The 72,089-nt window shown below is 35.5% G+C and overlaps 4 protein-coding genes and 1 non-coding gene across 5 annotated transcripts; 1 reads left to right on the top strand and 4 right to left on the bottom strand.

Annotated features, from left to right (window-relative positions):
* The first annotated feature begins 10,529 nt into the window (after positions 1–10,529).
* LOC137714225 (NAC transcription factor 32-like) lies at positions 10,530–12,406 on the top strand. The gene is made up of 3 exons (XM_068453488.1): positions 10,530–10,677; positions 10,799–11,085; positions 11,589–12,406. The coding sequence occupies exons 1-3, from the start codon at positions 10,530–10,532 to the stop codon at positions 12,159–12,161; spliced, it is 1,008 nt and encodes a 335-aa protein (XP_068309589.1). The 3' UTR covers positions 12,162–12,406.
* Positions 12,407–13,244: 838 nt separating this feature from the next.
* On the bottom strand, positions 13,245–17,078 carry LOC137714312 (syntaxin-72-like). Its single transcript, XM_068453553.1, has 5 exons — positions 17,039–17,078; positions 16,239–16,408; positions 15,451–15,573; positions 13,315–13,468; positions 13,245–13,270 (listed from the first exon to the last, which is right to left on the bottom strand). The coding sequence occupies exons 1-5, from the start codon at positions 17,076–17,078 to the stop codon at positions 13,245–13,247; spliced, it is 513 nt and encodes a 170-aa protein (XP_068309654.1).
* A 5,217-nt stretch (positions 17,079–22,295) lies between these two features.
* LOC137715779 (protein transport protein Sec61 subunit beta-like) lies at positions 22,296–22,924 on the bottom strand. Its single transcript, XM_068455127.1, has one exon. The coding sequence runs from the start codon at positions 22,835–22,837 to the stop codon at positions 22,508–22,510; it is 330 nt and encodes a 109-aa protein (XP_068311228.1). The 5' UTR covers positions 22,838–22,924; the 3' UTR covers positions 22,296–22,507.
* A 13,522-nt stretch (positions 22,925–36,446) lies between these two features.
* LOC137715421 (MLO-like protein 6) lies at positions 36,447–46,451 on the bottom strand. The gene is made up of 15 exons (XM_068454751.1): positions 46,183–46,451; positions 45,999–46,056; positions 45,467–45,723; positions 43,923–44,039; positions 43,754–43,814; positions 43,111–43,199; positions 39,573–39,647; positions 39,233–39,327; positions 39,058–39,107; positions 38,708–38,748; positions 38,423–38,596; positions 38,025–38,060; positions 37,843–37,910; positions 37,683–37,743; positions 36,447–37,354 (listed from the first exon to the last, which is right to left on the bottom strand). Exons 1-15 carry the CDS (start codon positions 46,303–46,305, stop codon positions 36,896–36,898), a joined length of 1,764 nt encoding a protein of 587 aa, XP_068310852.1. The 5' UTR covers positions 46,306–46,451; the 3' UTR covers positions 36,447–36,895.
* Positions 46,452–66,762: 20,311 nt separating this feature from the next.
* On the bottom strand, positions 66,763–66,834 carry TRNAP-AGG (transfer RNA proline (anticodon AGG)). The gene has a single exon. It is a non-coding gene; the product is annotated as a tRNA-Pro (tRNA).
* Between the last annotated feature and the right edge of the window lie 5,255 nt (positions 66,835–72,089).

A 72,089-nucleotide genomic window follows, 5' to 3' on the forward strand; every position in this document is an offset into this window, starting at 1 on the left:
TTTTTTCTTCTAAGAATTAGTATATAAAATAATTTTTCTAAAAAAGTTTTCAATCATATAAAAGTACATCTCTCTAACGACTCGGGATGGGGAAAAACCCATCGGTTATGGGTAACCGCGGTTACCCGCCCACTTAAATTTCACGGTTACGGTTATGGATAACTGTTTAAATAATTAAATGGTTATGAGTATAACCTTTTACCCGTGAAATTTATATGGGCGGTTATGGGTATTAATTGCGATTATAAATGAGTACCTATTTACCCGTTTATTTTAATATATGTGAAATTAAAAAAATAAAAAATAAAAACCCTAAACCGTTTATTTTAATAAAAGCACTTTTATTAAAAGTGATTGAACATAAGTGCATTTTGGACGAGTTGTGAAAACTTAATTATAAAAGTGAGCAACTGATCATTTGTGTTTTTAATTTTTCCCAAAAGTTCAAGAACTGCATGTGTACACGAGAGGGACAGAGGCATGTGTGTTTTGATCCAAAACTTTCCCGAGAAAGAGGGAGACAGGTACGAGGCAATCTACAACTTCTACTTCGGAGACTATGGCCATATTTCAGTTCAGGGAGTTTAGGGAGCTTATCTGACATACGAGGACACTTATATGGCCGTGACCGGAGAAGATAGACTCCAATCAATCTCACTTGCTACACTCTTGTGCTTTATGTATAGATACAGAATATATGCATATATATACACTATGGTCCCTTAACAATCCCTTCAAATTAACTTTACCAACTAATAAATCGGTAAACGGTAAAAAAGAAGAAGGGTAAATGGGTAAAAAAATGGCTCAATGGATAAATGGGTAAACAGTTACGGTTAAATGGGTACGTGGTTATGGGTATGGTTAACCATTTATAAACGGTTATGGGTATGGGTATAACCGTTTAGGCAATTACCCAACAGATAAATGGTTATGTGGGTATGAGCATAAACGGTTATGGGTAAATAACCGCGGTTACCCGCCCGCCATAACCATTGCCCATTCCTACTAACGAGCCAATAGAATTCTGCCCCTTAGTCCAAGATACACCAAACATAATAAATAGGATTAAGTCTTAACCAAGCCTGTCCAAGCTAATCCTAAAAGCTATTCCTATCCAGGTCAATAATGTGTACCAAACACACCCTAATAATAGTGCCTCCGATCGATCAGGTTGAACAGGTATAACCAACCAATTCAATAGCTCTAGCTTCCATCATTTCACCTTCTTCAGCATTTTAAACTATGGCTTCCAGAGATGAAATCCCAACAAGTTTTCAGTTAACTTCTATTATCATTAGCTATCCGTATAAGCATATATAGTAGAACTTCGATAATTTAATATCTGATAAATCCATAATCTTAGTTAAGAAATATTTTTGGTTGGCCTAGCTTGAGAATTACATGCTAAATTAATAATTCGCTAATTTATATAAAATAAGACATTAGAAAAAATTCATATAAGTCCCACATAATATAAATTAGTAATTTTCTAATGCATATTGCTTATGATTCGATTATGATGCCTTTCTAAAATATGACTCAATCATTGTTCGTTTTGAAATTGATGTCACCTTGGATCTCAGCTCTACCTTTTCTTAACATGATAAGAAATTCTGGTGTGATTTTCTCATACTGCAACAAAAATTATCCAATGTCATCATCGCTTGATCGTATTTGATATCGTCCCTTGACTCACTTGTAAGTTGATTTTTCTAACAATAACTGTTGCAATTGTTCTTTTAGTGCTATTTTAGATACTCTTTATTATACTCGCACAATGCTTATGTGTGATGTGTGTTACTAAGGCTTTTGTTTATTTAAATCGATCTTTTCCTTGAGGATAACATGCTAAATTAATATTTAGCTAATTTATAAGATAAGACATTACAGAAAATTCATATGTCTCACATAATATATAAATTAATAATTTTTTGATACATACTACTTATGATTCGATTATGAGGCATTTCTAAAATATGATTCAATCATTGGTTATTTCTTCCTGAAATTGATGTCACATTGGATCTCATCTCTAACATTTCTTAACATGATAAGAAGTTCTAGTGTGATTTTCTCATTCTGCAACAAAAAATTTTCAATATCATCATCGCTTGATCGTATTTGATATCATCCCTTGACTCATTTGTAAGTTGAATTTTCTAAAAACACCCACTGTTGCAATTGTTTTTAGTGCTATTTTAGATATTCTTTATTATACTCGCACAATGCTTTATCCATTTCATTCGTCATTGTCGATTTCTTTACACCTTTGGGGTGAGAAACCATTGTTGTATGTGTGATATGTTGTGTTACTAAGGCTTTTGTTTATTAAAATCGATCTTTTCCTTGGTTAAATGTTCATAAAATGGAATATTGTAGTACATTAAACAATACAATATTTTTTGAAAAAAAAAACAAGTAGATTCATAAATTTTACTTAGTTAAACAAATATATAGAATTGTTAATTCATAAAACGAGAAACAAAATACAATGTGCAATATTAAAAAAAAGTTATTATTTAATTGAGAATACAAGTTATTTAATCAATAAACTAATAAATTATTAATATTCAACTAAATTAATAGAATTCCTTGGTCCTAAAGCTATTAATTTATAAAAAATTTAACTGTATATTGATCTTCATTAGCAATGTAATCTTTTTTTAGGCGAATTAGCAATGTAATCTTATTTGACCATTTTTTATCAACTTAAGTGTCGCTACATGCACGTTTATAACAACAATTAGATAAGCTAAATTTGTTTGTGTGTGTGTATGTGTACACGTGTGTGTGTGTATATTTAATTATTATTGTATAATATATTGTCAGATTGACCGTGGATATATGATATGCATTTACCTGGAAAATCAACAAGATAAGCTTAGACCTTTGTTCAGACATAAAAGGACAAACCCACCTAGGATTCGCCTTACATTGCATAATTTATTAATCGATTTGAACAAGGGTCGTCATCCTATGTGTGTATATATGCACGAGGGATAATTCCAATATACAACAGCAGATGAAATTCGAGAATTCATGTATACATCGAAACAAATTTAGACCCTGGGTTTCACCGGGCTCTTCTCATCGAAGATTACAAAAGCTAAGCTTTTCCGAATTATTTTTTGATGCATAAAGTCTTCTGTTTAACTCTGACAGCCCAAATGGGTATCATGAGTTTAATTATTTTCCAACTGAATAACTAGCATTATGAACCTCATGCCAATGCATGTACAGGGCTCAAATTACTATTAAGAAGAGGGTAAGGGAGACAGTACGTGATACATTCGCACGTAAGGAAGGGGTCGACATATATGAGCAAGTTACCTTCCTTTATTGTTAAGTTGTGTAAAATTACCTATGCATGATTGGTAAATAGTAATTAAATATATATGGTACTATAAATAATCAATATGGTGCGTAGCATATTTTGATTCAATGATATATATATATATATATATATATATATATATATATATATGCACATTAAATAGTGAGGAAATTAATTGGTATTGAACTCATCATTTCTTAAAATTTGAACCTATGACTCTCTTGTATAGTGGATTGGAGAAACCCAATATCATACAAGAGCAATGTAATAAAAGAACAACATTTTTAGATTATGTACAAAACCAATCCCTCAAAAAATTTGATAAAAAATCAATACTATAAACATCTTTTAGTAACCTAGATTTAAGCATTGTAATTGGGTTTTTACTGTGTCAATTTATCCTCGCTCAACTTTTTTCTTTTTTGTCAACTCATGATTTTTTGTATAGTTTAATGTCATTTGTAATGATGAAATTAGGACAAAATTGTCACATCCCAAACCGACTCCACCGTAACACGATATTGTCTGCTTTGGGCCACACCCTAACGGTTTTGTTTATGAGAACTCACACGAAAACTTCCCAGTGGGTCACCCATCCTAGGAATGCTCTCGCTCGAACTCACTTAACTTCAAAATTCCGATGGAATCCGAAGCTAGTGAATTCCTAAAATGCCTCGTGCTATAGGGAAATGGGCATGTACATATAAGGCACATCTCCCCCTATCCGTTGGTCGATGTGGGATGTTACAATCCACTCCTCTTAGGGGCCCGACGTCCTCGTCAACACACCCGCATTGAACGGTAGAGTGGCTATGATGCCAAATTGTCATATTCCAGACCGGCTCCGCTGTAGCATGATATTGTCTGCTTTGGACTTACCATTCCCTCATGGTTTTGTTTCTGGGAACTCACGAGCAACTTCCCAGTGGGTCACCCATCATGGGATTGCTCTCGCCCAAATTCGCTTAACTTTGGAGTTCCAATAGAATCTGAAGCCAGTGAGTTCCCAAAAGGCATTTTGCTACAGGGAGGTGGGCATGTACATACAAGGCACATCACCCCCTCTCCATTAGTCGATGTGGGATGTTATAAATATTGTTTGAGTAATTGTAGAAATATAGAGAATAATCAGAAAAAATGACTTTGAGGTACAACTTGAATCGTTTCTTTAAAGTGTTATTTTCCTCCACTAGAATGAGTTTGCTACAGGATTCTTAGCAAATCACTTCCGGGATACAACAAAGTATGGAACATTTGATTAGCAAAACCAAATTATATTCCCTTAGAAAAAACTAGAAAGGAATTGTATGAATGTGATAGAAAGAGAAGAGAGAGCAAGAAATTTGTGTAGATAATAAATTTTTGAAAGAATCTTCTCTTCTTTCAATGTTATCAACATATAGAGAGAATTGCTCAAGTTTAAGTTAATCGAAAGTACATAACTTTTGAAGTCATATTGGTTCAAAGAGGTCACATCTGTTGGAACATATACAATGCGTTATCTAAAAGGTATTTCAATGGGTATACATGATGCAAAGAACCAAATACCCAAAGATGATATCTGTTAAGAAAAGGAATACATTTGTTCACAATGCATCATGTCTTTTTGCCAAATAGGAAAAGGTGCAGTGTTTAATTTCAAAGAGTATGATTGTTGGGTACACACCATTCAGAATCTAAAATATACTGACCTTACATGAACCAATAATATCTCAACACTTGTCCATTTAATATTCATAAGTTTGTAACCAAACACCAATCCCACTTTATACTTATAACCAAACATTCCCTTTTTCAGTTTTCTCTTACTCGTGCGGTTGAAAATTTGATCATCCTTATTTTCTTTCATGTCAGTTAAAACAGAACCTTTCATGGAACCATAGACGGGGTGGGAACGACGACGGTGACATGATTAGGTCAACGGAGGGTGATGAAGTTAGGTCGACGGAGGATATGGGGTGGAAACAACGGAGGGGATTGGGTACTCCCTGGCAGGGTTGGCCCTGAGATTTTAGGGGTGCGAAAGTAAGTCGAAAACCCTGAATAATGCTAAAATCGTAATTGGCTTTCAGTTGTATTCTTTAAATAATAATAGGACAAAGAATTTTATAAAAACAACACGTGGTGTTGTGTATAAGTGTTTCCCATTGATTTTAAGAGGTTTAGGGTTCGAACCTTGGTGTCATTTTTGTGAAAATTCGTGCATTTAATTTATAAAGAATTAAAAAAAATGAAAATAAACCAAGGCAAGATTCAAACTCTCTCCAGGAGGAAACAGAGTAGCGCTAACAAATCATGTTTGTCAACTACCTACACATTTAAATATATACATATATGCATGTAAAAATAAAAAATCAGAACCCTGTGCGGTGGCACCACTTGCACTCCCTTAAGGCCGGCTCTGCTCTTTGGTGAGGGATTAGGCCCCCAAATTTGGGGTTGTCGAGAAAAGAAGGGATTGGGGGCAGTCTCACTGAAGAAAAGGGGTTGGGTTGGACTCACCTGAGAAGAGAGGGGTTGGGGGTAGGCTTGTCGGAGAAGTGAGGGATCGAGGGTTGGTCTCACTATAGACGAGAGGGGGATTGAGGGTTTTTTTTGCACATAGGCAAGAAGGGAGAAAGAAGATGGATGGTGTTTGGTTATGAAGATAGTAGGAGTTTGGGAAAAAAAATTATTTGACATGTGTTAAAATTTTAGTGGGCCATGTAGGATGGTTAGCAAACTCTCCCCATGAATCTTCTTCTTCAAGCTTTTCCCCCAAATCTTCTTCAAAATATCCATTTTAACTAGAAAATATAAATAATTAACGTCTTTGCATCTTCCTTAGAGATGCAAATTTGAGATGTAAATCCCCATTTCACTTTACATAATGTAAATATGAGTTATAATTCAATGCATGGGAGAGATGTAAATATGGAATCTTGTTTACTTTTTTTCTCTCTTTGACTAGCAAAGCCTACCTCATAAAGATTTAAAAACAAATCCAAATATATATTTTTGTTTATATCTTCTGACGAGATGAATAGTTTACATTTTGCCATTGGAGAGCTTTCTGGCCAAGATAAGAAATATATAAAATGTCAATTTCAAGGCATTTTGCATCCATTGAGATACTCTTAGAAATGTTCTAATAACAACTTTCATTATTTACTAACTCTTAGTCCGGTAATATTTGTCTTCTCAAAGTTAGTTTTTTTTTTTTTACGTGTAAATTCTTGTACAAGATAAAAGATCATTTATCATAGATTGTGATAACTTTATTATTAATTGTCATCGTGATTCATGATACAATCGAATTTTCATAACCCGATTTGGCTTTTAAAACCACATAGGTATATATCAACTTGGATTTTAAAACCACAACAATGGCCCAATGGTAAGGATGCGCTCCCCAATAAATAAAAAAATGTGGGAGGTCCCGGGTTCGATGGTCTAAGCTTGTGAGTCTGCTTGATTGTGGTCACAGGCAGGGTGAAATTTCCCATAGCCTTTCCGGGCCTGGAGAAGATGGATAATTGTAGTTTTCCATCAGTTGTCCTCCTTTAAAAAAATAAAAGAAAAAAAAATTAAGCCAATCGACATATCAACTTTTGTGATAAATGTGATACCTATATTATTAATAGTCATCGTGATTCATGATACTATCGAATTTTCAAGGGTTGTTTAGATATAGGTCCTTGTAACTGTTATTGTCTGGACAAAAACCCACTTCATATTAAACATCCAAATAAAACCCAAAATTCAAATAGCCTGACATGTTGGCAAATAAATAACCTATCCTTATAAAATATTTACAACTTATGCCACAATGACCTAAATATGTCAATAAATACTATTAATACTCACCTTCAATTATGCTAGCAATGAGCAATGAGCTCTTGTTTTAAAACCACGTATTACAAACTATTTACCTATATTTTAAAAATTCACTAATTTACAAAGAAACTAATTAACCTACATTCTTTGATACAAACTATTTACCTATATTTAAAAAAAAAAAATCACTAATTTACCTATATTCTTTTGTTACAAGCTAATTTATCTGCATTTTTGTAGTACATACTAATTCACCAATCTACTTATTAATTTACCTATACAAATAATACTATCATATTATTACTTATAATATCCAAAGTAATCATATACAATTTTTCTTTACAATATCACGCCTATGGGGTAGGTAAATTATTTTTATGGTATTTCTATTCTAAGTGGGTACTAACATAGAGATAGGTAAATTATTTCCTATGAAAAGAAAAAAAAAATACAACCATTATTTTGCATAATATTTATATTTATATTATATATTGCAACGTAAAACACCATAATATTTATATTTATATTTATGTTATATATTGCATGCTAATAAGGTAAGTTAGTTTCACGATAAAACAATTTTTGGTAAAAAAAAATAAAAAATGAGAAAAGAAAGCCTAATCAAATAATAGGTTAATTGACATTTAATTGCATTGAAAACAATAAAATGAAAATTTTATTATTAATCATAAATCAAACCGAACCCATGTTACACTCTATGAGGGTATTTTAGGAACACAAGAATTATAAAAACTAACATACCAAGCTTTTTTAAGGAAATTTGCTTAGTTGGACTCTAGTAAATAGGGTTTAAGTATGAAAAAAATAAAGAGAATGGGTTTTATGTGAGAGAAAATAATGTGAGAGTTCCTTCTCTCTTCTTGAGAGTCTTTTCCACCTTGTGTGTGTGAGTGATTCCCTCATCAAGTCGGAGGAAAGGTTTTTGTTTTGCTTTCTGTTTCTCAGTTTTTCAGTTAATTTTTCTCCCAGTTCTTCCTGATTTACCCAATGCTTGTCTTCCCCACATACTTTCAACTCGATCTGCATTCAGACTTCAAAGCACATGGTTGTGATCTTTTGAGAGGGTGCGTAGCATTCCGGTGGACTCATCGGCTCAGGTGTTTAACACACGACCTCCTTCTCCTTCTCTCTGTCTGCCTTCGTTGGCAGTGTCATTCAGGGTGATCCCAGACTTCTTCTACTTTCTGGCTGAGATTGGGGCGCTCGGTACAGCTTCTATGGCTGGGTTCTAAGGAGTTGCTTGATTGGATTCGGCGTTGGCTGAAGGATTTCTTTTGGGTTAATCCGGAAAACTTTGAAGGCGGTGGATGCTGGGGTCTTGAAGCTTCCTTTGTTTTGTTTGTAGGGCTGGGCTCTTTTTTGAGCTTTGGTGGGTTTGTTGGGAGGCCCATCTGTGTGTATGTATCTAGTTTGTATGTGGGCTTCTGTTTGTAATCTAGAGTTTGGAATAAAATTGTCTCCTTTCTTCGGAAAGGTTTTTCCAAAAAAAAAAAAAAAAAAAAAAAAAGTTTTAATGGGGAAACTCTCATTTTCAAAATTTTCAATTAAGCCGAACGACATATCAACTTTAGTGTGATCCTCTGTGCAAGTGAGCTAGGTTTCATCACATTCTTTCCATCCATATGATGCATAACCAAAACTTGTCTCTGTATGTACTAACGACACTTTATCAAATAAATACCAAGAGAAAATTTGAATAAAACGACAATTCCCTACCTTATGGATAAATTTCATATACTATAAAATGTTTTCATGCTTTACAGCTCCACCCACTAAATATGTTGGATATATCTATTATCTACACATATTTATACTGAATTATAATTTACATTATCTCGCACTCATGATCAACATCACCACGTACTCTATGAATATAGGCTGGAGAGAAAAACGCTCAAATCACATCCACGAACAAGGAATATATTTTACTGGCAGAAACATACTGTTTAGTGTTTATGCTGGTGGCATTACTATGTCTTTGACATAAAGTGGACACGTCTCCATAAAGCTTGATACGGAGAAAACTATGTTGTTAAAAGCATAGAAGTGTTAAGAGAATCTATTCATAATCCGATTCAAAAGATTTAGAACCACACAATATTGCATGGATTGACAATCTAATAATGTTTTGTCATAATCCGATCAAGTCCAGCCAGAGTCCAGCCAATTTGGAGCACAATTGGGTTTGAAACATATGGGAAATAGTGTTTTCACCGCCGTAATCCCAAGCAATAAACAAAGAATCTCAACAAGTTATTCCAAGAGAGTGATTAAACAACCACTAACATGGTGATATTCGTTTGATTACGGTTGTCTCATAAGACAACATTCATAATATGAGTTGGATGTAAGTGTGTGTTGTCATATGCGTCAGCCGTACTGAAGACTCGCCCTCTCAGAGTGAGAGATAAGAAACTAGTTGTTTGGACGTAAGCCAACCATTATTTACTTATTTTAAATATGGGAGTGTGATTGCATTTTGACCACTAGGGTTTAACAAGTTAAATTCAGCTTACTACAGTTGCAGCTTATACACCAAACGCGTTGATCCTAATAGCTTAAGCTGTTATAAATTGAGCCTCAGCCAACCATTAGATTTTGTTCCAAAAGCGAATCAAAATATGCTACATTATTCACCTATACACTTGAGACATATAATTACCAAAACTCAGTAAAATCCAGGAGAACTCTCCTTCTTATGATTAATCTAAACAGTTATTCAAAAGAAATTTTCCATGCAAATTACCTGTCATAACTTTGTCTTTAACTAGGGTAAATTACATGGAAACCTACACTTTACTGAAACCCATACTCAACCAAAACTTATTTTGATGAGTTAAATTAAAGGAAAACTAATGAAAATGGTTTGAAAACTTTGAGTTTTAACGAAAAAGACAAAAAAGTGTTGTAAGTGAATAGTACCAAGATTAACTTTTTAAAGTAAAAATGTGGTTTTTCGTTAAAGTGAATAATACTGAGAGCTTTTCATTAAAGCTTCCTTAAATTAATTTTAATTAGCTCCAGGGCCTGAGGACCGTACAATATTATCCAAGAAGGTTGGCCGAAGAATGTAATTCCAACATAATAATCCAAACAGGTAGCCGTCACGAAGTCTCTTTCTTTGGAGTTGAAACATGCATTTAATTACGTGAGACTTTTTTTTGTTTAACTATCTCACGTAATGTCCGCATCTGCATGAAAAATGCACATATATACTTCCTCTCATACCATTTCATTTTCCATCTACAACTGTTTTAGATTGATATTATCGTTGCTTCTTATTGTATTCCCTCGTCGTCCAAGGAAAAACTGCGCTTTCATGGAGAAAGAACCCGCATTCACGACTTATTCAACTATGCAATTGCCTCCGGGTTTCAGATTCCATCCATCAGATGAAGAACTCATCGTTCACTACTTGCGAAACCAAATGATTTCGCATCCGCTTCCAGCTCAGTTGATCACGGAGATCGATCTGTATAAGTATAATCCGTGGGAGCTACCCAGTCAGTACTGAAGCATTCATTCATTTCATTCCTCCATGGTTAATCCTTCGATTTGGATTACACAGTAATAATCGAGTGTATATGTTTTTGAATTGTTTGTTTTATTACTTGATTTTTGCAGGCAAGGCTTTGTTTGGAGAAGATGAGTGGTACTTCTTCAGCCCGAGGCACCGGAAGTATCCGAATGGGGAGAGGCCAAATAGAACAGCAGCAGTGGGTTATTGGAAGGCTGCTGGAAGTGATAAGCCAATTCTCACCTCTTGTGGATTGAAGCGGATAGGAGTGAAGAAGGCTTTGGTCTTTTACACCGGTCGAGCTCCTAAAGGAGTTAAGACTGAATGGATCATGAACGAGTATAGACTGCTCCACTGTACGGTTAACCCCTCGAGATGCAAAGGTTCTATGAGAGTAAGTCGATAGAATGAGATACTGAGTTTGCATATTAAATATATGTATCTCAAAAAATGGAACAAACCACTTAAAGGCATAAGCTTACTAATCAACCAATACGTACTGTACTTTGTTTCACATTTGAGAAATGCTAGCATCAGTCATCCACGTGTCTTCCTGATAACTGTTGATCCCCACACCCATAAACTGTTTAGAGTCGCTCATGCTCTATCAAACTCTCGTGCTAGCCTAGCTAGCTAGGTTCCCTCAGAATTCAACATACTCAATCTTGCCTTGTACTATAGCTAATGTGTTTTTAAAAGTGAAACACAGATGGTAGAGGTACTAAACATTTTAAATCTTAAAAATCATTGCTTCAGACCATGCTTTGATTTAACTTAAGTCGTCGTCTTCATGTTTTTTTTCACTTGACTCGGTAAATTATGCAGTTCATACATCTTCTTTGATCAAAGCAATGTGATCAAGGGAAATACATTAAAAAATGCTTCGTGTTGTAACAGTTGGATGATTGGGTACTATGCCGAGTTCAACAGCGAGGAAGCACAACAAAGAACACATGCAACGCTCAAGACATCTACAACACTGAATTTGGGAGGTGCCTACCAAAATCTGGGCCAACCGTACGGCCTACAAATCCAATCCATCGTGCTGATATAATCACAGATTTTCTATACAAAGACTGTCGAGTATTAGCTTCCATCCTCGCCGGTCAACCTCCATCACCGATAGAGACCTCAAGTGCGAGCTTTCAAGGGAGCAAAGATAGCTATCCAGTCGGCTCAAATAACAAGGTAAAATCCACAGTATCAATTTCTTCTTCGGGCATTAATTCCACACTAAAAAGGAAGATTAGAGAAGAAAATACGAAAGAAGATCTCTTTCCACTCATAAATCTAGAAAGCAAGAACAAAGATGGGAACGTTCTGCCTAGCAAGAAACTAGCAGCTGGCAATGTTGTCAACTGCTACATTCCAAACCACTTGCAAAATGACATACCCAAAGCAAATCCAACTGTTCCAGCCAACTTTGAGGAGTTTAATGAAATGGCCTTCCTAGCTACATACTCCTCGTAATAAAGTCTTTGATGAAAGCTATGTGCCCTTGAGGAATGAACACATTCAGGAGGCCATAGTTTCTGGATGTACAGCATGAAGTGTAAACAAGGTGTACAAAGCACGATATCGATTTGGCCTCCAAGACTGGGCAGTACATATAACCAGTTCAATAATCTACATTTGTTGCTAGTTAACTCTGTTTATGTGGAGAGTGCTCTCCTGGTTGGGAATATTTATTACCACCCTCAAAAGAATGTGTAAGTTCATGCTTGATCAAGGATGGGAAAAAAAGAAAGAAAATAAACATTTTTCAGTGTAATAATAGTAAATTAGTATTGTCAAATACTTAAATAATATGAGTAATTATCATACATGTTCAATTTGTTTTAATTTCATTGGGTTATAAATTCTTTCCATTTACAAAAAGATAATTTGACATTCGATAGCATAGTCTTTTCCTAGTACAATTTAATTTGCTCACCCCTAAAGTAAAGGTGATGCTCACCAAACTAATTTAACGGCAATAAATTGGGGTGAGCATTATACTTACTTTAGGGGGTGAGCTAAAATGCACTCAACAATATGGATTTGGATCAACAATGCACTGTAAAACTATTTAAGGCAAATTGATGCTCAATAAATTCATTGAATGACAAGTACAGACATAAATAAAATCTAAACTACAAATTTTCCACATTGTTGGGAGAAAGAACCACCATGAGCAAGAAACTGTATATAATCATCTTCAAGTAGCCAAAACCAGATTAGATAATTAACGTTGTACTTGAACGGAAGATGTTAAAGAGATACAAGCTAGCAAAGCCTTATGAAATGGAAGAATGTAATACCACATCAGATATGATCCGATAAGCTGCTGAAGTCTTTTTAAAGTAACTTCATCGCAGTAGTAAAGAAAACAGTTGAACATCTCATTTATTCAAGGAAAGAAAAGTATGTTAAAGCATTCAGAACACGCAAAATCAATTCTTAGACAACCCCGTGAAATAAATGTGGCATAAACGGTCTTATGAGTTATTTTCCGGAACATGAAACCGATTTCACAAATATAAGCTCTTAGCATTTGGGGACTAGATTTTAAGGTTAAAGGGCTTGACATTCATTGAAAACTATAACAGCAGAAAAATAAAAAAGCATATAAAATACTGATTACCTGATGAGTCAAATTTGATATTTTTATGAGATGTTGAAGTTCCCCATTCCCCAGCTTTTTTAGCTGCAGTTTCTGTCCCATCTGGTATCCTCTCAGGCAGTGCAAAAACCAGATCACTGCGTGTTTCTAGTTCTTCAGGGGACAGCCCTTTAACCTGTAATTAAACCAAAATACGAATACAAGTTAAGCAACTTTGTTGTTACAAGTCTTTAGAGATAATAGTGGTGATAATAATCAATATTAAAGAGTACGACCCAAATTCCCTTATGTTTGTGTGGGTGTGCATGTCTATAGGTCCAAGATGTTCACACACAGTCACACTATGGTTGCCATGTTATATACTAAGGCTATATGTTGGGCACACTCTTATGGTATCTGAAGAACCATGCCGACGCCAATTCATGCTCTCGCTTTGCGGGATGATATTCTCACGCTGTGCAACTCACTATGTAGCTTTTGGATTTGGTCACGTTGGTTACGTTTTTGCTTTTTATTGTCAAAGCGAATCCACATCAGTATCCAAAAAGTGCAGCATAAACATCATTAGCGGGATAAATGTTACAAGGTTATGTCAGTTCAGTGTAAAACATGAACATGAGATATGAAATGATAATATAGGCAAGAAGGAATTAACAAAAAGAAGATACATGAAGCCCTTTTCAGAACATCTTATTTTCTCCGAGAATGCGGAGCTGGTGAAGCGTGACAGAAAAAAATTACCTAAGAAACTCAAGAAGCAAACCCAAAGAAAAAAGAAGCAAATTCATGACAAGTCATCAGAGTAGAGAAGCTGATTGTTAGATTCTATGCAACCTGTGGGAGGATAAAATCCGGTTTCGACTCGTGGGCCAATACCAATCACCCAGAGATTGTGTGGTGCAAGATAAACTGTAAGGAAAGCCTACAAGGAGTATACATACGCACATGTCTAGATAACCGCCTCCACTACAGAAGACCATTGAGGAAGTGGGAAAGGAAGTAACTGCCTCCACTACAGAAGACCATTAAGGACGTGGGAAAGGAAGACATGACATGGTACTTGTTCCCGAAGCATGAGGTTATATTACGGAGGACCACTAAGGATGTGGGAGAGGAAGAGAGATCGTGGTACTTGTTCGATAAGAATGCAATCCTATAAATATGGAGAGCAGCCAAATAGCCAAGGGGGGAAAAAGGAGAGGAGACCCCAGAGAGAAACAAGAGAACAAAAATCAATCAACTGACTTGAACGTCGAAGTATCTTTTGCAGGTACCCTGCCCACACAAGCTACGGAGGAAGATTGTTCGGGGACGCCTCTTGCAAAGGATTCGGCGAACGTGAACGTGAGGATTGTGATCAACAAATCTGTGGAGGTATTTCTTCTCATAAGAAATTTCGCTCTCACACAACCCCTTGAGAATTCATGTGAACGGGGTTCTCTATCTGCTTAGGAACGTAACGCATAACTTCGTAGAGTCCCAACTCTTATGCTAATGGTCTCGGAACATAAGTTGTATTATAAAGAGGAAATGCAAGATCTCATGGAATATATCTACCGAGGTTACAGTTGTCTCGTTTCGCCTCGCCTCTAGGCAAGCGCGTTTGCTTCCACTCTGTCTTCCTAGTCTAGTTCCTTGTAGCTTCTGCAATTTCGTTGACGATGATTGTTTTGTTCCTTTACTACAAGAACCACTCTTGTTTTTCATCTCGTGCGTCGATGATAGACACACAGTAAACAGTAACAGTCAGGCTCAATCCACACCATTTTTCCAAAACCAAGAAACTACCGACTTTTTTCGACCACAAGAAACTGTCGACTTTGGAGAGAAAGCCCGCAATTAGATGAGAATGTGACATAAATTTGGAAGTATTCTCACACACTTCATCCGTACACACCATCTCCATCTTGGCTAATCACCATTGGCTGAATCAAAATTCCCATACATTTTGACCCACCAAATCTCGAATCACATGCTCATCCTTTAAAATTTATGTTTACACAATCGATTAAAACTAATAGAAAAGGAAAACATAATATGTGATGCAGCATATCTTATGATTCTTTGTGTCCTATATAATCCTACTATATAAAAATAAATAAATAATCATATCTAATCACATATATTTTCTAATTTTGTCTTGGTTAATAATTAAACATGAAACTTAAAAGCCAACTTGCGCAGCATAGGAAGTTCCTCCATCAACCGAGCCATGGTCCGACGAATTTCCACATACATCGCAACCGCCACAGCCCGATTACTCTCCTTCTTCTTGGCTTTCTTCACATTCCGACACACAATCAAATTGTTCGAAAATTAAATTATTATTATATTAATTGAATGGAATTTAGAAGTCGTGCCTTTGGTGGAAAGATGTGTCTTTCAAATGAAGAGTTGCTACTTTTGATTCTTCAATAATAGTCACATGTTTTCTAAAAAGGTATCTCAAATTTTTTAAATAGAGAGACCCTCTATAATCATTCAAAACCCCTTTATTGTTTACATAATCATACATAGAGTGAACTAAATGTTAGATAGTCTCATTGAGTCCACTTGAGAGAGTATTCAACACAATCGTGGTTCATTGGAGCCTTGTGATTTGGAGTGCTACTATTACAAGGGTGAAGTCATTGTATCTTGGGAGACAAGCACCAATCACCCATGAGCACCTTAATTGGGCGTAAACTTGTCTTAAGGACAAAATCTCTAACATTTGCCTCAACTGTATTTCCAAATTTTTCTGATCCATTATGTCATGTTATTTAACATTGTTTACTTATGTGCATGTATCACTTTGATATATAATTCCATGAATTATTTCTTGATTTCCTATGTGATTTACTATAGCAATTAAACCCTATTTTTCCAATACAAATAACTCAAACATTGTCTCGGCAACCAAACACAAGCAGCAATACCTGACAACCAAAAGTGAAACGATGAACCATAAGAGTGGCTCTTATTTCGCTGTCGACATGAGTGTAGTGACAGGCAAAGGCATCTTCTCCGGCGGGGTTGAGGTCGCGGTGCTTCTTGAGTTCATACTTGTCGTATTTCTTGCATAATGAGTCGACTCGGGAGAGAATGTTGATCACGCTCACTTTCTTCGTTTTTTCTCGAAATCAGAAGAGAAGGTTGTTGATCGTCGCGTTCAGGCATTGCACCTTTCTGTTTCTAACTCTCCGCCTGAATTTTCAAATGATTTTTCCATTTTGGAGAACCAGGTAGGAAGGAAGGGCATGAAAGCATGGAATTATTAACGGTCTTTTTGGCGGGTACACATCCAATTGGTTGTTTATACTTAAAATTCGACAATATTATTCTCAATAGTGATTACTCACCTTTTGCTTTTGTCCAAAAATAAATTAACACATGTTTTATTATTTTAGAGGACAATACTTATACTCAATAGTGATTACACACCTTTAATTTTGTCCAAAGATAAATCAATACATGTTTTATTGTTTTAGAAAATAATGAACATGTTATTAATTTTTCTTGGGCTTTAAAAATGAGAAACACGTGACTTTTTTATTAGGTCAAATAAAAAAGTGAGTGCATAGAATACTCGCTAGTGATTATGAAATATTATTCCAAAAATTTATTTTTGATCAATATGTTTTAAATTTAACAAGTTTGGTCACCATATTTTATAAAGTTTACAATGTCAGTCACTTCCGTAAAAAAATTAAATGATTCATTTACTAATTAAAAACTAAAGATATTTAATTAAAAATAGCCCTACTGTCCCTCTTCTCCCTCCCATAACCCCCAATCACCCCCATGTCCCCGAATTGCATTTGCAACATAGTAATTCACACAGGCCTTTATGCAACGGGATCCCCATTTTTTGAAAAAAAAATTAGGATTAGGTGTGGGGCCCACTTCATATCGAATTTCAACGATCCGAACAGTCTATTTTGTAAGTCTCGATTCATAGATCTTCCTTGCAAAAATTCAATTCAATCCGAAATCATTTGCCTATTTAATTATCAATATCAAATTTCATTGTTTCTTATATAATAAAGTATTCGTTCATTTCTTTGAAGCCAATTAGATGTCTTAAATATTTCCGATTTGGCAAATATTTTGTAAGGATGAATTTATGAGGTACAACTTGAAAAATAGATGATTCGAATCGTTAAAGTTTAATGTGATGTGGACCCTACAATTAATCCTCATTTTTATAAAATAAAATAAAAAATGAAAATCTCTTCCCTCATAGGCGTCCGTATTTCACAAATGGATCATAAACTTCGATCTAAATCAACTTTAATTTGAGTCAAATAAAAATGCCTCGAAGCAAGGAAACGTGGAGGGCATCCGGCTGAGCGCCAATGGACCTTATCTCTCCACCTTCTCTTTGTGGATGATACATCGATCTTCCTCAAACATTAAGGAACAATTGTCGAAACCGTGAAATTACAAAATGCTTACTGCCAAGCGTCGGGGAAGGAGATTAGCTTATTAAATTCGGTGATCTATTTCAGTGCAAATATACCGGTGGTGATTGTGATGAGCTTAGTGCTTTACTGGAAATGCCGACGATCCAGGAAAATACTTTGTATCCCGGCAGTTTGAGGTAGATAAAAAAAGGGAACCCTAGCTTATGTCAAAATCGAGGGGTGGTAGCAGCAGTACCTTTCACAGGCCAAAAATGAAACTTTGATTAAGGCGATGGCCTTGACAGTTCTGGCATATCTAATGAATGTCTTCAAATTTCTTGATGTATTATGCAGGGATATAGGTGCGACTGTTGCTAGGTTTCTGGTGGGGACAAAAGCAAAACGAGCGTAAAATACATTGGCTTGGCTGTGGAGCCTTGGGTTGGGCAAAGAATGAGGGTGGGATCGAGTTTCAGGAACCTAAAGGACTTTAACCTTGCATTCTTAGCAAAACAATGTTGGGGGTTGATTCACGAGCCAGGCTCTCTATGGTGCCAAGTCCTCAAGGAGAGATACTTCCCTCACACTTCGTTCTTGGAAACTAAGGAGGGTAGGAGAGCCTCATGGATCTGGGGAAACCTGACAGAAGGAAGATAAGTGTCACTAAAAGGGGCGCGTTGGCAGATTATGAATGGGGGCCAAACTTGGATTTGAGTTGATAGATGGGTGCCTGATGTGGTCCCGAGTCACCCAACTTTCTTAATTGGTGCAACGGTGGGTGACGGCTAGCGTGTTGCCTCAATCATCCACTCGGAGGAGCGATGCTAGCAATTGGAGCCAATCCGTGGGCTAATTTCAGAGGAGGATGGCTCGGTTATCACTAAAGTTCAGGTGGGTGATTCCATAAGCCTGGATAAACTGATTTGGCCAACTGAGAAGAAAGGAAATCATACGGTAAAATTGGGGTACAGGTAGCTTAGAAAAAAATGGCAGAAGGTAACAAAGACGGCTATCCACATCAAGAATCATGGACCCTACTGTTTGGAAAAGGTTACGAGCGTTGGAGGCTCTTCCAAAAATCATGAATGTCCTGTGGAAAGGACTAAAAATGCAATTGCAACAAAGGCAAATATTTTCAAAAGGACATGGGCTAATAACTCCTCTTTGCCCTCTATACAATGAGCAGGAAGGGACTATTGAGCACTTGCTGCTCTTGTGCCCTTGGGTGAACTTGGTTTGGTTTGGAAGACCTCTAAGTTATATGATTGATAGAGACACAATAACCACCTTTGAGACACAGTAACCACCTTTGTTGCCTGGCTATCGAAGACATTCAATGAGAATTTGGTTAGAAATAGAGCTAGAATCATGACTCAACTTGCTTTTATTTACTGGCACATCTGGAAAGCTCATTGTAAGGCAGCTTTCAACCATATAGCCCAATCCCCAACGCAGACCATCCGGGCCATCTTGTGTGCAAGGACCCTATTCATGAAGGCAAAGGAGTTGAATTTAACAAGATGAACCTCTGAGCCTCAGATCACTGGAATGTGATCGTGATTCCCTCCCTCACCTCGAATAGTAAAAATAAATGTCTATGCGAGCTAGAAACCAAGGGGCTTCATTGGGCACGTAGGGGTTATGGCTAAGAATTCGAGCAAAACATGTATAACAATCAGGACAAGGCAAGTTCAGGCCTCTACTGCGTTACAAGCCGATGTTATAGCGATTTTGGAGGGTTGTCTCCTTGCCAAACTCTGGAATTTTCCTCGAATCACGATTGAATCTGACTGAAAATAGGTGTTTTATGTTTAAATAATGGCATCAACACTTGCAGCTGGGACATCTTCCCCATCCTTGGTTGTACCTTGAAGCTTGGGAGCTCCTTTCAAGCATGTTCATGGTCTTAGGTCCCAAGTTCGGCAAATGAAACGGCACACTTTGTCACGATGCACCATGTAGTAGTGATGCGCTACTTAGTCTGGGTCGAAAAGCCCCCATCTTCGTTTGTGAGAATTTTGAATAAAGACCGCCTCCAATGCCCTCCTTTGTAAATGATGGTAGTGTAGGAAAGGAATTGACGTCGGGGCCTTCTATGGCATCGTCACTATATTTTCCCTGCTCTTGCGGGTTTATGTTTCTATGTATAAGTGTTTCTCAATCATTTTGCATCATTGGCTTTGCCTTATTTAATGAAATGCTTTTTTTTTCTTATAAAAAATAATTCTAACAATAATTTAAATTGTTAAATGCTCTGGTGTAGAGAGAGGGAGGTGAGTAGATTGGTCAAAAGTTTAAAATCAATAAAGAAAATGCAACATGGTTGCGGCCAGGGATTTGATAGATAGAGTTGGGTGGTGATGGGAGGTGGCGATGGACGAGGGAGAAGGACGACGAGGGAGGGGCGGCAAAGGTGGGTCCAAATTTTGTTTTGTCATGGATCAGTTGAATTCTACTGGCCCATGACAAAACAAGATTTGGGCCAAGAACAATCAAATCATAATGGCCCGACTCTCATGAAATCTTGATTTTTTTTTTTTTTTTTTTTTTTTTTGTTCTTTTTGGAAACAGACGGCAAGTATTTTTCCGCTCCCAGTTTCTTCTTCAACACTTAGAGATTTCTGTCTTTTGATTCTACTCGGAATTATTCAATCCGAGTTTAATAACGAACTTAGAGATTTTTCGGGCTAAAATATTTGACTTTTAGCCCAACCATTAAAAATGGTCTTAGTGTCAAAGGGGTAAATGCGTCCGTCGTGAATAGGGTGGATATCTCGTATCCAAAAACTAGGGTCAAACTCGATTTTCTACACTGAACTATTTTTATCAATGGATTAGTTCGAATCAAACTTGAGATAATGGGTGCAATCCAAAAAGATATTCATCCGCTACCAAATTCTGAGGAGTCAGCATCCATTTTAAACGTAACATCATGCAAACAGGAAAGAGTAACAAACAAACAAACAAACAATTGAAGAGCTAGTCACAGCAACACAATTTCCCAACTTCCTCCACTTCCACATTAGTGAAGTAACCATCCAAACTCCTCACTGGAAAAGCTAGTGGAATAAAGATCTTACAGCAAACAGATAGTTGCATAAAGATCGTACAGCTCTAGTGTTTTCTCAACTAGAGCTAAGCTTATAGATAAATGCTAACACGTCCCCCCTCAAGTAGGAATCATTATGAATCGAACACACAAGAATTGGAACACAAACAGGTCCTAATATGCGACTGATACAAACCGACAATATTAAACACAACCAGATAACAAAATCTTGACAACTAAACTATATGAACCGAGCCGAAGCTGTTTGTTTTTAAGCTTTTGAAACATCAAAGGGGAAGTACCATTGCTATATTCCATGGGCAAGTAATCCCTATTCAATAAATCGTAACAACCAACCGCGCTTTGCTTTCTACGATGGCAGAATGTAGATTTATGCCAAAAGTCTTGTAAATCAGTAATTAATCTTCCAATTCTCAACTATACGTGAGGTGAGTAGAGCTTAGCTAACAAACCTTACATAGTCTGCCGCAGATCACAAAACCAACAGAGTTCACAGAACTCGCATAGCATAAAGCTCACCTCATTCTAAAATGAATTAAGAGAACTAGTAGAGCATTTAACGTCACGCTTAACAGAATTTTATCATATAATTAGAAGACATCTTGAAGATTTCTTACTTTTGTGTGGTAACAAGTATTCTATTTGCTCCGTACTCAGCCAGCAAGGCCTGTCTATTGAGATGACGAGGGGATTGACGAGTGTCAGACGGTGAACTCTGTGGATAAACTCTGCCCCAGTCAAAAATTTATGTTTCTGCATTCACTCCCATAACTATAGTAGTAGTCATCAAGAAATCAAATGATTCAAAGATATCAAGAGTAATGGGCACTCATTTTGTAAGAAGTTTAAGTTTATGAACACCCCGGCCCTCGTAAATAACGAACGTTATTCCTTCTAACTATAGTCCCCATCATTCGCAGGGAACAAGCCGACAAACAGTCAGTTATAATCAAGTTCCTTGCATTTGTTCATCATTCATCATATTCTGTATTTCCAATTATTAGATTTCACCCAAAAAGGACCAAGGGCATGGTTTTCTGAGCATACAACAATAGTCAATGTACAAACAATGACAAATGAAGTGCACATCCATTCCTACTTATCTAAGGAAGAAGCAATGTTTAGCGGAGATCATACAACAGATACTGACTATCTTTCAGGATAATTTTCATTTAATGAACCAGCAACCAGCAAAGAATGCATGCTTTATGCACAAAAGAGATGCAAACAAAAGGGAGATGCAACGATTTATATGATATTATCAACTCCGTCAAGAACAAAGCACAAAACAAGGAACATTTCAGCAAAAGAGGGCTTGTATGCAAATGATTAAACATCTTTCTCTAAAATCTCTATACCCTTTTTCTTTGGATCCCCTTTTTTCCAACCAGTTCTTATTAGCAAAAGTCTACTTGCTTTCTCTCATCATGAATCTCCCAAGTTTGCACAATTCTGTTTTCCTTTTAATCTTTTAAATTTCTACAAATTCAAAACTATTGGATCCTCAAATTCTCAATCATTCAATGTAATTATGTAACACTTCAACATTAGAGAGCAAAATAACGAAGGGATAAATATTACTCGATTTTGATCCAAACACAATCCAAGAGTCAACAGATCCAAACTTTAAACAAAATTGAAACCCTAACAACATCAACTCTGCGAAAATTTACAGAGCAAAGCGAAAACAAAGCATTCGTGTCATTGAATTACCGATTAAGCTCCGAATCCGAACCCGATCCGAACCAGGACTCAGAACTCAAGCTCCGCCACCAGATCGGTGGAGGTACAGCTTGCCAAACACATGAAGAGCCGTGACGAAGCCTATGAAGCAGAGGCTCATGACGAGGACAACAGTCGGGGTGATCTTCAAGCCAGGAGCGTCGTCCGTGTAGAACCTCAGCATGTTGTTTCCGGCACCTGATCCGCCTCCTCCTCCGCCGATGCTTCCGGAGCCGGTGGAGCCTCCGACACGACGGCGACGCATTCCAGCCGTCGCGGCGGCCGAGCCCCGCGGGGCCATGACGCCGGGGCGCGCAGTCGCAGAGGACGACGACGACGCTTGGGACTGAGATGAACCTCGAGCCATTGTTAGGACAACACGAAGAGGGCGTGAGTTACAGAGAGAGAGAGAGAGAGAGAGAGAGCGCAACTGAGCAAATGAAGAAAATGTAGGGAGTATAATTAATGTGGACGATACTTAATTATTATTTTTGTTTACTTCTTTATAGTTGGGTTAGACACGTCAAATTATAACATTTAAATTATAATGGATGGTTAAACATGATAGAGTTTTATATCAAATTTTGTATTCCTCTAAATAAATTTTGTATTTATTATAAAAATTAGTTGAAACAAAAATTTTATTGGTTGAAATATTAGTGAAATAAGAAACCTACCATTAAAATTAATAAGATCTACGAAATCTTCAAATTCAGTCAATAAATAACACTTCGATTGAAAGAATAGAATTTAACATTAATTTGAAAGATGCTCTTACTTAAACTGTGACGTCAAAAATAAATATGTACCGCCTAAGGAAGGCCAGTGAAGTTAATAAAACAGCTACAGTTGGATCAACAGAACCAGATCAAGTGCCAAAAAATGCTATTATTATTTGGATAAATTATATTTTACTCTTCCAGGTTTGGGTGCGATTACAACCTCATACAACATTTTTAAACTATTTCAATTTCATACATTTACTATTATTTTATTTCAATTTCATACATCCGTTAAAAAGTCTGTTAGGTAAACCGTTAAATAATGAATAATGACATGACAAATGCGGAGTCCTCATTAGTGCTGACGTGACTGTCAGACTTGTGCCACGTGGACAAATAACTAATAAAAAACTAAAATTTAATTATGACATTAAAATATTAAAAGAATTGGAAGTATATATAAATAAAAAAAATGGTTCATCTTCCCCAACGAACACCCTTTTCTCCCATCACCACCCCCTTCCACCATGACTTCTGCACCTCTTTCCCTAACCAGAAATTCCTAACTCCTCATTTTTCGCATCCAATTTTGCTTCACCTCTTTCTATAATTGGGATTTGTAAAACTTAAGTAAACTCAAGGTTTCACTTCAATTGCACTACCCCTTCAATGATGGGATGCATGTATTTATATTGCATTCCAAATTACATCAGGAAATTGAAATCCCTATTTACAAGGCTATTTGAAATTCAAAGATACGACAGAAAGATTAAACTTTGAATTACATGTAAAGAAATATTTGAAAGAGTCTTAAACTAAACAAACTTTTGTTGGATAACACTTCGATTTGATCACAAACTCTTGAAGACCCACGCAAACTATGACTTGGTCTAACATCCCCTCGTAAGCTGACAGGCGGAGAGACAACTGGAAGCTTGGAGACTAGGAGTTTGAATTGCGTAGAAGACAGTTGTTTAGTGAACAAGTCAACAATCTGATCTTGAGAACAAATATAATTCACCACTAACTGACCACGAGCCACCTTCTCACGAACATAATGATAATGAACTTCCAAATGTTTCGTTCTTGAATGAAACATAGGGTTCAAAGCTAGGGTAATGGACGATATATTGTCGCACCAAATTGTTGGACAGACAAGATGTAAGGCTGGTTTGGTATTGCCGTGCTTTGAAAAAAAACTGTTTCTGCTATGGTGTGAGAATAAGCTCATTTTTGCTACTTAACGTTTTCAGCTTTTTTCACCCAAAACTGTGAAAATAAGCTGTTTTTAAGTTTACCAAACACCTTTTTGAGCTCAGCTTTTTTTTATACCCATTTTTTATAAAAGCACCTCATTACTAAACCAGTACGTAAATGTAAGTCACAAAAAAGAAACCTTAGCCATGATAGTTCTATAGCTATGTAAGCTAGCTACCTGTACTCAGCTTCTGAACTCGAGCGAGACACAATTTTTTGTTTCTTAGCTCCAGGTCACAAGTTAGAGCCTAAGTAAATGCAGAAATCACCATTGCAATGCCGAGTGTCAGGATTCCCAGCATAATCAGCATCTAAAAATGCTGTCAGATGTGCAGTACCAGGTTTATACAGAAGGCCATGCTTGTACGTGGCCTTAACATAACGAAGTATCCTTTTGACGGCCGTCCAATGTGTATTCTTTGGAGAGTGCATGAACTGGCATACCTGATTCACAGCGTAAGAAAGATTGGGTCTCGTGATGGTAAGATACTGAAGTGCTCCAACAACACTTCGATACAAGTCGGGACTGTTATATGGCTCACCATCATACGCACTCAATTTCTGAGCACAAAGAACTGGAGTTGAAATTGGTTTGGCATCCAAGAATTTGGTACATTGCAACAAATCCAATGCATACTTAGCTTGACTTAAATGCATCTGATCATCCACATATTTTACGTCAACTCCTAGAAAATAATTAAGTGGACCCAAATCCTTCATGGAAAACAAAGTTCCCAACTTTTTACTTAAGCAAGCCATTTGTCGTGAACTATTTCCTGTCAACAAAATATCGTCCACATATATCAAAAGTATCAAGTAAATACCTCTATGATTGTAAAAAAATAAAATGTAATCACAAGTGGATGCTTAAAACCCTAATTGGAGCAAAAAAATTCGAAAATCGATGAAACCAAGCGTGGGGAGCTTGTTTCAAGCCATATATACTCTTTTGCAATTTGCAAACATAGTTAGGGTACTACTTATCAACAAAACCTGCAGGTTGTCGCATATACACTTCCTCATTCAAAAATCCATGCAAGAACACATTTTGTACATCCAATTGTCTGATGTGCCACTTTTTTGAAACTACAAGACTGAGAACAAGCTTTATGGTGCTGTGCTTCACCACAGGACTGAATGTTTCTGTATAATCAATACCAGGCTTCTGATGAAACCCATTTGCAACGAGTCTTGTCTTATGCCTTTCAACTGAGCCATCTACACGTTTTTTAATCTTGAATACTCATTTGTTAGGCAACAAGTTCATTCACATATGATACGGAACAAGTTTCCAGGTACCATATTGCTGCAATACATTGAACTCTTGAACCATAGCATTCCTCCATTACTATTGCTTGATGGCCTGACTAAAACAGGTTGGTTCAACTTGAGAATGATCAGTGTTAACATGCAAAGCATATTTAGGATTACGTTTTTGAATGCCAAATAGTGAGCGAGTAGTCATTCTTTGTGGTTGCACTGGTTGTTGATTTGAGGAAGTAACACCGTGATTATCAACTAACATGGATTGGTGTATATCAAGAGATTGTACCACCTCTTGCTCATTTGAAGATGGGTTGGTAGGCCTAGAGTTTTGTAAAGGCATAATGGGTGGCGTGTCTAAAGGATTAGGTAAGGTAGTGGCTGCGAGTAGGTGATTTGAATTAGGATTAGGAATATTGGATGTGATGTTATTTGGTTAAGTTAGGGACTCTAAAGGCTGACTAAGAGGTAACGGATTGGCCTGTGTTGATGGAGATAAAATTGGAAAAGTAAACAATAAGTCAGGGGAAGTAATACTACTTGTGTGTCCAACGCTCTCCAAGAAGATGTGAGTTCCTTAAATGGAAAAGTATCCTCATCAAATAGGACATGGCGAGACAAATATATTTGTCTCATGGACAAGTCCAAGCATTTGTACCCTTGATGATTTAGTGAGTAACCTAAAAACACACATGGTTTTGACTTTTGTTGGAATTTATTTTGCGCATAAGGCACTAATCAAGGATAACATTGACAACCAAACACTTTAAGATTTTCATATTTTGGAACTTTGTCAAACAATTTTTCATATGGTGACTTATGGGACAAAGCACAATTTGGCAACCTATTGATTAAATAAGTTGCTGTTAAACAAGCATCCACCCAATATTTATTTGGAATATATCATGAGAAAGCATGACAATACTAGTCTCAACAATGTGACGATGTTTTCTTTGCGCAATACCATTTTGTTCAGGGTGTTTTGGACACAAAAATCTTTGTGAAATGTCGTGAGTTGCATGACAATTTTGAAAGACATGACTTTTATACTCACCTCCTTCATCACATTGAAGAGTTTTGATTGAACTATTAAACATGTTTTTGACTTGTGCTTTAAACCTCACAAATATTTTAAATACTTCAAATTTATTTTTCATTGGAAAAATCCAGGAATATCTAGAATAATCATCCACAAACAACACATAATCACGAAAACCTTCAATTGAATTAACTAGAGAAAACCAAACATCGTAATGCAAAAGTTGCAAAGGAAATTGAGAAACAGACTCTGAAATACTGAAAGGTAATTTAGTACTCTTTCCTAAGGGACATGACTGACAACACATTACATTGGAAGTGCCAAAATTGGTACTTTCTTATTCGAAATTAAAAACTTGACAATAGACGAGGCAGGATGACCAAGGCGTGAATGCCATTTTTGAGCCGAGACTCGAATGCCTACACACACTGAAATAGGGTAATTAAACTGTCCACCGCCACCTAAAAATGGGTATAAGCCATTCTCACATCTCTTGTGGAAAAGAGTCTTTCGGGTCTTGAGGTCCTTCACAATGAAAAAATGAGGAAAAATAAGTATGCAATAGTGATTATCTAGGGTAAATCTATGGGCATAAATAATATTTGTGGAGGCAGTGGGACATCTTAGGATATCTTTCAATTCATATAAGCAAGATTTAGTTTGCAATTTATTTGAACCAAGATGAGAAATAGAAATTCCATAATCATTACCTATTCCACCAACATTCTTATTACCGTTATACTCCTCTGGATTAACCAAATTCTAAATGTCTGGAGTGACATGTGCATTGGCACCAGTATTGAGCAACCACTGCCCATTGTTTTGTCGGTGAAGAGTGATTGGAGATGTGGCCATGGTAGTGAGTCTCTTAGCTGGGATCCTTCATTCATATGCATCATTCATTCTCTAGTAGCAATCTAGAGCAGGATGCCCTTGTTTTCCACAAATTTGGCATGTAATCCTTTCTCCTACACTATTGAACATTTCACCATTGCATGCAAAATTAGGTCTCACATTGTTGTTGTTATTATTGTTACGGGGATTGAAAACTCGCTGGTTTCCAGCAGCACCACCACAACCAGACGAAAACATTCCTCATCCATTTCCACGACATTGTCTACCACGACCTTTTGCAGTGACAAACACATTAACAGGAGCAGCCTCCATAAGTGGAGCAGTGTGCTCAGTCATTCTCCTCTCTGTTGTCAGTAAGAGCGTCTCAAGCGTAGGGTACATGATTGAAGTATCACGTGCCTGAGCAGCGTTGACTGTCATCTCATAAGTAGACCCAAGATTGTTCAAGATAATCTAGACAAGTTCATCATTATCCACAGGTTTGTCAGCTAGGGCAAGGTTATAAGAAATAGCATTCATCTTATCAAGATAAACAGCAATCGACAAATCACCTTTTTTTTGTTTGCATAAGTTCATTCCGCAGAAACAAGATGAGATTCTGGGACGTAAAGGCATAACGTTGCTCGAGAACCTCCCAAGTAGCACGAGAGGTCATCTTGCTGGCCACGATCGAGAGCACAGACGGCATGAGAGAGCCATTAATCCAGCTTAGTATCATTTGATCGTGTTGCACCCATGTTGTGTATGCATGATTGGTAGTTGCACTTCCAGAAAGTTGTTTGGGAGGGCAAACAATAGTCTCATCGACGTAACCCATCAGGTCTCGACTCTTGAGAATAAGTAAAACCTGAGCCAACCATAAAGGATAGTTGGTCTAATCCAGCTTAATGTTCATAACAGTAGTCAAGGAAAAGAAGGGGTTCATAGTAGAATTTGTGGGATTGGAGTTGGTGGTTGGGGTTGCAGCACCGTTGCTAGAATCTTCCATGGAAAAAAAGAAAAAAAATTAAAAAATTAAAAAGAAATGTGTCGTTAGACTGCTAAGGCTCGTATACCATGTAAAACTTAAGTACACTCAAGGTTTCACTTCAATTGCATTACCCCTTCAATGATGGGCTGCATGTATTTATGTTGTATTCCAGATTACATTAGAAACCTGAAATCCCTATTTACAAGGCTATTTGAAATTCAAAGATACAACAAAAAGATTAAACTTTGAATTACCCGTAAAGAAATATTTGAAAAAGTCTTAAACTAAACTAACTCTTGTTGGATAACACTTTGACTTGATCACAAACTTTTGAAGACGCGCGTAGACTATGACTTGGTCTAACAGGATCGAGCTGGAGTGAAACGCAACTCAATACTTTTACTTTTCCAGCTACAGATGGATTTCGTCAAATCTAAAGTAGTTACAAAGACAGGTGATTCAGACAATGATTTTTTTATGGACGATGCCAAAATTGGCAACAATGACGAGGAGCAAAGGGCATGACGACCTTGAACGCGTTCGATTTGATTTCGTTCTCGGCCAAGCCGAACCTGTTAGGGTTGTTCGAGCCGTTGAGCAATAGACCGGCGGAAGCTGGCGAGCAATTTATCAAAAAACTTACAGAGATAGAGAGAGAAGAGATTGGTTATTGATGGAGGTGGGTAGATTTTTAGCGTTTATCTTTAATTATTGCGATAAATCCAAGGATTGACGAAGTTTGTAAATGCGGAGAAGCTAAAGGTAAGGCTATCTCCAACCAAAGGGTCCAAAGGGTTAAAGGGTCGAAAATTGCCCGAAAACCCACTCCAACCAATGGCTAGGCTAGATCGTGGGCCTCATAGAATCTGAAAGGGCCAAAGGGCCAACTAGCTGGCCCAATCCAGCCAGCCCGCCCTGGGCTGAGCCATTGTGATTAATCCTGTCGGATATAACTGATAATAATAATACTTATTCTTGTTGGATATAACCGACAGGAAATGTTGCCAAAATTTGACATTCAACGGCTAGTTACCATTGGATTCAAATGTTTTTTTTGTTTTTTTTATTGGGCCAAATTTTTGTTTATGAAATTTAAATATTCCTTTTTTTTTTTTCTTCCTAAGCCATTCATAAACACCTAAGCCATTCCTACATCTTTTAAAATTTTATATTATACCTTGGTTTATGAAATTTAAAAATTCCCTTTTTTTTTTTTTTTTTTTTTTTTTTTTCAAGCAATACCTAAGCCATTCCTACATCATTTCTCACATAATTTTTACGATTTCATACTATCTCTCTTCATTCTATTTCAATTCTTCACATTATATTTTCTTACCTCTTGCAATAATCTTTCCGTCAATTTTTTCAATAACATTATATAATATTAAACAATATTAAACAACATTAAATAACATAAAAATTACACAACATAAAAAAAAACATTTAACAACATGAAACTTAAACAATATTTTGAAAAACATTTAACAATATAAAACTTAAACTCCTACTCCATGCTATTTTTGGGCCAAAGATGTGCAACAAGATCTTGTTGTAGGTACTTGTTTATGGCACGAGAACGTATCATTCTATAGCCTCATGTACTCATTTATAGAGATACTACAAGTTCATGGATTGAAAGGCAAATCAGGCCCATCATATATTTTTGCACAAGCCATCTTGACCTATTTAGATCCTCTTGGTCGTCATCGGACTCTCCATCTATATACCCATCTCACTCATCCTTCACAATCATATTGTGTAATATGATGCAAGACATCATGATGGAGTCCAAATTTTCTCGACTTTACCCTCTTACCGGTTCGCTGATGATCTTCCACCATACTTGTAGAATACTGAAAACCCTCTCAACATCTTTCTGGTATGCCTCTTGGTGTAAGGTAAACAAATTTTTGGCGTCATTCCTAGGGTTTGGAATTGCTTGGACAAGTGTCACCCACTTTGGGTAGATGCTATATGCCAAGTAATACCCCATATTGTACTGATGACCGTTGATGTAGCAGTCAAGTTGAGGTGCTTTACCTTTTGTCAGGGTATTGAAGAGAGGTGAATGCCCAAGAACTGTAATGTCATTTTGGGATCCAGGGACTCCAAAGAAAGTAGGCCAGATCCATGTGTCATACGAGACAACCGCCTCTAACACAACAATTGGCTTTCTCAACCTTCCACAGAAGCCTCCTTGCCATTTGGTGAGACAGTTCTTCTAATCTCAATGCATGCTGTCTAATGACCCTATCATGCCCGGAAACCCACGGTTTTTAGCTTTGCGAGGGAGCCGATCTAGATCTTCTTGATTTGGCTTGCGAAGGTACTCATCTTTGTAAACCTGAACAATTATGACACAAAATTGTTGAAGAGTTTCAAGGCATGTAGACTCAGACATACCATGGGTTTTATCCATCAAATCAGCTAGGGAGCCATAGGCCATCATTTGAAGTGCAACAATAACCTTTTGATGAGGTGAGAAACCAGGGCGGCCTGCTCTGTCCCATTTCTGTCAAAAGTATGGATTGACCTGCTGGACATCACTAAGTACACACTTAAAGACATGACGCCTCATCCGGAAATGATGTCTAAAATCCTCTTCTATGTATACCAAATTGGGGTTGAAGTAGTTGTTCATCAGATTGGCATGCATCATCGCTCTGTTTCGTGGTTTGTAAGAGCGACCAGCAACAGAGCCACCCCATTCAGGTTGTTGCGCAGTTGGCTGACACACCATGGTTGTAGCCATGGCTGTTGCTATGTTTTGTTCGTTGCGCTATGCTTTATCTTCTTCATCAGACTCCTCATTTTCTCGTCTCATTTACGCCCATTTTTCTTCCAATTTGGAATTGGATGAGGACCCCTAATTGGAATCCAAAAAGGATCCAAAGTTGGAATTCATTGCAAACTTGAATTGAAAGAGATTGAATTGAAATAGATTGAATTCAAAGTTGTGTGAATTATAACCCAATATCCACCCTATTTATAGCCCAAAAAAAAAATCAAATCCAATGGCTAGCTGACGTTATTTAGCCATTGGATTTTAATTTAAGTTGTAGTTTTTAAATAATAAATTATGTTTGGCCCTATGACACTTTGACCCTCGGTTAGAGACGGTTTTTTGTGATAGGGCTAAAACGAGATTTATGGCCCTTTGGCCCTCGGTTGGAGATGGAGGCAAATATGGCCTTGTACTGTTCATTAAAATATTAATATTTTAGAGGGCCAGATGGCTAAAACGAGCCATCTGGCTAACTTCGGTTAGAGATGGCCTAAGGAGGAAGAAGAATAGGGTCTGGATATGGAAGGGTAGAATGAGATTTATCAATCGAGGTCGAGGTTTGCAGATTGACAGATAATTTGGTGGTGATGGAAAAAGGGTGCTTGGGGTGGGAAGATGAACCATTTTTGTTTTTTTTTTTAAATTAATTATTTTAATATTTTAATGTCCTAATTAAATTTTAATTTTTTTATTAGTTATTTGTCCACGTGACACAAGTTTGGCAGCTACGTCAACATTAATGAGGACCTCACATTTGTCATGTCATTACTTAACGTTTACTTAACAAAATTTTTAACAGATATGAAATTGAAATGAAATAATAAAAAACGTATTAGATTAAAATGTTTTAAAAATATTGTATACGGTTGCAATTGCACCGAAACTTGAAAGATTAAAATATAATTTATCCTTATTATTTTATTGAATATGGATTCAATTAAATTACGATCAGTGAAACCAAATAAAAGTATGTAGGAATGAGGTTTAATTAGTTTTTAAATTCGAACGCATGGTTTATAATTAAGAAAAAATTAAACAGATTTTGATCTGAGTTTTACACGATTATTTGTTGGGTTGGGTCGATGCCTTGTCAATCATGCCAATTTAATCCGTATTTGATTTATGGTCCAAGGTTCATTCGTGCTCAACAACACATGTGAGAAGGGGTGTCAAGAGACGACACACTCACTACAAAGGTGTTCACTTAACTTGGCATGTTAGAAACCTTTTTACCATTTTATGGATGAATTAAACTCTCAACTTTGAAGACTTCGTTCTCCCCTTTAAATTAAGCTATCCACGTGACTCTTATGACCTCTTGATATGCAATATTTCACTTCCTTTTTTGTACGCACGAAAGACATTTTGAATTAGAGTCATGATTGACAAAAACTAAATGTCGAACTCACGACAAATGTTTAACGTTCTCGGATTGGTGAGCGAGACACTAATACACCTCTACTTTCATCTCCCCTCTCACTGCAGAGTTACCCACTACTTCTTCCCCTTCCAGGCTCGTCCCCCATCACCCGATGGATGGTAGATGGATTTGGGTTGCACGAATGTGGGAGTTGAGGATCCTTTTGGATCCATCGTTTGACCAAATGTGTATGTTGGGCTTTCGCCCCTATCCTTGCCTATTGGTCTCCCCGAGTCTCTTTCCATCCTGGTGTTCTGGTGGCGGAAACTGGATAATATTTTGCTGGAGAGATGTAGGTTTTCTTTTGGTTTGGGTTTTTTTTTTTTTTTTTTAAATCTTTATGGGCCTGAGTTAGATTGTAATTATTGTTATTGAGCTTTGACTAATTAGGTGCTTCTGTATTTTCTTTGGGCTTATGTAATATTTTGTTTCTGGTAATGAAACTTCTCTGGACCAAAAAACAACTTCAACTACCTTGGGACTGAGTACAGTAACAGGTAACTGCATAAAAAGAGCTTCAATGATGATTTTATCATAACCAAATCAATACTTAAACCGGAATATTACAAACTCTGTTAACAAAAACTTACTCATAGGACCCAATAATTATAGTTACACTACCACCAACGCAAAAGTTAAAACTATACAGACTTGTTCCTACAAAATTACAAGAACAAAAAGCCATCATATATTTTATATATATAACATATATATACCTATGAAGATCTGATTCAGTGATTCACTGCTTGATTTGCCGAAAAAAATACCCCTAAGTAAGCTATATATGCAGGTTGCTGGGACGAAAAAATGGACCGTGAGCGGCACGAAGACGCCGCCTGGTGCGCTCTTTCGGGTCCTTCGGTTCCTCCTCAGCGCCGACGTAGTGAAACAGCGTGACCATCACAAGTACAACTCCCAAACACAAGACTGCATAGCACTGCCTGCCCAACCTTCCCAAAAGTCCCTCAGCTACCTCCATATTCCTAACTCAATATTTACTCTTTTTTTTATTTTTATTTTTTAACTCAAAAGTTCACTGGATGTAGCTTATATAAAGAGAGAGGAAAGAAACAAGGGGCAGAGAGGTGTGGAAGAAGCAGCAGCTAGCCGCTGGAAACAATGAAAAACCAGGGGTTGTTTGGTTTAAAACGTTTTAAGGCAGCTGTGACTGTCGTTTTGCAGCGGACTTTGTTTTGGATGTCACCACGACGGCAAAATTGGTGTCTTGGGGTGTGAACACAAACTGACACTGGGGTTATTGAGGATTAGCCTGTGCTAGTTTCCAAATGTAGTGGTCTTTGATGTGGAATTCAGGTATTGGTGGGATGTAATATTCAGCACGACAAACAAACAAAATATAAAACTACATATAATACTTTACTAATTAAAACAATTTCACTATAAATTTGGAGAGATAACTACATAATCCGTCTACTACAATGTGACTGAATTATAAAATAACCTGGAGAAAAAGAGAGAAAAAAAAGAAAAAGCTAATCCCTAGCGAACAATAAATCTTATACTTGATGAGCAAAAAATCATAATCCTTAGCCCAAAAGGTTTTTTCTGTTTACCGACATATGATTATTTTACCTTTGTATCTTCGCACACCTCCTCACTATGATGAATTTTTAAGCTAAACACATTACAAATCAGGTAACGTGAATCACGTATGACCGTTTGACTTCACACATGGGTCAACCTGCTCTAATATCATGTTAACTTTTAGTATTTGATGTTGTTTTCTTACTAAGAAAAGCTGAAAGAATGAAGAACAAAAGTTTTATATTATCTGTGTAAAGAAAGTTGCGGTTCAATCGATTGCAAAGTTCACATAAAAAAATAAGGGAGTTTTAACGAAAAACTCACGGTACTGTTCACTTTAACGAAAAACCATATTTTTACACTAAAAAGTCAAACCTGATACTATTCACTTTACCCTTTATTTTGTCCTTATCGTTAAAACTCAAAGTTTTCAAACTATTTTCATTAGTTTTTCTAAAAAACAATTTCTTACACTTTTGCACTAAATTATATATACTTAAATTCAGTTTCTTAATACTGTTCATTAACAGTGAAATGGCGAAATTGCCCTTAAAAATTTTGCCTTTTGTTAGTTATCTTTCCAGCTTTCCACAGTTAAAGGACGGTTGTGCCCTTCACTTCCACGTGTCTCTGATTGCCGCTTTTTGCTTTCTCTTCGTTTTTCAGTTCCTTTTGACTGCTTTTAATCGAATTTTTACCCCATTACATTTGGTCCTCTTCTTTTCCACCCGTCTGCTCTCTCTTCCTCTCTCTTCTAGATTTAGCTTCTCTCTCTCTCTCTCTCTCTCTCAGATTTAGCTTCTTTTTTTTCCCTATTTTGTATCTTTTGGCTGATTTTGTGGGTTAGTGTTGTGGGTCTTGGTGAGTTATTTGGTTTTCTTGCCACATGGGATTTCAATTTTTTTTTTTTTTTTTTTTTTTGTGGTTTATGTGTGGTTCTCTGATGTGTTTTGATTTTTTATTTCAGAAAAAGTTAAGGATACGATCAAACGTTTACTGGTGAGTTTCTATTTTTTTTATTGTGTGTGATTTAATTTTTTTCAAGCTTTTGGTGTACTTTTCTGATCTGCTTTGATTTTTAGTTGCAGCAAAAGTTGTTGCTCGAATTTCCAGTTTTTCTCTGCGGCTTTGCAAGCTCTTTATCATCAAGGTATATCATTTTTTTCCTTTTTCCTGAATCTTTTGTTGGATGGAATCGTTTTTCGTTTTCTTTTTTCGGAGGGACCATGTTTTGTTTGCATATGAGTTTTTTGTGGTTTTTGTTTGGATATTTCAGTTTTGGCCATTTGCAAATAGTTTTTCTCAATAAATAATGAAAAATGGGTCTCTGCTTTTTGTGAAAAAGGGAAATGGTGTGTTGTGAGTGATTGAATAATATTTACATTGCAATTAATAAAGTTGTACAATTATCCAAAATGACAATATGATTGGAAACGCTATGGCGACGACAACTAGCAATCTTTGATTTTGTGAAGATAACCATTTTAGTCTTTTTGGATTGAAAGCCTAGATTGAGAATGCCAAACTAATAAATTTATTGAAAAATTACAAGATCTTAAAAATATGCAGATTTGAAAATGTGTAAAATTGTATACATATTTTTTAAAAGAAAAGCAAAACAACAATTATATATATTTTTTAAAATAGTTTTCGGCATCGAATTTTGATTTGTTTATTTGCAGAGGAAGGAGAATGTGACCCGATTCGCTGTAAGCTTGCAGTAAACTTTTATATTTGTTCAGGGTTATGAGAATTCTTACAAAAAGAAAACAACTCAGATTATAATTTTCCGTTTAAAACAGTTTTTAAAGCAACTGATGGTAAGACAAACAAAATGTTAAAAAATGTGAGGTACACCTGGCATAACCTGCACTGCTTTTATGAGAATCTTACAAAAAAAAATATTAATAAAATGTGATAAAACAACTGATGGTAAGGTAAAAAAATCTAAAAAAATGTGTGTTAAACCCTGTGTGGCACGACAAGTCTTTCTTTTGGTCCAGAAAAAGATAATAAAATTGGTGGCAGGACAAAAAAATATTAATAAGCAACTTATGGCAGGAAAAATTAATGGTAGGACAAAAGAAATATTAAAAAAAAATGTGATAAAGCAATGTATGTTTGTAAGCTCTATTCACTTTTATTTCTCTTTTCTTTCCTGCACGTTTGCTGACTTATTTTCTTTTCTTTTTGCTTTTGGCTTCTGCTTTTTCTCTTCCCTTTCATTTACTCATTACTTGTGTGAAAATTTTCCTTACTTTATTTTTGCTATTTTACAGAAAACATGCTACAACATAGTACAGTAACAACAATTGAAACAATGTACTGTATGTGTATCTCTATCCCTGCCAAATATGAAGCAAATCAAAGAAGATAGACGAAGTAGTAATATATATATATATATATATGTATATAACATTATTATAAAAAGTAGGGTGCAAAATCTATGGCTTCAAGTATCTCCATTCTCTCCAATTATTGTGCCATCGTCTTTGCTATCATCATATATTGTCACCAATCAATGTCGATCTCTAATGACGATACACAATGCATTAAAATTTGCGACCTATTATATACTTTCCCTCTTGTCAAATGAGAAGTCTTTCGACCGTCCCATGTTAATTACATGTGTTTGAGCAGGTTCCATGGTAGTAGTACTAGTATTAGTTGTAGTAGCTTCCCCATGAACCGAGATTTTTTCATTGACATCAACCCTCTCATGGTGGTGGTAAGAGGATGAAGTGTCATCTACATGGATGTGGTGTGAGGGGGAGGGCGATTCGTTGGCCCAACGTTCACCCTCCAAATTTGATTTTCTTGGTGATGTATGGAAACTATCCACTTCGCTCCGATAGTTCCGGAGGAGGTGGACGGGGGACGTGTGGTGGGATGGAGTGGCTGGTCTGCTAGACATTGGGGTTACGGCGCCTTTGTTCTGCTTTATGTGCTTCCTGGCCGTGTGATGCCAGTTCCGTAATGCTGCGGCTACTCTTTCATTGAATATGGTTGGTTTCATGGTTGAGCCCATCTGCACAAATCAACATATAGAGTCAATATTAATTTCAAGATTTATTTAATTCAGTCATTGATATAGGGAAAACAGGTTTATATGTGCGATTCAGATTCAATTGGGCAATAATACATAAGAACGAGTGTCATATATTGACAAATCATTCATGATCATACGACTAGAATTCAGGATTGTTCTAATAAAGTGAAGTTGAATGTCATTACGACTAAATAGTCATTTTATCATGCAAATTCACAGATTACATCAATTAGGTTCTCATTAAAACTACAGGGTTGCTCAATTAAATCTATGAATTGATGTTCATGTCATGTAATTAGATCATTACCTGTGTGACAAGGGCATAGAGGGGGAGAGTGACATAACTGCAGAGAATTTGTATGAGGACCCTGAAAATCACCACCATTGGTTGTGTGTTAGAACAATTTAAACGGTTAGGAAACTAAGAATTAATTAAGAGTTAAGGCCAAGGAAGAAGTGAGACTCACCCCATTGAAACTCTGATGATCACGTCCTCAGTGTGTTCGTGAAAACAAGATTTCAAGGTAAATTCATACTGAAATGACAAAAAGTAAGAGATTCATCAGATAATTAGTATACTGCTTCACTTTTTTTATTTACTTATCTAATAAATCTCAAATTAATTAAGAATTTGGACGATGTAGCTTACCCAACTCCATGCAAAGAAAGCAAGCTGGAAGGCATTCTGAAATTGACAAAAAGATGATGCAAAAGGGGTCAGTATATGTTAGCGAGATTCTCTCATCTCCACAAATCTCTAGATTGAGTTAAATTTAGTAAGTTGAAATCGGAAAATGGATCAATTGTAATTACTCTACAATTCTCTACATCGAGTTTAGTTTAGTAAGTAGTATAGGGAAATGAATCAATTATAAGTAATTACTTCATCAAATGTATTCAATATATCATGTAACCTTGGAAATGAATTAAGTTCATGTTAATATAAATTTGAGTACTTAAAACTCTCATAAAATTGCAGATGGAAACTCACTAACGCTGTCATTAGTTCAAAAAAGAAAACACTGTTAAAATTGTTAAGGCACGTACCTGAAAGAGAACAAAGTTGATGAGATAGAGAATGAGACGGGGGCGGTTAAACCAAAAGAGATCATCACCAGGTTGAACCACAAGAAGCCCCTTCACAACCTCTCCTCTTTCTTGAATTCGAAGACCCATTTTTGTGATGATCACCTGTAGCTTGGTCCCCACCAAAAGAATGATCTGAAAGTTCAAGTGCATTTTAAACCGTTAGATCTATCTATCCATCTTGTGGTCCCACTATTATATTACAATTACTTGGTAGATTATGATGAGGGGAGAGATTTTACTTACAATCAACGGGACAAACGGTAGCCAAAGATAAGAAAACCAGCCTGTCCAAAAGAAATTCAAGAAAGCTTAATCAAATAATGTAATTAATTTTTTTTTATTTAACAAACAATATTATTTGTAGGAGAGTGAACTAGTAATAAAGTGGTTCAAATTCGTCTTGGCGAGAATCAAACTTAAAACTTCTCACTTATAAGTGAACAAGTAAAGATGAATACTAGTAGACCGTAGTATTCAGTGACAAATGATGTAATTAATTTGAAACATTAATTTAGAATTTAAAGTGAACATATACATTTTAGTAGGTGAAGACGTGATGAAATATATGAGAAATATTATATATGTTTCCTCACCGTGTGTATTAAAGAGTAGGAATATCACAGCAAAGAACCAAATTGGAGGACTGCAATTTGAAACAAATTAAGAAAATTAAAGTTTACTTCAACAAATCCCAATCTGAAACATGATCGAGTCTTTCACAGTGAAATAAAAAGGATAAAAACTAGAAGAAAACACCAAATCACTAACCTGATTCCCACAACCACCTTGAAATCCTCTTCAAGTGATCTGTTTATGTACTTTTGGAAATTGAACTTCTTATGGCTCTGGGGTGCCAGATGTGCCTGAAATATTGTTTTACAATGTTATTGGTTGCGGCTTACAATTTATCGAAACTAATGTATGTCATGTTTTATTATTATCTGTCACAACTTTATATTATCCCATGGCAAAACGTAGCACCATCATTTTTCTTCACATATTGTACGATTGTCTATGTACCATACAATATAGTTGCTTTTCAATTTGTGTAGAACTTTTGGAATTTCATCACTATTGTTCTGTCTAATAACATTAATAAAGCACTTACCATGATAAACCCGTGCCGCAAGGTTAAGTAATCCACTTTCGGAACCGACCTAACAAATTGTCTGAAAAAACAAACCTGCAATAGTATAAAATAAATGGAGGGTAAGGCAAAATAACGTGTGAAAAATATTTAAATACCCTAAGACCATCTCTAACCCTTGGGTTAAAACCTAAATTTTTTAACCTAGAAAATTTAGGTTTTAACCTAGAAATATTTTTTCTCCTCCAACCCTTCTGAGTTAAACTTTTAACCCGAAATTATTAAAGAATGTATTTAGGATAGTTTTTTTCTTCTTCTTAAAGTAACCTTTTAATATATATATATATATATATATATATATAGACTATCATAATTTAATTTTATGAACATTTTAACCTCAAAATATTTAGATTCCGATAAATATTGAAAAATCACTAAACCGACACCATAAAACTCCTGGAACAGTAGTATAAAAAGATTATGAAACACATAAAAGAATTTTTTTTTTTTTGTAATTACTTTAGCCATTGGATTTAAATTTGGACTGTTAGATTTTTTTATTTTTTTTTACCGTTGAATTTGATCATATTAGATTTTAACGCTTGGATTCAATGAATTTATAAATATAAAACTAAAAAAAAATACACATATATGGTAGGCCAACTCCACTAACCCATGAGAAATCCTGAGCTAAATTTGCTCCTGAAATGAGTTATGAGTTAAAACTCATATTTGCCCCAAGGGTTAGAGCAAGTTTGGATAAGTTTAGAACCTACCATTTAAGTTTTACTCCCACAGTTGGAGTTAGTCTAAAGTCAATACTTAAATAAACCCATTTCAAAATAAAAATCCCTTTAATAAACTAAATATATATTTAACAAAAAAGAAGATGATCTTCTATAGGTCACAATTTCGTGAAATATGAACAAAATCAAATATAGGTGTCCCTTGTAAAAGTCAAACTATTAGAAAAAAGAAGCCAATTTGTATAGCCAAAGGTTTCTTATACAATCTCATTATTAAAAGAAGAATAATATTATTATGGATTTCGTAATAGGATGATCTATTATCAAATATTTGGCATCTAATTAAAATGCTAATCTATTCTAAACCCTAGTGGATTATCTTAGTGTAGCGATTTTGAAAGTGTTTGAGAGTTTTAACTTTAGAAGTAAACAATTTATTTATAAAATACTCAATTCATAATGTACTTATAAGAATTGAAGTACGCTCGATTCAGAGTGCAAGAAAAAAATATTGAATCAGAGTACCAACATGACTATACCCATATATCTTATAAGAAAAAAAAAACTGTACAATTTTATTCTTTTTATTTAAGTACGTCTTAAGTTCTCAAGTTCGGAAACCCTACGCCCTCAGATTAATAGGGCATGCCCCACCGCCAACACGCGGGTAGACAGGTAGCAAATCACATGCACCTTGTGAAATTTACAACCTTGAAGGGTCTGAAGATTTTTTTTTTGCCTTTTGACTGATATATAATGCAGGATTTTACGGGGGAGGTTGTATCCAGAAACACTTATTAAGATCTTAGTTTCCGTTTACTTCCGAATATCTAGAAGGGTCTGCATCCTTATATTGAATTCAAAAGCCAGAATGATATTGAGATTTGAAATCATCTCTCACATTCGTGGCACCCAACAAAAGCATCAAAAAGCGCCTTCACACCACTCATTTATATAAAACCACTTCAAGAGACAGCTAATCTTGGTGTTTGTCTTTTGTGAATGTCTCTTGCATGTTAAAATAATTTTAGAAGAGATCTTCTGCACGCTAGGACTCCACTACACAGTACACCTACAATATTTTTATACTTTTGTATGTTTGATAACATACCAAATGTGAAATGGTACATTATAAAAATGTGAATGCTATAAAGTATTGCCTATTAATAGCGTACATGAGAAAGAGAATTAGTGTATACACCCGTTGAATCTAAATTTATTTTACTAGTACTTAATTACAATGATATTATTTTACTTGTAACTCAGTTAGTTAAAAATATTATCTATGTATAAGAGGTTCTTAGTTTAACTTTCTCTTTCCGTTTGTTATCGCTTATATAATTATATATATAATGGCACGCCTTTACTCTCATAAGTACAAGTGGCTTGGAAAAAATTTCCATAAAAGATTATTGAAGGGGTAGGGTCACGACTCACCTAATTTCCTAACCAATCAAACTTCTATTAATTTCCAATGGCCATGCCACGGTCACTTTCATTGGCAGCTTTAATTTCCTTATTAAATGACATGTTATTTATAAGAGAAAACATTTGTATAGTGATGTTCCCATCTCCAAATCACTTGATCAAAATTAGGTAGGCAGCGCGAATTCTTTTCTTAAAATTTAAATTTAGAAAAGAGAAGTATTATAGTGAATTAGGGTTTGTATGGTTGAAGATGTACTGAAACAATCAGGCAAAAACAAAAGCAGGAAAGTAGAACAAATAATCGACATCCTATATACTCTTAACCACTCTTTAAAAATGTGTTAAAATTCTGACGTGCATTACATATTACTACGTTTATTTTATAGAAATGCACATCATCAAAATTAAATTTGAAGAGGTGTACGGTACTATATTTTGTATATCTTGAGAGCGAGATCAGTTGACCTTTCGTTGTTGCAAATTTTTTATTACTAAACTGAAAACCTCCGTGTCAATTTAGGACTCGTTTTGAAGTGTTTTTAAAATGATTAAAATTGATTTTGGTGAAAATAGTTTTGGAGCCCAAAATTAATTTCGCCAAAAGCGTTTTCAGTCATTTGATAAGCACTTTCAAATGAGCCCCTTGTACATTCACACGCCTTCGATGATAAATCTTTTGTTTTGTAATTTTTTAAAATAAGCCTATTTGTGATACTAGAGACACAAATTATAGGCTAGTAGTATTCATCTTCACTTGTAAGTGAGAGGTTTTAAGCTCAATTCTCGCCAAATGTGAAGTTGAACCATATTATTATGGCAATACCATTTAAAGCTTAGCCCACTCCCTCCACTCTCTTAATGTAGATATTATTTTTTGTTAAAATTGAAAAAGGATTGTTTTTATTTTTATGTCGTGTGAAAAGGATTGTTCAATTGACTACCACTGATCAAATCATAAGATTAACATAAGTTTGCACGTATCTAACAATTATTAAGTATTTGGATTCTGTAGTGTTTGATGAGAAAATGAATAAAAATATGTCAATGTCGAAGTCAAGCTGGTGGCGAATGCTAACTTTTTCACCCAAAAAACAAAAAAAAAGTAACATGCTGCAATAAACAAGAACGGTAAGTACGTAAGCCGCTAGGATTAGTCTAGTTGTGAAGGTGGACAAAATAAAAGTTAGGACTAGATAGGTTCATGATTTGAAACACTTCAACGTAACAATTTTTTGTAAGTACGTAAAAATATGTTCGTAATATCATTTCGCAGACAAATCTGATATGGAAAAAATAATGCATTTCATGCATGCAAAAAATGCAAAGTGATAAGTACTATACTTTCATTTTTCATAAAGGAAAAAGGAATTAGAGAGAGCTCTTACCATCCACATAAGGAAAGGTGTTTTAGTCCAGTAACTCATATGCCTCCTCCCAAAAGATGTGTCCCTTGCAAACCTGAATCTCTCTGGGTCTGTCATACACGCAACAAACGAAACAAATATCAAATAATTAAATAACTCACTGACTCTGAATGATTTCATGTATTGTAGTTGGTGAAAGTTGAAACTTTGGTGTTGAATGGTTGGTGAATTAAAAATTTGGTGTTGAAAAGTTGATGAATTGAAAGTTAGCCCAAGGTTGAAAGATTAGTAAAAGTTGGCTTGCTTTGTGAAAAATTTAGTGATTTTTCAATATTTATCGAAATTTAAATTTTTTTAGATTAAAATGTTCATAAAATTAATTACAATAATCTACATATTTATTTTTTTAAATTTAATTTAAGAAAAAAATAGCCTAAGTTTATTCTTTAATAATTCCGGACTAAAATTTTAGGCCAGAACGGTTGGAGTAGAAAAGTTGTTTGTGGGCTAAAAGCTAAATTTTTCATACTAAAATATTTGACTTTTATCCTAACCATTGTAGATGGTCTTAGAGAACTACAAGAATTAAATAATCAATTATTTTATTTAATTAATTTGCCGTTTAGAATTTGGCTCTCAAATGTTATTATTTTGCAGTACTAACCATGCGAAAATTGATATTCATCTGTCCTTGTTTCCTTTTCCCACCGCTTCCAACGTCTCATCTGAACTTACACGTAGTCATCATCAATTGATTAACCATTAAAGAATTATTAAAAAGAGAAAGAGAAATAGTTAATTATTCGTGAATGAATTGATGAGAAATTACGTACCTTGGCTCTTCCTAAAGCCATGGTGAGGATGCAATAAAGGACATGGAAAACAGCCAACACAAAGATAAAAATGTGCAGTTGATGAATACCATCCGCAGATATAAAAGATACTTTACCCTGCAAAATTTGAGTTGACATTCTATGAGCCTTAATTCCTATATTATAAACAAATATCGATATTTAAACTATAAAAAACAATATTAATGTGTTTACTTCATTCCTAATTAGTTTCTAATCTGCATTGGAAATTGTTATTGACATTCCGAAAATTTTAGAGGGATGTATTCAATTTTGAATTTGAGAGACTTTAACGGATTTATAAATCCATTGATTTTTATGAAGTTTAGGAGGGGTGTATTCAATTGAGATTTTGAGGGATTTTAATTCTTTTAATGAATCTAGGGATATTCAATCAGGATTTTAAGTGATTCTCTAAAATTTAAGGTGTATTCAATTAGAATTTTAAGATAGTTTATTAAAATCCTTAGAAATCTGGGTGTATTTCAATTAGCGTTTTAAAGAAGTTTATAACATTCCAGGTGTATTCAATTAGAACTTGATTTTAAAGAATTTGAGAAAGTTGAGGAATTAGAGGGAATTGGAGAGATTTCGTAGTGTATTTTAAGCATCCACAAATCTTACCTCTTTCCATGAGATTTCGAGGAAATTGAATCAAAATTTTATATCGAATATCTACAAATCAATTAAACTCCATAAAAATTCATAGATTTATAAATCCATTAAAGTCTCTCAAATTCTCAATTGAATACATCTCCCTTAATTGATTTGTAGAGATTCCATATAAAATTTAGATTCAATTCCCTCGAAATCTCATGGGAAGATGTGAGATTTGTTATAAACTTTCTCAAATTCTTCAACTTTCTCAAATTCTTTAAAATCAATTTCTAATTGAATACACCTAGAATGTTATAAACTTCTTTAAAATCTTAATTGAATATATCTGAATTTTTAAGGATTGTAATAAACTATTTTATATATTTTAATTGAATACATATTAAATTTCAGAAAATCACTTAAAATCCTGATTAAATACCCCTAAATTCATTAAAAAAATTAAAATTTCTCAAAATCTTAATTGAATACACTCCTCTTGGTTTGCAATCCTCATAATTGTATTTTCTTTGTAATCATAGAAAATTTGTAGATTAAAATATATAAGCGATGGACATGATGAAATTGAGGTTCCACCATAAAACCAATTGGCAATATGGGGAGTAGCCCAAGACCATATAAGCACATAGCAAACCTTGTCCCTCACCGATGTGGGACAACTCTCAACACGCCCCCGCACGTGTGGCGGATTTTCAAGCCTACACGTGGACAACAACTGGGTGACGTGGAGCGCGTGTGGCCGTTTGGCTTCACACGAGGACAACCCGCTCTGATACCATGATGAAATTGAGGTTCCACCATAAAACCAATTGGCAATATGGGGAGTAGCCCAAGACCATATAAGCACATAGCAAACCTTGTCCCTCACCGATGTGGGACAACTCTCAACAGGACATTCGTATAGTTCCTACCTTTGCTGCACATTTATCGGTGCTAGCAGCCGCCAGAACACGGCGTGCGCCACCGCCAGTCTCGTTAAACAGTGAGAGCAATCTCCTACCCGGGATTTCATCCTCATACTCCACATTCTCTTTCTTATTCAATTTGTTTTCTGGCTTCTTGCCGCATGGATGCCAAGTGTTGCCAATTTTCTGTGATATGCATATGTTTGATATCGGTCCTTGTCCCACAGTTAAGAGCAAGGATATGAACCCCAATAGCATAAGCTCTATTTACACCACAAACACAAACACAAACAAAACATATGTATTAGCTCAATATTCTTAATATTAACTCTCACTAAATTAATGAGCGGGAAATGATTTCAACACCAATTTTCTCCTCTTGGACAACTCGGATTATTTATAGCCTTTTGATGGGGAAAAAAAAAAAAAATCAAAGAATCAAGAAACGAAAAATGGACCGCATATGTGCAGAAAGAAAAAAGTGGTGTCCATAAATCATTTTCCGTAATCAGTTAGTCTATGATTCGACATGTGTTACCTGATTTGATCTTTTCCAGTGCTTCATAAAGAGCTCTTTTGTGCTTCTTCTTTAACCACTGCAAAAATGGTGAAAGAATATATGTAATATTGAAATTAAAACCCAGGAGAGTTAACTAATTGAAGAACAGAAAGTCTGTCCGAAAACCCGAATTAATGAACTTTCATTTATAGTATGATTTTACCTTTGCTATAAGTTCGATTATATGTTCAATGATTATAGAAATTAAGACCAAAACAAAACAGACTACGGCAACAGCCCATGTTGGCGTTTGCTCTAATGACCTTCCTGACGTTGCCGCTGCCATGCTTCTGAATTAAGTTGCCCAATTGACAATGAACAATGGACTGGAAAAATCCAAGTGATCAAATATCATGAAAGATGAAGGTAATATAGAGGTTGCGGGTGCAGTTGAAATGATCCTAAAGAAATAAAAATAGAAGCGAGTGCAGCGGATGGTTTTGGACTTTTGGACGCGTTAGAGAGAGAGAGAGAGAGAGAGAGAGAGAGAGAGAGTGACTTGAATGAGTCCTTGACCTGATACAAAAATCAAATACAGATTTCTTTGACTGATTAATACTCGCTCCCTTCATTTTTTTTTTCTTAACATATTTTGTTTTGAAATGTTTGTTTCTTAGCATATAGCTGTATTTGTACACGAAAGAGTATGAGTTTGGGTTCCGTTACGCAATGATTCATTCCTGATAATTTAGTATCAAATTCATAATAGGAGACGAAATTTAAGATTTTTTACTTACAAGTAAAGAAAAATGCTACTAAATCATAATACTAAGTAGTATCGTACCCTCATTAACTTTAACTTAAAATTTGGCTACAATATGCATGTGGTCCAATATCCTAGGGGATAAAGTGTTAGGTTCTACCTGCGCTTCGTCGGTTCAAAACTTCCATATCTTAAATTGTAATAGTTTCGAACTCTCCCTCTTCCTAATAATAGTAAATTTTTTATTTTTATTTTTTATAAAAAATGATTCACACCAAAGATGAATTTGAACCACATTATTGCTAATTCATTATGATGTTTAACCCACTTTTCTACCCTTTTAATGTAGATAATATCGTTTGTTTAAAAATTAAAAAAAAATTTAAAATAAAAAAAGAAAGTTAGTTCCAATATTGACAACCACCGTTAATCACTCCCCCAGTCAACCCCCAGCTTAAATTTCTTTAATATGAGGAATTTGGTAATTCATTTTGTTTCCAAACCTTTGGATCCCAATCCAAGGGTCCAAAACTGACGACATGTAGATGACATTTCTGGCCTCCTGACGAATTAAGATAATATACTATATTTACAGAACAAACGAAATAGAAATGGAAAAAGGATCCGCGATCCTTTTCTTGGAATCTTAAGAATTTCGTGATCGTGATCGTTCATCGTATATCGTACGGTTAGTTTCCGTTAGATATTATTTATTCTTAATTTTAAATTTTAAATTTTAAAATAATTTCTGACCGTACGATATACGATAAACGATTACCATCACAGAATCTCTAAGATCTCATGAAAAATAATATGGCGAGGATCCTGTAGAAAGGGATCCTCTTTTCCATATAAATGTATGGTTCCGATGTCGTTTATGTTAGTTGACCGATTGATGATGCTGACCGGGGTTAACAAATCAAAGAACGAGTGCCAAGTCAATGAAGCATATATATATGTAAATAATTTCAAAGCCGGATCCTTTTCCATAGAAATGTATGGTTCCTATGTCGTATATGTTAATTGACTGATTGATGAGGCTGACGCGCGCCGGGGGCCAAGTCAATGACGCATATATAAGTAAATAATTTCAAAATTATTGTCTACATTTATTGACTTGGTATGTCCTGAATATTTTCTGCATATACCTACAATAATATTTTTCTTTATCCACAGTTCATACATAGTGATTGATTCTACTTCTTGCAGTAAATCAACAATAAAAGTGGAAAATGTAGCTCACTGGTTTTCTCATCGTGCATGCTATGTGCTGTCGGAGACAACCTTAAATTCTTTTAATTTTTTAATCTAAATATGCATCGAGAAGCTCTCTTTCCATATAACGGAAGTCAACAGTTTCCAACGTATGCATGACGAAAACTTTGAGTAAATTTTTAATTTTTTTAATTTAAGTAAAAGAAAAATTATTGGGTGATACTGGAATACAACAGTGTGATAATTAGCTTGGGTATTTCTTTTCTAAGATTAACTTTTTAATAAAAACATCAATAACGTGTGTACATAAGTCAAACATACCAGACGTACCCAAGAAATCACACAAACCAAAAGACGCATCTTAATTTCACCATTACAAACTCTTGTGTGGCCATTTTAACTCACCACACTTTTAAAACCTTCCTCCAACAAGGCCCCTTATTTTAGGGCTTATTAGCCAAAATGCTTTATGAAATTGTTATGATCCCTTACTTTGGTCTCTAACATTGAAAACCGATAGAAATGGTCCTTGAATTTATTCATCATAAATTATTTTGGTATTTTTGTGAAAAAATCTGTCAATATCCTCGTTAAATTGTTATGTGAGCGGCCACGTGACTACCTTTTAAAATGTATTTTTGCCAAACCAGCCCCTCCACTTAACGATCAGAGAAAATTGTTTGTTTCACGATCTTGGATTCTAAGATCATTCTAACAAAAAAAAATATTTCGAATCGAGCATCGTTTATGTGACATCCCACATCGCTCAGGGGAGTGATTCTTATATGTATATTCCCATCCCTACCTAGCACAAGGCCTTTTGGAAGCTCACTGGCTTCGGGTTCTGTAGGAACTCTGAAGTTAAGCGAGAAGGGGGCTAGAGCAATCCCATGATGGGTGACCCACTGGGAAGTTGCTCGTGAGTTTCCAAAAACAAAACCGTGAGGGAATGGTAAACCCAAAGTGAACAATATTGTGCTACGGTGGTGGAGCAGGCCCGGGAAGTGATCCACCCCGGGCCGAGATGTGACAATTTATACATCAAAATGTATAGAACAAATTGATGGTGTGAGTACCGATTAACATATATTCATATGAATTATTTATTTATTTGATACATTTGGATGACTAAATAATTTCTTCTAGGGATGATCTTCAAATGAAGTTAAGAAATTGAACGGTTCTAACATCTAATCTAATAAATCTATCATTTGACTAAAAAAAAGAAAAAGGTGAGAATGCGTCTTTCATAAGGCATAAAATATATTGATTCCCTTCCTGGAAGAATGCAGGTATTAATCAGAATGGAATATCGCCATAAATACTAAGTATAACAAATTATAATTGACAACGTTAATAGAAATTTGGAGAGCCTCTCCCTCTCGTATCCTATTACAGTACTGATCTCATAGTGCCAATTTGGTTGCCTTTGAAGCTGGTTGGTTTTAGTCTACGAACATATGGATGGAAAGAAGCTCCGACAAACATAAGGTTGCAGGAAAGAAACTTAAGTCTCTAACCAAGTTTGTCTAGGTTCATTTAGACAAATGATTAGCATTGTCCCATACGTCTGGTACTAGAATTTTAGAAAATGCCATGCAAAATAATGACCGTGTCGAAAGCACACTGATTTAGAATTTTAGCCCATTTGACCATTTGACCGTTTATGCATTAGGCTTCTCCTAACTGCGACTTGATGATTGCCATGTCTTCTTTTTGAGCTTCCAGGAAGCCAGGCATGATATATAATAACACCAAAAAAATATACAAGCTATATATAAGAACTGTACATAATTGGGTATATGAAGCAACTAAAAGTAAAAATAATTAAACCAGGGAAAAAAGAACCATACTGTTGATGGGAAAAAAAAATTTACACTTGTACGGGGCAAAAAATAATCCGAAAAATTATGGACTTGCTACGTGGGTTTTTTCTCGAAGAAGACAAGAATGCTCTCATTAAATTGGCAAGGCTCATTTCCGCTCCACGAGCAGTTCAACCCTCCTGAAAACATGAGTAGCTGACTACAACCTCATCAAGTTCTCCGACCCATGGCAAGGGAGAAAAAGTCAAAGGTATTAAAGATAGAATTAATTACTAAATCTTATTTTTATGTCTTCCTAATTGAAGACTTCATCAAACAAGGAATCACAGTCACATCTAATCAAGAATATTTCTAAGATAATCCCGATAGTTATTTATTAAATAGTATATTTGATAATTCTTTCCTCATCCATCCTATGGATAACTCATCTTAGTGAATCGGATGTTGACACATGTGGTAAACCTAACTCTTATAAATACCACATCTCCACCAATTTCTGATAAGCTTTTGCTACACAATTAAATTCTCTATTGTTAGAGAAACTGACTTAGGCATTGGGAATCAATTGGCCAAACCACCCCCACCTCGTGGGCGCGCATGACTTTGTCTTGCAGGTACAAATTTGTCAAAATTGAAGGCAACAAATTTTTGCTACCACAACTTACATATATTAAAATCATTCTTCTTCAAAATAGGAAATGTAGCAAACTTGTGCATAATCATAGTGGCTAGAATAAATGTGCTATCTCTTATGGATATGAGTTTGAATCTCTTACTCACACGTTGAATTAGCTTAGATAAAATATCCTTGCTGGTATGAAAAAAAAAATAAGAAAAAAAGAAAACATTTATATTTCTAAACTGTTTCCTACTTGAATACCTAACTCAGTCCCCCGTAATTTTATTATTATAAGGAGGTTATTACTTTGTAGAGGTGTAGTTTTAAAAATATAATTTTTTGAACTAGTTATCCTGGAAAGTAAACAGACGCAAAAGAAGCATGCAAAATTTTAAAATGTAACAATGGAAAAAGATAGACACTTAATCTCTAAAAGCATACAAAAATTTCACGCCTAGAAGTTTATAAACATGCTTGAGAAGTTAGAAATACTTTGGCTTCAATAGGAAGGTGTCTCAGTCAATCTTGAGAAGGTATTACGTACCTGCAAACTTAAAGACGTGACATCAACTCTAACAAAAAAGGCATTGTCCCAACAACTTTAGAGAAATATTTTAGTTTATGTTAAAATTTTATTTGTGACATTGCATAATTTTTACTTATTAACAATTATTACTATGTGGAGGTAAACTTCTTTAAGATGAGATCTAAAAAATTATGACTTAGTACAATGTGGAGTTTATTTCTATTTATTATTGGCTCAAGTTGGGATCAGAAATTTTGTAACCATAAGTAGCTAATATCAGTGCCACCAGTGCCGGAGGGATGAAAGGACTAGGGATAGGCCAAGACCCATCCTGACATTTTTTTACAACCATCCTCCTATTAGTATTATTCTTTCATTATTCTTTCTTTACAACCCTCCGCATGTTGGTCAACAATACAAAACGAATTGCAAACTATCTTTTTGTTCTGAATATTATCTAATTTGTAATTGTATAAATCTTAAATAAATTTAGTTTCTAGACTATTCATTATTCTAGTGGTTATTTTTGTATAGCATTATACTTACTTGGAAGACAAGTTGATCATATCCTCTTGGTTTACTATAAAAAAAAGGCATAGACATAGGAAGAATCACACAATCGCTAAACATTCTACAATTTATCCTTTCTCTCTCTGCTGCCTCACCCTCTCCATAGGCCACAACGTTATTAGCACGCTCTTTGAAATTATGTCAAACTCAGGGGAGTATTCCAAATTATACTCACTTGTCCTAATGTATTTTGCATTTTTGCCCTTGGGTTTTTGCTACTTGACTACGTTTTAACAAGGCACCCATCTTAGACTGGTCATACCCTTATATACGTCTCGTAGTCTTTTAAATTGGCCTTGCATCCAACTCACCGTTTTCCTTATACTATGTTTTTGTCCCATATTAGGTTTTGTCGAAGCTGGGTTTTGTGAGACTTATGTCCATATGCAAGTTCTATGTCTGAGACTAGCGTGTTTCCAGATCAGTGCGACAAGTCGACTTCTTCAACTTTGCCGAACCTGATGTTACATTAACTTGAGTATTTACACATTTTATGGGGAGTGTTATGAAATATTATCTAATATATGATTGTGTAAATCCTAGATAGATTTAAGTTTCTAGATTATCCATTATTCTAGTGATTCTTTTCATATAGGATTGTACTTGGAGAACAAGTTAATCCTCTCCTCTTGGTTTACTGTAAATAAAGGCATTAGAATAAGGAGAATCACACAATCCCTAAGCATCATACAATTTCTTCTTTCTCTCTCTCCTTCCACACCCTGTCTCCCCCTCAGATAACATAAGCCACAACCATTTTTTCCTATTTTAAGTTTTAACTTCCAGATCTAATTCCTTATTGACACTAATTCTAATATTTATTATCTTTATATAACATAAATTCAAGGGTTTTTATCACAAATGGTCCCTGAGATTGACCAAACTCATCAATTTGGTCCCTCACTTTCAAAATCAATCAATGTCGTCCCTGACATTCACTACCTCACATCAATTTGGTCATTCCGTCAAAATTTCGTCAACTATTCTGTTAGTTTGTATGTGGAGCCCACAAATCCAATCAAATGGTGACATGTAGATTACACAAAATAAGGGTTTTTATCGCAAATGGTCCCTGACATTGATCCAACTCCTCATTTTGGTCCCTAAGTTTCAAAAATTGATAAATTTGGTCCCTGACTTTCACTACCGCACATGGATTTATTCCATCCGTTAATGTGGTCCCACTAATCCAATTATATGGCTCAACGTGGATTAATGATAAGAAACTATTTGTTTAAGAGTGAACCAAAAAAAGAGTATTCCGTGCTGACATTTTTCTCGCATCCCACAACCCCAATTGGAAAAAAAAAAAAAAAAAAATCAATCTAAATTCAAAAAATTCAAATCCAAATTCAATTCAAATTTGATAGGATTTAGGATTATAACCAACTAGAAAGAATGAGGAGTGAGTTCAAGAGGCCAAGTACTTTAGTGGTGTCATGGTGCATTCCTTTTCCTTTTGAGCATGCCCTGATGAAGACGGCGATGACTTTTTTTTTTTTTTTTTTTGCTTCTTTTAGTTTTGGTTTTTAGTTTCTTATTTTACTTTTAGTTTTAAATCTTAACAAAAAGTTTCTTATAGTTAATCCAAGTGGTGCCATATAATTGGATTAGAGTGACAAAAAATATTGACGAAACTTTAATGGAATGATTAAATTGATGTATGGTATTGAAAGTTAGGGACCAGATTTATCGATTTTTGAAACTCAGGGACCAAAATGAGAAGTTGGATCAATGTTAAGGATCATTTGCGATAAAAGCCCTCATTTTGTGTAATCCATGTGTCACTATTTGATTAGATTTGTGGGTTCCACATACAAACTAACAGAATAGTTGACATAATCTTAATGGAATGACCAAATTGATGTGCGCTAGTGAATGTTAGGGACGATATTGATTGAATTGAAAGTGATGGACCAAAATGATGAATTTGATCAATCTTAAAGGCCATTTGTGATAAAAACCCTAAAATCAATAATCTTTAACAGTATGATTAAAAAAACAATAACATTAAACCAGTTAACATTTTTATTTTTATTTTTATTTTTTAAAGTTCATCATTGATCTTCCCCTTTCGCGGTGCAACCTAGGAGTAGAAGTCGACAAAACTATTCTTCCCATTTCTTGAAATTTCATATATATTGTCGTTCCAGAATTCAAACAAATTCAACAAAGAACAATATAATTTATAAAATCTATCTTTTTTTCCATACTTTTTTTATTATTTATCCACTATCTTACCTCTTGCTTAAGTTACTTAACTTGTCAGAGGCATTGATGATTATTGTGACTTATGATGTTTTGGTTAGTAGTTTGTAAGGAAATTGCTATTCATACATTTATTTTTAGAGGTGTGCTATCCACACACCTCATTTCACTTCTCACATACTCTTTGATAATTTATGTCCATTGATCTTTTTCAATTCATCCGATGGCCGAAAATTAAAAAGGTGTGTGAGAAGTAAAATGGGGTGTGTGGATATCACACCCCTATTTTTATCTCTCAACACTCTTGTTAATATTTAGCCATTGATTTTCTGTAATTCATTCGATCCAACGACTAAAATTTGAGAGATGTGTGTGAGAAGTAAAAATGAGTATGTGGATAACACTACCCGTTTTGTAATTGCTATCCATCATTTTTTTTTACATTTGTAAAAGGCCCCTCTCCACATGAAATCGTGGCTCCGCCATAGTGTCAATCAGCTATATAAGCTGATGTGGGTAAGGATTAGGGCCTGATAATTAGGAGCTTAATCAGTGCGCTTTATTAGATTAGTTAGCTTAATATTATATGTATATATACCATTGTAAACAGGTTTTGTAAGACATTCATTTCATTCGAACAAATATAACTAAAGAGTTTCTTCCCTCTCTCAACTTCTCTACCTTGTGAAAAATGGAAGTTGGCTGAGTACCATTGACAGAGTGATGATATTTGATGTATGGCAGTTGGTTGAGTACCATTTGATATATCTTCAGTCAAGTTCTCTCATGCTTCGCGGGAATGCAATAGTGGCATATAGAATGAAAATGCCACCCAGCCTAGAGGGCATGCATACGTGGTACTACTATATTACACTATAATTTCTCGTTTGAATGCCGTCTACCCCTGAACCACCATAGGTGGTCCAACTGGACCACCATACAAGCCACTTTTGAACAGCATTTCACGCGTTCTCTTTCACTGTTTTTTTCTTTTCTAGAGCACAGAGCACGTTTTCGGTTGATTTCCCATTAACCCATCAAGTCCTGGTTAGTTAGATTTAGCATTTTTCTTTTTCAAACAAGATAGTATTTCTCTTGGTTTTTCTCAATTCAACTAGTTTCCAATGCATCTTTCCATATGGGGTAGTAGTCTACTATATACATCGGAAAAAAGTAGGATCATAAGAGTCAAACTCTGACCATGGAAGAAGGTGCTCCACTAATTAATCAAGTTATACGAAATCTCATCAGTTTATGAAACTATGAATTCTGAGTCCTTTTTGTGTTTTCGGGCGTATCAAACAAGAAAAAAGTCTACGTGTTTGATCTTTCCAAAATTAATACCACGTACCCTATCTCACAAGGCATCTCAATATAATTAAGCCACTGGACCAAGAAATTAAGCAAGCCTACACCGATAAAAGATCCGGTTTAAATGAAAATCCTTTGGGACCGTAGCTTTTCAATGTCAAAGAACCATTTAATGTGTTGAAGCTGATATGTTCAAGTTTAAATCCATCAACAAGAGTATCGCAATCATATGCCGTGCAGCTTGCGAAAAGTTTTGGCTGACACGTTTGTTGCCGGCCGGTTTAGATAACAAAGTTTGTTAACATGTGCAGGTGGTGGACCGTCATGTTGGTTAGAGCATTCTTTTTCTATTTACTGTGTTCCGAGTAAAATCTCCACATTTTAGTGTCCATTAAAATAGTAATATCGGTTGTATTAAAACAAAAAAATTTGTTAACATGCAAGTTAGATTTTGTCATTGTCAACTGTTTAAGAGCGATGTCCCTTACTTAGTAAAACATCGCAAATTTTTAAACCAAAAATTCATTAATTGAGATCTCTAAATATAACAAAATGTGCACTATTGGTCCCTTTGTGAGATTTTTCATTGATTTAATTACGCATCAGGGCATAAAATCCACAACCAGTCATGGATTTTCACCCTAATTTTGATTTGGCTCCTAAACTTTCACTTTAATTAGTCTAAATTTAGTCTTTAAATACATATTTAGAATTGGATATGTGATATACACACGTGTGCCACATCATCAAACTAGCATTTTTTTAATGCAAATATATATTTACAATACAATAGTGGAAGAATAAATTAGTTGAGAAGTTGTTATTCTTGATATTAAGGGTAATAACCTCAATCAATATAAATTAGAGGTTATATTGTTCTAGCAACCAAATATAAATTAGAGTGAAAGTTTAAGACGCAATTCTAAATTTAGTCATTTTAAAAAGGGAATTTTAACGAAAAGCCCACGGTACTGTTCAGTTTAATGAAAAACCACATTTTTACATTAAAAGTCAATCCTGATACTATTCACTTTACCCTTTATTTTGTCCTTATCATTAAAACTCAAAGTTTTCAAGTCTTTTTCATTAGTTTTCTTTTAAAAAAAAAAGGGTTAGAAAGGTGAAAAGCAATACAAGTTCTTCACAGTGTGTGTATGGTATGAACTTATGAATGATCCATTAAGATTCAAATCATCCATGCAAAATCGTGTCTGCTGCCAAGTTCCAAGCGGGCACAGTCAGGGGATAGGATTTCTTATTAACATTGACTCGTAGGCCATGTTCATATACATAGTCCTAACAATGTCACACTTTCAATTTCAGATTACTTCCCGGAAAGATACAAGAGGAAAAGAAATCATGTGAAATTTGAAAAACAGCATTCAGTCATTAATAATATATAGGTGGTAGAAATTATGTAAAATCGATGCACATATATGGTCCCATATTGTTGACATGCGAAGTATTTTTATAATTAAATTTGATTGTATCATATAACATTATAGGGTTAACTGTCTTTAATTTCTAATGAACATCTTGATAAGAATGGTCAGCTGGAAAAGAGAAATTAATCTTGGAAAAAAATATTGAGGGAAATGGATTCGGTCCGATTAATTATGTGGTATAAACCTTTACCGCTTGATATAGAAAAAAAATAAAATAAAACAAGTTTTCATTCAGAACCTCGTTAGTACGAGAGAATTGTATTGATATAAAAAATGAAGTTACAACTAATCAAGGAGGCATAACCTTACCTTTTATAAAGCAAGAAAATCAAAATATAGAAAAAGTGGAGGGATGGTATAAACCTTACCCTTCTTTCAAATGAAAATACAAGAAAAAGAGAGGGAGCATAAAACCTTTCCACTCTTACAAAAACCTACAAGAAAAAGGGGGATGGGATGATATAGGACCAAACTCCTCTAAAATAAAACCCAAAAGGTAAGAAACTGCAAAGATGCAAAACAAAAAGGAAAAATCCGAAAGGATTAGGTAAAAACAAAAATCACACATCAAGAAGGGGAAATAAACTTGTAGGCCGGCATGCCCAGAAAATATGAAAGCAGAAAAGGAAGAATCTTTATAGGAGGAGCGGCATGCCAAACAAGTGAAGACTAAAGAAGCCCTAAATTGACTAATTTGTCAACAACAACATTCCCTTCTCAAAATACATGAGAGCAACGGAAAACCATGTGCTACATTTAGGAAACACAATTTTTTTAACGAGTTCGGAGTGACCAAGGAGAGGAAAAAGAGCCAGAAGCAAAACAAGATACCACACTAGAAGAGTCACTTTCAAGCCATAAATTTTGTCAACCATGAACGTGAGCCAACTCTACAACAAGGGTGACAACATGAAGCTCTGCATAGAAAGAAGTATGATGCCCCAAGCTCAAGGAGAAACCACTAAGAAAATAACCCGTATAATCTCAGAAAACCCCACCACAAGCTACATGACCCGAGTTACTTTTCACAAGGCCATCCATCTTCAATTTGACCCAAGGAACTTGAAGGGGATGCCAAAGAACAAGAACTATAAAATGAGCTTTCCAGGATTCAATTGAGATTCCAAAAGAGACGAAAAGTTGCTTACCTAAAATAGCATGTACATGACCACAAGGATTTGACGTAAGAAAATAGCATGTACGTGACCAGTAAAAGGGAAGTCTCATCATCTCCATCTATCACTCCCACACCAGCCATGATGACACCAGCTCTTCCAGATATCAAGCATCCCAGCTAGGCAAATCAACCGCTGACTTTTACATAATCTCTAATTGTTAATTTGTATATATAGCTACTGCTAATTACAAGTTTTCATTTATTACTTTATGTGTAAAGTCACTCCTATACTAGTATATCATCTTGTATTATTCCTTGTAAACATATCAATGAAAGCTATTCAGCCAAACTCAAAACATTATATGGTATCATCGAGCCCTAAGCTCTAACGAGTTGTTTCTCAATTTTTTTTCATGTGCGATCACAATGTCAAACGAGCAATCAACCAACTCCAGTTCCGTTGCCCACCCATCCAACTCTTTGCTTTCAATTGACAACTTCAAATCGTTGATTATGATCAACGCCGTTGCCCAATTACCTGTCAAACTCACACCCATGAACTATTCATCTTGGCGTGCTCAATTTATTGGTCTCCTTATAGGGTATGATCTCTTGAGATATGTCAATGGAACATATACCTGCCCAGAAAAATCGAACACCTCGTCGTCGACATCGGCGTATAATTTTTGGCTACACTAAGATCAGCTGTTGCTCCATGCCATCCTCGTATTTGTTTCTGAACAAGTTATCTCTTTTATTGCTTCTGCCCCAACCTCCAAGGTTGCCTGGGACAAACTTAAACAACTCTATGCCAATCGAGCTCAATCTCGTGTCATGGGCCTTCAAGAACGCATTACTCTCATGCGTCATGACTCCAAGCCCATTTCTAAATATCTCCAGGTCGTCAAAGCCATTGCCGATGAACTCGCTCTTATTAATGCTCCCATCAGTGATGATGACCTCGTCATACACTTCTTAAACTGTGTTGGACCTGAGTTCAAAGAACTTGCAGCTGCTGTTCGTGCCCATGACAACCCTATTTCCTTTGAGGACCTCCATGATAAACTTATTGAGTGTGAAATTGCTTGTGATCGCGAATACCATATTGGCTCATCTAGTCCTACCACTGCCAACACTACATAACACTCTGTCATTTCCCATTCTTTCTATTGTGGCTCTCGCAACGGCAACAATTATCAGCCCTGATCATCCTCTGTCCACACAACAATAATAAGTTTCAAGATATTTCTGGTTTTAGTTCCTTAAGTCGGGGTTCTTCAAACGGTTCCACCTCTGGTCACACCAATCCTCCTGGCATAGGGTACCGTGTGACTTGTTAGTGGTGTGCCCAATAGGGTCATAGATCTAAATTCTGCTCTCAATTGCCTCAACAATACAAACCGGTTGCCAACTACACTCGTACCCCTAATTGGATACTTAACTCAAAGGCCTCGCATCATGTTACATCGGACGTCAATAACCTGTCTTTTCCTTCACGCTACGAAGGACCTGATGAATTCATAATTGGTAATGGTACAGGTTTCCATATTACCCATGTTGGTTCTACGACCCTTCCCTCCCCTTTGCCCTCAAACTTTTCCTTATCTGATGTTTTGTGCGTTCCTTCAATTCAGAAGGATTTAATTTCTATTTCCAAATTCAATAGACAAAACAAAACCTTTATTAAATTGTTTCCTGATTTTTTTCCTTGTGAAGGATCTGAGCACGGGGGCAAGCCTTCTTCGAGGCCCGAATAAGGATGATGAATATGTATGGCCACACTCCTCCTTCCATTCAACAGTTCAACCTCATGCTATGGTGGGTGTGGCGGCCTCTCAACCTCTATGGCATCGTAGTCTCGGTCATCCCAATCATCGCACTCTCCAACACATCATCAGTCATAATTCCTTAAATGTGTCCTCCAAGTCGCATGTCGAGTCCACTTATGTTTCTTGTCAATGTAATAAAAGTCATAGGCTTCCATTTGGTGTCTCTTTTCTCATTAGTCAGGGTCCTCTCGATATCATTTATAGTGACATTTGGGGTCATACTCTCTATTCTTCTATTGATGGGTTTCGTAATTATGTTATTACGTTATTTTTGTTGATTATTATTCCAAATATATTTGGCTTTATCCAATTAAACTTAAGTCTGATGTCTTTTCTATTTTTACTAAATTCAAAGTCCTAGTTGAAAATTACTTCAAAACAAAAATTGTATCTTTATATTCTGATGAGGGTGGTGAATTTGTTAAACTCAAAAACTTCCTTGTCGTAAATGATATTACTCATCTTAATACCCCACCTCATACTCCCAAACACAATGGCATGGCTAAACATCGGTATCGCCATGTTGTTGAAATTGGTCTCATTCTCTTCCATCATGCCTCCAAGCGTCTCTCCTATTGGTCATATGTCTTCCAAACAGCTGTTTACCTTATCAATCGTATGCCTACACAAACATTCACCAATGTCTCTTTGTACATCACTCTCTTTGGACAAAATCCACATTATCACAAACTTCGTGTATTTGGATGCCAATGATTTCCACGGTTAAGACCCTACAACTCTAATAAACTAGAACCCCGTTCACGCCCTTGTCTCTTTCTCGGCTACTCCACCTCTCAAAGTGCCTATTGGTGCCTCGATTTGTCTACTAATCGTCTGTTTCTATCCCATCATGTCAAATTCGATGAGTTCACTTTTCTTTTTTCCTCCCATGATCCAAATTATCTTCGTGTGTCGTCAAAGAGTCTTACCACTTGGTCTTCTCTTCTTCCCCCGGTCACCCCAGTTCCTTTCTTCTATGCCACAACACCACCCCACCATGATGCGATCCCATCTCCTACTCAGGCCATTTCTCATTCTACGTCGTCATCTGCCACCAAGGAGTCTCGCCATCAGCATGCCTCATCCCCATTCCTAGAGTCATCTTCCCCAAATCCACCTTCTCCATCTCCTTTCCCACACATTGCCCCACCTCCCCTACCTATTCCCTTACCAAATCACCTACCTTCTCCTACACCTAACCCTCACAATAATCACCCCATGACCACCTGTTCCAAAAACCTCATTTTCAAACCCAAACACTTATATGCTGCCACCAAACACCCTCTTTTCCCCTTATTGGAACCAACATGTGTTTCTTAAGCTGTACATGACCCTCATTGGCGTGCTACAATGTCAGATGAATTTAATGCATTGATCCGAAATGGCATTTGGGAACTTGTTCCTTCTCACCCTTAGCAAAACCTTATTGGTTGTAAGTGGATATATCATATCAAACGCCACCCTGATGGAAGCATTGAAATATATAAAGCTTGCTTAGTGGCCAAGGGCTTTCATCAACGCCTTATCATTGATTTTTCGGACACTTTTAGACTAGTTATGAAACCTACCATTATCAGGGTAGTCTTGCATCTTGCTTTGTTACATGGATGGCCTATTCATCAACTTGATGTCAATAATGCCTTTTTCCATGGTTCACTTTATAAAGATGTGTACATGTCTTAGCCCCCCGGCTTCGTCGACTTTAGTTTTCCCTCTTATGTTTGCAAACTTCGTAAAGCCCTCTACGGTCTCAAGTAGGCTCCCCGCGTGTGGTACAAGGAATTGGATTCATTTTTGCTTTCTTATGATTTTACTAATGCTATCTTAGATGTCTACCTTTTTATTTTTCGCAATGGTAGTGCTGTTATATATTTTCTTGTCTAGGTTGATGATCTCATTGTTATAGGAAACCAAAGTTCGGTTATATCTCAATTTGTCTATGCTTTTGCTAAAAAGTTTTCAATCAAAGACTTGGGGGCCCTTCACTACTTTCTTGGCATTAAGGTTTGCCCACTAATGGTGGGTTATTTCTCTCCCAACACAAGTATATAAGGAAGCTTCTTATTAAAGTCAATATGGAAAGTGTTAAGAAAGTCATCACACTGTTGTCTACTTCTGATTCCTTGGTCCTTTATGATGGTTCTCCTCCCACCAAAGCCACCATGTTTCGTCGACTTGTTGGTGGTTTCTAGTACCCCAGTCTTACTCGTCCCAACATCTCATTTGCGGTTAACAATCTCTTATAATTTATGCATCAACCGTCATCTCTTCATTGGTAAGCTCTCAAATGTCTACTTCGCTATTTGAAAGGTACCCTCTATCGTGGCCTATTTCTTCGATGGTCCATCTCTTCCACTTTAAATGCCTTCTCCGATGAGGATTGGCCTGGCAATCGTGATGACCGCACCTCCACCACAACATATGTTATCTACTTTGGTGGAAATCTAATATCTTAAGGTTCCTAAAAACAACGTTTCGTTGCTTGCTCTTCCACTGAAGTGGAGTACAGCGCCATTACTCGCACCACCCTTGAACTCGCATGGATTCAATCATTGCTCCACGAACTTGGTGTTTCTCTTTCCACCAAGCCTACAATCTTCTGTGACAACATTGGTGCAACCTTCTATTGTGCTAATCCAGTACTCCACTCTCGAATGAAACACATTGATATCGACTTTCAGTTTGTCCGTAATCGTGTCACTCGTGGCCTTCTTCAAGTATCCCATGTCTCCACCACTAATCAATTTGCAGACGCCTTGACTAAACCATTGTCTCATCCTCGGTTTTAATTTGTTCGGTCCAAGATCGGTGTAACCGATGGCTCCACCACCTTGTAAGGGAGTAAAAAGGAAGTCTCATCATCTCCATTTATCACTTCCGCACTAGCCATGACGACACCATCTCTTCTAGATATCAAGCATCCCAGCTAGGCAAATCAACCATTGACTTTTACATAATCTCTAATTGTTAATTTGTATATATATAACTGCTGCTAATTACAAGTTTTCATTTATACTTTCCGTGTAAAGTCACTCTTAGACTAGTATATCATCTTGTATTTTTCCTTGTAAACATATCAATGAAAGCTATTCACCAAAATTTTGTTATGTTCCTTTCAAGTGCAAATATAAGGATAGTATAATGGTACAAGTAAGGGTGTCGAACCACAAGGACTGGTTAGACCTCTGCAAATTACTAGCTTTACGTGAACCCTAACTAAACAATGAAAATGCAAATTGAATTAAAATTTTTCAATTGAAAACTAAAATAACTTTAAAATGCAAGAAAGATAAAGATATATGATAGGTTGATTCAGAAATAATAGGAATGGAACTAGGGCTACCGATTTCACCATTACAAGCCAATTCCATGAAAATTAAGTCAAAATGCATTCAACTCTCCAATCTGCAATTAGGGTTCATTTTAATCATTTATGATCATCCATTTGATGTGTGGTTGTGATCAAATACTTTTAATCTGCAACCTAGTTGTGAGGTTCAACTTAGATTACCAAATAAGAATCCATTAAGAACAAGAAAACTTCAAAGAACCAAAGAAATCACATGGCAGGATGTATGCATAACAATTTCTTCTTTCATTCACATGTCCACCATGATTAAGTATGATGTGTACTATAACCTTGATCAAATAATCTATAAGAAATGCTAATGGTGATCAAACATTAAGATAAACAAATAAATAAAAATATAAATAAAAAGCGCAACATGAGTGAAATTAAATTCACAAAAGAAACCCCTTGAAGCAATTCTGATGTGGAAATCCTTCAAGAACAGCGTGGTTGCGTGGTTTCTTTAGTGGTAGTGGATGGCGAAGGGAAATAGGGGTTTTTTCGGGAAGAAAGGCCAAAGAAAGAGAAGAGAGAGAGAGAGAGAGAGAGCATTGGGTGTCCCCCAGGGGGGCTTGTGTAAAAGTGATTTGAAACTCTAGTATTTATATGCCAAATAGGGCTGCAGCTGATTGCAAGGTGATCCCAACCATTAAGCCAAGGTTTTGAACATTTTTCCTTATTTGGCTTCTCCAATCAGGCTAGATATTTCAATTCCTTTCCCATTCTGCTCTTGGTCTTCTAACCAGCCATATTTGCATTGGATTCTTTATTTGGGCTTCAAATCAGGCCACTAAACTATTTTCCATGTTTGAATAAGGGTCAACCCCAAAAATGACATGTTTTCACTTCTTTTGACTTCAAATTGATCCCAAAACATAGGAGTGAAAATTCCAACTCGCCTAATCTAGGCCAAAGTAGAACGACAAAGACGTGAAAAGGAAGAAGGCTTATTTTCAAATTTTACTTTGTTACGCATCTAAGGAAAACCCTAATGCTAGTCAGACATTGCGAATTTGTGGAGAAAACCGCTTTGACACAAAGTAAGCCATAAATTCGAAAAGGAACCTATAAGCGGAAGAGTAGTGCCGTATTGAGTACCAAGCCAAAACCAAGCAATTCACAATTAAAAAAAATAAGTGCTCAATATATTCAGGATTATTGTAACAAAGTTAGCATATTGGAACTAGAGAAATGCCTTGTCGTTGAAGTTGATCCTATCCTCCAAATTAAAATAGAGTAGGAAGGTCGAATGAAAGGACACCATTCAGTTTTGATAACACGTTCGGGACAAGTTTGATGACTTATCTTCGGGATGAGCTTGTGTTTTGTGACGTTTAGATATTGCATTTCTAAGTTGTAACCCCATGTTGAAGCTAGAATTCTGAGAACTGACCTTTTTAATGTTTAACTATCTTTCCTTCTGGTTTGCTATTGAAAAGTCATCTTTATAAATATGGGTTGTAATTTTTAGTGGATATATTTAGTTATGCATTCATCTTTCTAATATGTTGATAATGCGTAGTGTTGTTTTTACTTTCAATCAATGACATAAAGCATCAGAGTTTCATATTAATCTGTTCTTCTTTCGCCATTCTGTGGGTTGTTAGGTACTATAAAAGCATGTTCGACGTCCTCTAGCGGTTCAACCCGCTCTTGTTTGGTATCGGTTCGATTCTCGTTTCTTCTTCAGTTTTTTCCACTTAGCCTTCGGGATTTTTTGTTTTTCCTCTTATCTTCTTTCATGGAAAGTTGATATTTTTATTCTTCGCTTTTGTCTTGATATTGTTTTCCGCGCCATCATTGAACTCACATATCTAGCCAAAAATAACATACAGAAAAAAAAGTGGATACAACAACAACAAAAAAGCCTTTTCTCATTAAGTGGGGTCAGCTATATGAATCCTGAAACGCCATTGCACTCGGTTCTGTGTCACGTCTTCCGTTAGGTCCAAATACTCTAATTCTTTTCTTAGAGTATCTTCCAAAGTCTTCCTCTACTCCTTCGGTCATGAACCTCGGTCCCGTAATCGCATCTTCTAACCGAAGCGTCAGTAGGCCTTCGTTTCACATGTCCAAACCACCATAACCAATTTTCTCTCATCTTTCCTTCAATTTCGGCTACTCCTACTTTACCTTGGATATCCTCATTCCTAATCTTATCATTTCTCATGTGCCCACACATCCAACGAAGCATTCTCATCTCCACTACACCCATTTTATGTACGTGTGGATGCTTCACCGCCCAACATTCCATGCCATAAAGCATTGCTAGCCTTATTGTCATCCTATAAAATTTTCCCTTGAGCTTCAGTGGTATACGATGGTCACACAACACGATGGATGCACTCTTCCACTTCATCCATCCAGCTTGTATTCTATGATTGAGGTCTCCATCCAATTCTCCATTCTTTTGCAAGATAGATCCTAGGTAGCGAAAGTAGTCACTCTTTGGTACTTCCTGGTCTCTAATCCTCATCTCTAACTCATTTGAGCCTCCGTTTGCACTGAACTTGCATAGAAAAAAAGTGGATATGTGGAAAAAATCAATCTCCAACTTTCAATTACTCGTAATGGCAGACAAGAGTCGCGTAATAGCGAATGAGAGTAGTCATCACACATGATTAGCCTAAAGCACATGAATAAGTCGCAAAGAAGTGCTTCGAATCGGGAGGTAGATATAAAGTTAAAAAGAGCGAAAAAATTTATAAATAAAAAAGGTTTGGGGGGAAGGATTAGGATGATGAGGATTGAGCAAAGAAAGGTGATTGGATGCTAAAATCTGAGCATGACTAGTCTCACAATGGACTTGTTATTCACTAACACGAAAATCAAATGCCAGGAGAAAGAGGAAGAAACTTGCTCTGTCCTTCCCTCCTGCAGCTGTAGTTTTTCTCTATGTCTTAGACTAAGTCACTAGTAAGCATCTTTAACAAGCAAGTAATGAAAGAGATCAAATTTTCGTTATGAAGTACTTTGAACGACCTTTCCTTGCTTGAAATGATTTATGTGGACTTTATAGGGAAGTGTTATTGGCACTTCAAAATTTTTATTTTGCACTCACCACAAGTGTATTTTTCTTTCTAAATATAGAAAGTTAGGAGTATAGAATGAGAATTTTGGAGTGTTAATAACAATTCCCACTCTATAATGCTCAAAATACCTAGTCTATAAAAGATAAATGCTAAGGAGACTCTCTCAAAGTGAGACTCTCATGGATTCTCTACCACCTCACAATTTAACGTCAATTCTTACACCAAAATTATAAAAATTGTGCAAAAATATGAGGTGGCAGAGAGTCCATGGAGAGTCCCACTTTTGAAAAATTGTTCTTAGCATTTCTCTCTATAAAATACCAAACAATATTCTTATAAAATTTAATCTCATAACGTGGATGTTTTTTGAGGTCTTGATTGCACTGCTAATCTTTCGTTTGGACCCACTACACAATTTAATCTCATAAGGTGAATCGTTTGTTTTCTAGGTCTTCATGCAGATATTGTTTTTGCATAAATTCACCTAATTTAGAAATAGTTTCATTGTTTGATTATTGTTTTAACATTTCATTGTTTATCAACAATAATGAGTTCATTTTTTACATTTGGTTATATTAGATAACTAAAATGTTTCGATTAAAGTGAATTTTAGTAGACATAATCTTTGAAAGACAGCCTAAAACATAACCGGCTCATATAATCAACACATGGTGGAATATGTCAAAACAAATGACTAACTTTATATTAACTTGCTAACAAGTAATTACCAACTCTCAAACAGTATTTGACCAAAGCAAAGAGGCAAAAAAAAGGAAGGGCATGTGTTTTTGTGACAAAAAACAAGGCCATAGGTTAAGGCCCAGTACAATGATGCCGCCGCGGCATTGCCGCCCAACTAACTGACTAAACTTTGGTGGAGTCATTGCCGTAAAACCAATGGAATATAAAAAAAAATTAGAGATTTCAGATTTGCAGAGCAAATATGAATATGTGGTAATGTGAGGGGAAAAAATAAAGAAAAATTGTAGATGAGGGGCATTCCGAGAATTGAACTCGGTACCTCTCGCACCCTAAGCGAGAATCATACCACTAGACCAAATGCCCTTGATAATTTTTCTGCCAAAGTAAAAATATTTTTAGTAATTCAGTTTTACAGTTACCATTTACCATGTGGGGGCTAATGGCATGTTATTATTTTATCGAACTGGTGAAAATTTATAGTGCGTGAATTATCGAGAGTGAAAAACGAAACATGCAAAGAGTTAAGAGTCAACGTGTTAGAATGTTGTTGTTCAACTTTCAAGTAACTTTTTTTTTATGGTACATGATAAGTTGTTATCCAACTTACAAGTGATGAATTATTCTGTTAGTTAGATCTTTATCTACAACACATTGCGTCTCGATTTGAATCATCTTCAGACTTTTTTTATTTTATTATTTTTAATTAATTTGAAAAAGAAGATTCGAACATTATTCAAAGTTAGTTGTTAGAAAACCAACATAAAGATCCAAAAGCATTGATCATAAATATATTCATCAACGTACAACATTCGATTGGGGTTGATTGAGTTTAAATATCATCTTGTGTTTATGCATTCAAATTTCGAACATGCATCTATGGAAAATAACACTAACATTACAGGGAGGTTATCGAACCTCCGATGCATTTTTAATTTAATTAAGTCAATCATCACATCTATTTTCAGTAGTAGCCATAACAAGAATCAAGGAGAACGTCACCGGAGTTGGAGGACATCACTGTGAGTAATCAAATTAGTTCTCAGTACCATTAGATCTGACAAAACATAAAGGTTATGTTCAAGAATTTGTTGGAATATGATTGTGATAACATGGTTTTTACAATATGTGTAATCATATGTGAAGGTACACCATAATATTGGTGTACTAATATATATATATATATATATATATATATATGATTGTAGTGAAATAAGTTAATTAATTAATAAAGAAAATAACATAATTAATTAATTAATTAATTCTAAAAGGATAAACAATTGTATTTCAACATGAAAAGTTATAACTTCTCCTCAAGAATACAACTCCTCCAGAAAAGTTACTTCCATCTCTATATATTTGTCAAATTCCTTTATGTCAGATTCATTCAATTCAATATTCACTCTCTGTTCATATCTTTCATACCATATCGTGATCGATAGTTTAAGCGACATCAGTTTCCGATCCTGTGAAAGAGTGGAGCAAATAGTTTCAAAGGAAAACACATTGATATTAAATATCACTATAAACAAGATATAGTGGAGACTCTCCACTAGAGAGAGGAGAGGTAAAGGTCAACTACATACCCTCCGAAGAGATGGTGGCCGATCCGATGACCAAGGGATTGTTTCTGGAAAAATTCAGAGAGCATGTGACTACAATGGGTTTGCAAAACATCTGGATGTGTTGTAGTGTGAGACGCGTGGCAGGCATCATTGTATAGTTTTAGGGACGCCTGAAACATGGACAAGTAGATGCGATTCTATCTAGTTCTTTAGTACTTGGTCAGTTAAAGATAGATGGCACTAGCGAGGTAACCAGGTTATAACAAATCATCTTGAAAGTAAAATCCGTAATAAGCTTCAAGAAATAATTTATATAACACTGGCGTATAGTGCAAAACTAAGTCATCATTTGCAACTAGGTATGGATTGTTTTTCCTAGTTACTTGGATATGATGCCATTTTACTAAAGAGGAAAATGTTATCAGATAAAGTGAAATGGTGCGCACTAGGTAAAGAAGTCACATATCTGATGTTACATTCAATTTGTTTATGAGTAATACTCTTAAGAAACAAATCAAAATAGGAAACCATTTATGTTATCATAATCAAGTGGGAGATGTTGGAATATGATTGTGATAACATGGTTTTCACAATATGTGTAATCATATGTGAAGGTACACCATAACATTGGTGTACTAATATACATATGATTGTAGTGAAATAAGTTGATTAATTAATAAAGAAAATAATATAATTAATTAATTCTAAAAGGATATGAATAGTTGTATTTCAACATAAAAAGTTATAACTTCTCCTGAAGAATACAACTCCTCCAGAAAGATTACTTCCATCTCTATATATTTGTCAAATCTCTTTCTGTCAGATTCATTTAATTCAATATTCACTCTTTGTTAATATCCTTCATACCATATTGTGATCGATAGTCTAAGCGACTTCAGTTTCTAATCCTATGAATTACCCTATTTCTATCAGAATTAATACACGATAATGGATCATGAAACCCTATAACTCAGTTCTGTAAAATACAAGAGGACTCTGCACACTCTAACATAAGCAATAGCTGCATTACAACTCTCTACTCCCTATATATTGAGTCATTGCATTAGGGTTAGTAGTGTGTAGAAGGCTTTTTTTGGAGATTTAGACCATCTCCAAAGGAGATGTTAAATATGTCAAATAGGATTGAAAGGCATTCAAGTGTTCTCCAATGGATATATATGTCATATATGATGTGGCATGTTAGTCATTTGACTCCTTACTTTCTAGCTGCCTTTTTTTACAGCAAACAAATTAAGAAGGAGTCAAATATATTTAATTTAATTTTTTAATGCATGGGTCCCATTAACAATCAATAGAATACAAACTAAAACTAATTTTGATTATTTTTTAATAGTTAACATAACTCTAGGCCTAAAATAATAAAAGAAATATTTGACACATCCATTGAAAAAGAAGAAGATTTAGCACTTGTATTCAATTTGCCACATCAGCCATCAAATAAAATTTTGACATACTATATATCTGACATACTATAAAATTATAACAACCGTGCACAAGAATAATGGATAATCCACATATGGTATGGGTTGTGCTTTATTTGGTATAGTCTCCTTATATTGAGAAATCCCGTAAATAAGCTTATTTAAGGGATCTCTTGCAGGACCAAATTCTCAATGTATTTCAATGATCTAATTGTTTATTTTTAAGGTCTTTCTTCAAAAGTCATCTCTATCAAAAGTCACTAAAATCTGAAAGCCATATATGACCATTGGATAATTAAATGGTAGCCATTTTAGTGTTTCTTTGAAAAATTGTATTCGTCTATTTTCTTCACTACAATGTGGATATCTTAATGGTTTTAAATTTTTCTAAGTTTTTGCAAGGACGATCTATATGAATGATGAATTAAAATATAGACGGTTCAAATCATTGAAAAAAAAGTTACAAAATGAGCACCATAAGGTATTCCTCAACGTAAGGGGAGAATACATATAGAGGAAGTTCTCAAATAAGGTTATTTGAGGGATACATTGTGGAGCACACTTCGTAGAAAAAATTCAAGGATCCAAATCATATGCATATATTGTTCTTAAAAAAAAATAAATAGACAAATGAAGAACCATTAAGATATCCAATTGTAGCGAAAAAAGGCGAATATGATACTTCTAAGAAATACTAAAATAAACACTATTTAACCCAACATTCGTATAGTTTCTAATTTGAGTGATTTTTGCTACATATGATATTTGAGGTTAAATACATAAAAGATGGACGATTGTGTTGTTAAAATACATTATGGATATTTATCTCTACAAGAGTCTCCCTCATATAAGCTTATATTTGAGAGATATTTTGTAGGATCAAGTCCATGTATTTCAATGATCCATTTGTTTGTCTTCAATGCCTTTCTTAAAAGATCATCTCTATAAAAAATACTCAAATCCGAAACAATATGATTGTTAAATAATTAAATGATATTCACTACAATTGGATGTCATAATGGTTTTGAATTATTTTAATTTTTTACAAGAATAATCTATGAATGATGAATTAACATGTAGACAGTTATTGTGACATCCCACATCGCCCAGGGGAGTGATCCTTATATGTATATTCTCATCTCTACCTAGCACGAGGCATTTTGGGAGCTCACTGGTTTCGGGTTCCATGGGAACTCCGAAGTTAAGCGAGTAGCGCACGAGAGCACTCCCAGGATGGGTGACCCATTGGGAAGTTCTCGTGTGAGTTCCTAGAAACAAAACCGTGAGGGTGTGGTCGGGGCCCAAAGCGGACAATATCATGCTACGGTGGTGGAGCGGACCCAAGAAGTGGTCCCCCACAGCCCAGGATGTGACAGTTATCATTGAAAAAGTTACAAAACGAGCATCATAAGGTGTTCATCAAGGGAAAAGGAGAATATATACAAAAGGGATCGCTCAAATAAGACTATCTGAGGCACACCTTGTGGAGCTTGCTTCGGAAAAATTCAACAATCCAAATGGTTCGAATATATTGTTTTTACAAAAAAAGTTAGATAAATACAAAATTATTTAGACATTCAATTGTAGTGAAGAAACAAGACATACATGGTACTTCAAAGAAATACAAAAATGACAACCATTTAATCCAACCATCATATTATTTCCAATTTGGGTGATTTTTGCTAAATATGATATGTGAGGTTAAATACCTAAAAGATAAACGGTTGTATCATTAAAATATAATGTGGATATCTTTTTTTTTCTTTTAACAAACAATATTATCTATATTAATGAGGTGAGGGAGTGGGTTAAGTCTCACAATGGGCTAGCAATAATGTGGTTGATATTCATTATTGACAAGAATCGAACCTAAGACCTCTCACTTACAAGTGAAAAGGATATTGATCTCTACAAGAATATAATACCTCAACTGAACTCTCTATATAACAAAAACATATCGATGGAGACGGGGATTCAATCAAATATTTGGCTTTAAAGAAGACGACTTATTAGTTACCGTGTTATGTTATTTTGACGAACCTCTTGTCTGGTCTTCACTAAGACATAGTATCCAGCCTCTCTGTGGATGTAAGACTTGATGATTATATTTTTCAAATTAACATAATTTGGTTCAAAATCATTTTTGGTAGGCTTCGAAATAACTTTAATTAGAAGTGAAGTGTAAAACCACTAAATCGTAGTATTAAATGACAACTTGATGATGATATTTAAACATTTGTAAGTTACAGAAAAGAAAAAGTATGTGGTGACATTTAGCCTTTTCGTACATGGTTTAAATTTACTACTTAGAAAAATATAATACGATATGTAATACTATACCAAAATTACCCATGGAAATGGAATTATTCAAGTGTGACTTTTAATTGGTCTTCACAATTATAATAAGAGGTTCAAAAAGTTTAAGCAGGACTCGCCTCCATTTGCGGAATAGCTTTGCTTGCACATAATAATAATGCGATTAATTAGTAGATAAATATTTGGTATATTAAATGGAGCTATATACAATTTCATGCTTTAGTACTAAAATCCCCTAAGTAGAAATTTATCTCCCAAACTTGTCTTTCGGTTCAATATTATGGCCGCTCTATATAAA

The sequence above is a fragment of the Pyrus communis genome, chromosome 14, assembly GCF_963583255.1.
Source record: "Pyrus communis chromosome 14, drPyrComm1.1, whole genome shotgun sequence".
Classification (NCBI taxonomy): domain Eukaryota; kingdom Viridiplantae; phylum Streptophyta; class Magnoliopsida; order Rosales; family Rosaceae; genus Pyrus; species Pyrus communis.

Bases quoted from the DNA above. Each gene is read 5' to 3' on its own strand.
- LOC137715779 (XM_068455127.1), bottom strand. From the start codon at position 22,837: ATGGCTCGAGGTTCATCTCAGTCCCAAGCGTCGTCGTCGTCCTCTGCG.
- LOC137714225 (XM_068453488.1), top strand. From the start codon at position 10,530: ATGCAATTGCCTCCGGGTTTCAGATTCCATCCATCAGATGAAGAACTC. The intron at 10,678-10,798 runs GTCAGTACTGAA...TGATTTTTGCAG, and splicing joins TAATCCGTGGGAGCTACCCA to GCAAGGCTTTGTTTGGAGAA. The intron at 11,086-11,588 runs GTAAGTCGATAG...GTGTTGTAACAG, and splicing joins GATGCAAAGGTTCTATGAGA to TTGGATGATTGGGTACTATG.
- LOC137714312 (XM_068453553.1), bottom strand. From the start codon at position 17,078: ATGGGGGTGATTGGGGGTTATGGGAGGGAGAAGAGGGACA. The intron at 15,574-16,238 runs GTTCATCGTTTC...CGGAATGTGAAG, and splicing joins AAATAAGAGCCACTCTTATG to AAAGCCAAGAAGAAGGAGAG. The intron at 13,469-15,450 runs GTTTAATTATTA...GTTTAATTACAG, and splicing joins AGTTGGCTTTTAAGTTTCAT to GTTAAAGGGCTGTCCCCTGA.
- LOC137715421 (XM_068454751.1), bottom strand. From the start codon at position 46,305: ATGGCAGCGGCAACGTCAGGAAGGTCATTAGAGCAAACGCCAACATGG. The intron at 39,648-43,110 runs GTAAGAGCTCTC...ATACTATTGCAG, and splicing joins CACCTTTCCTTATGTGGATG to GTTTGTTTTTTCAGACAATT. The intron at 37,355-37,682 runs GTAATGATCTAA...TGATTTGTGCAG, and splicing joins TCTATGCCCTTGTCACACAG to ATGGGCTCAACCATGAAACC.